Consider the following 72,089-nt stretch of genomic DNA (forward strand, 5'->3'; position numbering starts at 1 on the left):
TAGATTTTCATACCAAATTTGGTGAGCATGTTATTCCCTCCGTAAGCCATATGTGGAGAGAGTAGCTTCACTTTTCCTCTCTCCCCTTCTCCCTTTTCCACTCTATTGAACAAGATTTTTCTTTATCTCTTTTATGAGTTATAGCCTGCCCCATTCCATTTCTCCCTTTCTCCTCCCAGTATTTTCCTTTCTCACCCCTTAATTTTTATTTTATATCTTTTTTTGTGGATATCATCTCTTCTGATTCAAGACAACATGTACTCTTTGTCTATATGTGTGTGTGTGTGCATGTGTGTGTATGTACAATCCCTCCATCTACCCAAATACTGAGAAAAGTCTCGAGTTATAAATATTTTCTTTCCATATAGGAAGGTAAACAGTTCATCTTTAGAAAGTCTTTTATGATTTCTCTTTCCTGTTTACCTTTTCAAGTTTCTCTTGGTTCTTGTGTCTGAAAGTCAAGTTTTCTATACAGTTCTGGTCTTTTCTACATGAATGCTTGAAAGTTTTCTATGTCGTTGAATGACCATTTATTCCCTTGAAGTATTATACTCAGTTTTTCTGAGTAGGTGATTCTTGGTTTTAATCCCAGTTCCTTTGACTTCTTAAATATCCTATTCCAAGCCCTTTGATCCCTTAATGTTGAAGCTGACAGATCCCATGTCACCCTGATTGTATTTCCACAATACTCAAATTGTTTCTTTCTAGCTGCTTGCAGTATTTTCTCCTTGACATGGAAACTCTGAAATTTGACCACAGTATTCCTAGGAGTTTCTCTTTGTGGATCTCTTTCAAGAGGTGGTTGGTGGATTCTTTTGATATTTATTTTGCCCTCTGGTTCTAGAATATCAGGGCAGTTTTCCTTGATAATTTTATGGAAGATAATGTCTAGGCTCTTTTTTTTGATCATGGCTTTCAGGTAGTCCCATAATTTTTAAATTATTTCTCCTGGATCTATTTTCCGGGTCAGTTATTTTTCCAATGAGATGTTTCACATTATCTTCAAATTTTTCAAATTTTTTGTTTTGTTTTCTAACTGCTTGGTTTATCTCATAGTCATTCATTTCCCTGAACTCAATTCTCTCATTCAGAGAACTATTTTGTTCAGTGAGCTTTTGAACCTTCTTCTCCATTTGGCTAATTCTGCTTTTTAATGCCTCCTTCCCCTCATTGGCTTTTTGGACTTCTTTTTCCAATTGAGTTAGCCTCTTTTTAAAGGTATTATTTTCCTCAGCATTTTTTTTTGTTCTCCTTTAGCAAGCTGCTAACTCGCTTTTCAAGCTCTTCTATTGCCTGAGCTCAATTTAAGTTCACTTTGGAGGCCCTGGAGGCAGGGGTCTTAACTTCCTGTGACAATAAGCCTTGTTCTTCCTCATCTGAAAGGATGGGAGAAGACACCTGTTCACAAAGAAAGTAACCTTCTATGGTCTTATTTTTTTCCCCATTTTTGGACATTTTTCCAGCCAGTTACTTGATTTCTGAATCCTTTGTCAACAGATTAGACTCAGCTGCTCTGCTCTCCTGGGCTTTGGGTGGGGGCAGGGCCATCACTCAGGGCTGGGTTTAGATCAGCTGCTCCCTACTGCCAGAGGCTTTAAGGTAAGCTGCCTGAACAATGGATCCAGGTTGTTGCCTGGCCTCAGTGGTTGCCTACAGTCTGCTGCCTCAGCCTCTGTTGTCGTCTAGGGCTATTGTTGGAGAAACCCCATTCTCTCTCTCCCAGCTGGGAAAGTCCTCTCCCATTGACCTTTGGAGCTTTCTTTGTGGCTTGTGGGTTGAGGTATCTGGGACTTTTCCTGCTAGGAACTCTGCCTGAGAGGTCTGTTCAGGTCCTGTTCCTCCCAGGACTGTGTGGCCAGGGCTGTGCTCTGCTTTGCTCATCGTCCTGTGAGATAGACCTTTCCTGTCAGTCTTCTGGGTTACCTTTGGCTGAAAACCTCTTTTGCTCTGTTGTTCTGTGGCTTCTGCTGCTCTAGACTTTGTTGATAGTCATTTTCACAGGTATTTTGTGGGCTGTGGGGGAAGTGCTAGAGTATATATGTCTTTCTACTTTGCCATCTTGGCACTGCTCTCTCTGTTTAATTTTTAAGCCCTTCATTACTTAGTACAAGGAATTTAACTTTGGAAGAAACATGTAACCCGAAAAAAGGCAGCAGTGAGAGATGAGAACCATAGTTACCTGCTAAAAATGTGTGTGCTGGTGCTTCAATATAGCATGGAGGTGGTGATTTAACAAAAAAAACAGAAAGGAAAAACTAAAATTTCGGGAAGTTATTTCTACAAACCCTAAGTTAGAACTGCCAGAATGAGATTTTTGTCTGGGAGCTAGAATTCAAGAGAAAGAGCATGAGAGAGAGTGAGAGAGAGAGAGAGAGAGAGAGAGAGAGAGAGAGAGAGAGAGAGAGAGAGAGAGAGAGAGAGAGACAGAGAGAGAGAGAGACAGAGAGAGAGAGAGAGAGAGAGAGAGAGAGAGAGAGAGAGAGAGAGAGAGAGAGAGAGAGAGAGAATTTGCACTGGGTTTTCTCCTACAGGCATCAATATTAGGTCTGCTGGAAGCTAATTAACTGGCATTTTCAGGCATCTTCTATTACTCAAGGCCTAGTTTAAAAGAAAACTACCTTCTCAGAGGGGAGTGGACCAAGGAAGTACCTGGAGAGAAAGGAGGAAAAATGGTTGACATGTCTGACTGCTTCATCACCAGCCTAATTACATGTGGAAACTCTTCTGGGAATTATTTTTCCTTTTGAACTTTTCTCTTTTTCTCTGCTTTGGAATTTGGGAAAATATAGATAGTTATTCCTTGTATTATTTGTATTTATTTTTCAAACCAATTTTTGAGTTTGGATCAGTTTTGTCATACTCACTGCAGAATTGATAGAATCCTGGACAAAGGAAGAGGGAAACATCAATGGAAAATCTTAAGGGAAAAAAGCCTATGGGCTGGTGTAAAATCAGGAGGTCAACTTGAAATCACATGGCAAGAGAGTCTTTAAAGTATAGAGACTCAGTCTGGTAATGGTGAGACTCCATAGAAAGTATATGCTGCATTCAACTATTCTACTAATCCTAACAGGAGAAAAAACAAGTGAGTTTGTGGTTCTAATGGATATCAGGTTACCAAGACTTATACACAGAGGGGCACTGTCTATAAAGTGTTATTGGAAAAGCAAAGGTGTATACTCCCTCCAAAATATGTATGAAAATAATAAAAGACAAAGAAAAAAATTTAAAGTTAGAAAAACATTATGAGGAGATAAACTAAAGATTATTAGTAGAGATACAGTTAACAGCTCAGAGCTGCAAGAGTCACTAATTGTCCTTGAGATATGACCAGTACCATCACATTTCCACCAGTTGATGGGTATACAGGAAAAGGCACACAACTGTTGTACGATTACAAGGAGAGATTCACGCCAAGGAGATTCAAGCTTATCTTTTGAGTATCCTCTCACGTATAAGTCATGGAAGCAAAGGAAGAAAACCATGCTGAGCATTCAGATTTGCAGGCCAAACATGACCTAATCTAGTATGTAACTATGGTCAAACTCTTCTTCCTGGAAAGAGAATTAAAGCCAAGAAATTCTGATACACAAACAAAACTATAAACAAATGACTGGAAATGGAGAATTACCTTCTGTTACACCTGTGGAAAAGATGGCCAGGTGTAGGTTAGATTCACAAATGAATAGAATGCCACCTTGGTGGTATAGAAATGGAGACTTACAAAACTGGCTTTGGGAAATAGTATTGAAGGAGGTCACTTCAGACTCTGAAAACAGTAAGATTGACTCCATTACCTATTCCTTATGGATTCATTCCATCTGAGGACCAAAGGTCTAAATTATGTTGCTCACCTGGGTAGTGGAGTGCAGGTGACCATTATGTTTTAGTAAATCTATGGGTAACATTTAAGTACAGCCCCTTTAAAGCCTTTGAAAGGGGTTGAACTTGGAGAATGGGCTATAATATCTAGGACACATCACAGTGAGCTTGAAATTCTGGAAGGAAAATGTAGGTATTAATAAGACAGTAGATACCATAGTCCTGGGATGTTCAGATCCAGCATCTATCATTGAAGAGTCAAGCTCTGATTGGAAGCAATTTCAGCCAGTTTTAGGTACTATAAAGATACTATAAACAATAGCCACAAACCTAATACCTACATACTTTTACCATTCATGAAGCTTGGGCGTAGGCCAGCAAAAGACAAGAGGCAAGTACTGGAAGTGAACATCATAAGATCACTAATGCTTCAACCATAGAAATGGATTTTCTGTTGTGATTCTCCAATACCAGAAAGGGAAGATCAGATGAGTGAAAAGCTCAGCCAAGGCTGTGTTCTCCCTGCCCAAGTGGGATATGGATGTACCCAAAGAAACAACACACAGAAGTTACCTTACCAGCTATTGCACACTCCTGGATCTATCTAGGTAGAATCCTTTATCTGTGTTGAAGGCTTCAAAAATCTTCCCAAAGAACTTTTGACCAATGGCACTATTACATGGTCTAGTAGCTGGTATTCCTCACCTATAGTGGTGGTAAGGAAAAGGAATGAGAGGATAGGAAATGTGAATAGACTGTTGAACCCTCAAAAGAAGAGCTATAGTAGACCAGGACACTATTCCAAGGGTTCAAAATGCCTTGGATAGCCTAGTTAGCCAAAAGTTCTTAGTGCTAAAATTATACACTCACTACTATTAGATTCGTATATCAAAAGAAGAAAGTGAGAAGTCAGCATTAATCTGCCTAACTGAATTTTACCAGTATCAGCATTCACTTACTAGCTGTGGGATTTAGGACATGTTCCTAGCCTCAGCTGCCTCATCTGTACCTCCCTCTCTGGGTTGTTGTGAGGATCAAATGAAATGATAATCATAAAGGGCTTAGCACAGTGCCTAGTACATCACAAGTGCTATCAAATGTTAGCTATTAGTGTTGTTGTTAATTATATGCCCCAAAATATCTCAGGGACACCTACCACTTTCCAATGAAAAAATAAAGAAAGTAGGTGGAGTCATGGGTCCCTGAAGGTTTTGGTGTTCCTTGACAACCTCATTGTGTTTGGAAGGACCCTGGAAGAATAAAAGGAGAGACTGTTGAAGGTAGAAGCCGGTCAATTTCTGCCAAGTGCCAGTTTTTCTGAGATTCAGTCAAGTCCATTTATCACATAGCATTATCACAAAATTTGATCAATGATGCAAAGAAAACAGTGATGCTTCTGAATGGGCCACATCCAAACAACCTTCAAGTTTGAAAGACTTATTCAAGATTAGTGGTTATTATCACAAATTTGGATCCTTGGATCCTTGCTAACCCACTGAATGACTCATTTGTTTAGACATGATTGCAGAGAACCAGAAACACAAGAAAATCTAAACTATCTTATAAAATCATTTGGAGATTAATGGACAGACAAATATGAATCAGCTTTCAAAGACCTGGTTAACTGCACCAGCATTAGCCTATACAATTAAACCTTTTGTCTTATGAATAGAGGCCATCTTAAAAGGGTTGTTACCAGTTATGTACAATTGTCCCTTCCATATCGCAAGGGTTAGGAGTGTAACATCCCCATGATCTGGAAAATCCACATAAAATTCTTTGGCTTTCGCTTTGTACCAGAGAAGAATTCTGAATTTTTTCTTTTTCTCTTATGGGGTGTTTACAGTACCTTATCGTAAAACTTGAGTTTATGTATATATATATATACATATATATATGTATATGTATATATGTGTGTATATATACATGTATATGTATATACATGTATATATACATATATGTATATATACATGTATATATGCGCAAGCACACGCACAAACACACACAGTACTATACATATATTTTTCACATTTCTGAGTTTCTAAATTTTTTCTGTGTTGTCTGCTGCCCTTCCCATGTCATCTGAGGTTTCTGCAAAACTTTCAAAAATTCCCATTTAATTTCTTGTTGCAAGGAGGCTGGTGACCTTGTACAGTCGTCCCTCACTCAAAACAAAGTCCAATGTAAGTCATGTCATCAATTCTCTGATGCCATGGCCTTCTTTGAAAATGAAGGACAAACACAACCTGTGAGTACACCAAGCTGCTTGAACGGTGACCCGGCTCTCTTCTGTTCCGCGCCCCCCCTCCCCATTATACATCTAAACCGTGATTTGGAAAGTTGAAGTGTGGAAGGGATAACTGTACTATGAGAATGATATTCAATTGCATTTGCCAGAAGAATACTGAGTGACATTAAGACTGACCAGCACATACATTAGCTGGGATCTTGGCATTGAAGTAGGCTGACACTGAAAAATACAAAGTCCACATACTTTGAGTAAAATTGTAGGGGCTGACTAAGAGTGATCCACTGGCATATTTTGAAAAGTGCCCAGTTAGATTCTGCTGGTTAGAGTCAAGTTGAAGCACTTGCCGTCTATAAATTCTACATTCATCACCAGCCAGGGAAGATTAATATGGCTGCAGATGTCATTTCCCAAAGGCTTTGTGATAACAAAGTTATAGTGATCCTTAAAGAAAGAGTGAAGACTAAATGCAACACCCTGTGAACTGTACTACAAGGAAATTGAAGTAGAACTGAGATCTTGGGGACTTCCTACAGAGAGTATGCATATGTGAACCTGTGAACACATCTTGTTTTATTAAATCATGCTTCTCTGCCTCAGTTGCCTAGGAGAAAATGAATAAATGAGGAAAAAAAACCCTGCCTAGTTTAAGCATTTACTATGGGCCAAACACTGTCTTCAAATCTAGAGGTACAAATAGCACACTGAAATAGATCCTACTCTCAAGAAGATAAGTCTCTAATAGGAGAGATAGTATATTGAGGAGAATTCAGCTACAAGTCAGAAAGAAAGGCCCAGTTAGGATGTAGCAAAAAGGCAGATGGCAGTGTATTCTTTATTGTCACTTTTAATGATATATCGCTATCCCTGACACATCATGACTTTCCCCATTGAACTTTCCCCAATTAAATGGGAATTTGGGGGGAGACTTTTATAGAAGCCACAGATGACACATGAAGGCCATCAGAAGACAGAAAAAGTTTAGAAACTCAGAAATGCATAAAATATGTGTATAGTGTTGTATAATGCAATATATTTGATCTTTTAATACCATAACAATTTAGTCTGCTTCTCTGGTATGAAGAGAGGGCCAAAAAATTTTCAGATTTTCCAGATCATGGGGACACCACATCCCTAACTCTCATGATGTGGAAAGGATAACTGTGAAACTACATATGTTTCTAATGCTGAATCATTTGGTGGTACCAAGGGCTATGGTAGCAAGAATTTTATTTTCCAAGTCTTTAGTAACTAGGGCTGCTAGCACCTACAGTAACAATTGTCAAGTTATGCAGGGGCCAGCTAAAAGCAAAGATCTTAATTCAGTGTAGCTATTCCTAGGGGCTGGGTCCTGGAATGCCTCCACCCAGATGTGAAAGGAGATATTGGTTGAGGCAGTGGTGATGGTTTGGCCCATTTGGCACACTCCTCCTCCCACCTCTCTCTCAAAACTCATTGTTGCTTTGTCAGTGTTGACTTGCCTGTAGATTGTTGACAGTGGGTGATGGGGGTGGAGGTGGTGAGGATGATATGGACTCATCACCAGAGTGGTTGCTTTTCCTGTTTGATTGTTGCAGGGACCAGGATGGGAGTAGTACCAGCAGTCTAGAGAATATATTATTGAACCTCTTAGGTATATGGTCCTAGGCTGCCTCCAATAGTAAGGGAGCATGGCGGCTAAGCTGATAGTAGTAGTTTGGCTAACTGTGAATGACTAGATCCCATGACTAGTGTTAAGAACAGCTAGTTCATACAATTTAAACCAAGAAGGAAGGCAGTGATGCTAAGGGACTCAAGTTCTCTTCATTATAAGGCATGCTTCTGTTGAGATAACAGCAAAAGTTGCTGCTGTGCAGTGGAATGCTATACCTGACTCACTAATCCTATCCATGGTACCAGGAAGTAGTTGGTGCTTCCCAACACATGTGACTCTGTGGCCATAAAAGCACTCCATGCTGACATTCAACAGTGATTGCTAGTAAGGCATCCTTTTCCTTGGCTCAAGATGGCAGCAGACTTCACTAAAATATTATGAGATTTGCGTCCCACATATATAGAGGAAAATGGTATCAACTCATGTTTCATTATGACTACCATCTGTGTTAGCTGTCAAGACCTCTACTAAAGAGATAGAGTTCTGCTAAGAAATGTTGGTTTTCTAGGACTAGATAAATTACCAAACCATGTCACTTAGATCCGTAATCTTGCCTGCTTGCCAATTAGCTTCAGAGAGTCATGGGAGCCTTGACAAGGAAATAAAGTGCAAATATACATTGACCATAAGAGAGTTAGTTGAACTTCCTAAGGATCAGGTATAGAAAAGCAATGAACATTTAATTCAGTAAACTTTAAGTAAGAGAAGCAACTTAACAATTGTGTAAAGATTGTTTGAACTGTTCACTGGCTCAGAAAGGGGACATTTCTAGTAAAGAGGAAATTGTGGACTACAACCCAATAGATCTGCCTAGGTTCATTTCCAACAAGGAAAAATATCATACCCAGGGTCTGTACCTTTCCTGCCTAGAACTTTAGCTATTGAGACTCCTAAGGTAAATATACACTCCTTAGAAAATAATGACGCTGATAGGCATCCTTTCACATGTTCAGATTGAAGAAACATAGTTCTGACAACAACTACTATTGGTATATATCATCAACTAGTTCAGGTGTGGTAGTTGAAGCAGATAAATCAGCAGGTCACAAAAGCACTAGGTCTATGTGAGAAACAGACGAGCACAATGATACAGAGGAAACTAGAGAAGTGATTTCTATTATTTAGTTGTTTCAATCATGTCTGACTTTTTGGGACCACATCTGGGGTTTTTCTTGGCAGAAGTGCTGGACTGGTTTGCCATTTCCTTCTTTAATTCATATTATGTATGAGAAAACTGAGGCAAATGGGGTTAAATAACTTGCCCAGGGTCACAAGGCTAGTAAGTATCTGAGGCAGGATTTGAACTCAGGTCTTTCTGACTCCAGGTCTGGTGCTCTATATGCTGCACCACCTCACTATTCAGAGAAGTGATTACATTACATTTAACCAGATGATGATACTAATGTTACCATTTAGGAGGAAAGTAGAATATCATGAAGTAGGTTCACCTAGGGTGTATACACTAGGGACACACCCTAAAACCCCTAGGGTGGCTAGGAATCCAAGTTTTTAAAGGATACAGATGATCGATCTCCTGCTTGGTGCCCTCTAAGTTTCCCTACCTGGGCAAAGCCATAGTAATGATGTCTTACCTTTGAAAACATTGTTCTTTGCTGCACAGAAATAAAGAGGAGGAGGAGAATTGAGAGAGATTAGAGGAAGAGGAGGAGCAAGAAGAAATTTTCCAGGGTTTTGTTTCTACAGATTTAGTTATTTAACTTTAGAAAATCATTCTGTTCTCTTTCCCAACTCAGCTTCTTTTCCTCATCTTTATAATGGGGATTATGCCTGTTCTACTAACTTCATGGAGTTGTTGTGAAGAAGGTTCTTTTGTAACCTAAAAGACATAATACAAATGTGAATTCTCACCACCACCAATATTATAATTCATTATGCATTAAGAAAGGCATCATATACTGGACTAGTTAAATAACAGTCCCGTTGAACCACCTGCAAGAGTCAGACTACATCTTGAAGACTGTGTTCAGGTTTAGGGGGTGGGAGTGGGGCAACACCCTTTAAGAACATCACTAAACTGGAAAGTGGACACAGAAGGACAACTGTAATTCATACCAAATGGGGATCAATGTACAGAGATATATATCTATATATGGATCAATATATAGAGAAGAGAACGTGTCATGGAGAGAAAGGAAGGAGTATGATAACTGAATGATACAGTGCACTAAATTTGGAGATAGAAGACCTGGATTCATCTCTCAGTTCTTCCATTTAAGTTCCAAGGTCTCAATTTTCTTATCTCTAGAATGAGGTGGTGGGATTAGTTGACCTCAAAAGTCGTTTCCAGCACCAAATCAATAATCCTGAGCATTTGGAGTACTATCACATGGAAGAAAGCTCAGGCTTTTTTCTGTTTGGTCCCAAATTAAAAATAGAGACAAATTTAGCCTCAATGCAAACAAAAGTTTTCTAATGATTAGGACTACTTAACAGAAGGACTCATGAAGTGGAAGGTTCCTCTCTAAATCCAAGTCTTTCAGCAAAGGTTAGGTTACCACTTGTCAGATATGTTGTTGAGGGAAATCCCTTTTTTTTCCTTCCTGGCATAGGTGAGGCCCGATGGTCTCTGAGCTCTCTTCCAACTCTGAAATTCTGTAATTCTGAGTTGACTGTAGGTTCCCACATTTTATTGTAAGCACAAATTCTTTGAGAAGGCAACTAGGAATGTAGATGGCAACTGTATACTTCAGAGTAATGAAATAAATACAATGTTGTACTCAGTCAAGAAAACCAGAATTTGAATCCCCCATCAGACATTTACTATCCATGTGACTTTTGACAAATCTCTGATCTCTCTCATCCTCAGTTTCTGCCCCTGTGAAAGGGGATAAGAATACCTATGGGCACTTGCTGCTTAGTGTTGTGAGAATCAAATAAGATTATCATAAAGTGCTTTGCAAAGCTTATAGTATTATATGTGTAAACTTACATACATTCATACACATATATGTCATACATACATATATATGTATAAGTATGTGCCTGCTATTAAAAGGAGATCTGACTGGAGTATTGAGGGCAGGTGATACTCAAAACTGCTCTAATAAAAGGATGAATTGCCCTTTAAAAGGGTTTGTATTTTATCTCCCAGACTACAAAATGAACTAAAGCACAGTTCTACTGCCACAAATGACATTGTACTCAAATTCATTGTCATTTTTTTTTTTTTTTTTTTTTTTTTTTTGCTATCAGCCATCTGTAAATAGTTCTCAAGTGTAACACATTTTACCAATCCATGAATGGTCACCCACATTTATACCTTTCCCAATTGTTCCCTCAGATGTAGACTTTAGGAAGTTCAAATCTAAATAGTTTTCAAATCCAAGCTGCCACTTTGATTTCATCACATCAAACCCTTGTTGAGATCAAACCTTTGAAATGAGAAAAGATTTTTAATCCAGTTACACAGTTACACCAGATGGGGTCCAACTCTCCAGGTCCTGAGAGCTATAGGATTAGGATTTCTCAACCCTTTCTCCCCACCTCAGCCTGCTCTACTCACACCCAACAGATTCTCTAGTTACTTGAATCAAATCAAACAGAAACATTAGTATAAATAATATGTTCTTCATAAATTAGCCATCATATAAGCATACTGTTTTATCCCCAATCAATAACATAAAAAAGATTGGTTTTTCCCTCTTTATTTTTGGCTTTCCCTCTTAATACATATCATCAAGTTTAGGAATAAGCTTAGTATAGGAGACGATATTGAAGTTAAGCTGTCCAAAGAAGTATGTACATTTAATTTGTAAAAACGACATAATTAGTAGCCTTCTCTAAATGCTCAAACATACTTGAATCCTTCACCCAGAAGATAGATGAGTGGAAATGATTAGTTATTAAGATTATCCATACTGAAATTCTTTAATTTTGATGGCAAGATCTAAATATTCCATTTGTTGCTTCCATCAAACTTGGGTCTAGCTCTGATAATCAGATTCAAAAAAACCTGTTTCTGTCAGTTTGTGCTTAAATTCACTTTACTTTAAGTCTCCTTTCAACTAAAATTATTAAATTTTTCTAAACTGTCATTTCCTCTGTAAAAATCATTTCCCTTCTTTTGTTTGCACTTGTCAGAGAACAGAGATCATGTTTTACGTTCCCAGATTCAAATTACAATGTAAGGTAATTTGTGAGAGTGAAATTATGTGCTGCAGAAACAAAGCTGGATAATCTACTTTTAGTATCAGAAACCACAGGTCTGAACTGTACTCAGATTTTAGGAGTTTTGATGGCATCCCACTTAAAATCAATCCTCACAAGCACATGTGCCTTTTTCTGGATCATATTTTTTGACTTCAGAAATCTTTACAAGATACAGTCTTTAGAAAGGAGTCATGCAATTGATGAAATAGTTTGTGGTTGCTTTCCAAAGCATCTTCTAAAGCTTACCAAAAATGATACTGATCTTTCATTCAGTGTTGAAAAGAGATTGGCGGGTTCTAAGTGACTGATGCCACTGAAGTATGTTGTCCTTGAAACAGTGAATCATGAAGTCCCTTTACTAAGGGCAATAATGCATACACATCATTAAATCAGTAAACAAACAAACAAACAGGGGATAACTATGAATACAGTACTGCGTCTATGAAGCTGTGGGTGGTTTGGGGGAGAAAGATGTTTATGAGCAGGAACTGTTGAACTTTCAACACAATGAGCAGCGATCCAAAGGAAGACAGGCTTCCCTCTGTGTGTAAGGGGAAGATTTATAGGGCATCTTCCAGGTCCATGGCTGAGAGGTTGTGGTTTTCCCCTAGTCTCTAAGACAGAACTAAAAATGAGGAAGAAATAAAGACAATAAGTGAAGGTTGATGGGTATCTGGGGGTGTGTTGGGGTGTAGTGGCAAGGGGCCAATTTTAGTGCCATTGGTAGGTTGGTTTATGGAGGGGGGTGCTAGGGAGGAGGCTTAGGAAATGGAATTGTTCTGTAAAACTTGGGTGTTTTTTATTTGTTCTATTATCCTAGAATTCTAGGGACAAGTCCTCTCTATCCTAATTTATTCATTTTGGGGGGAAGAAGGGAGATCAGTGAGTGTTAAAAAAAAGTTAAGAGTGTGTGAGTGTTAGGAAGGCTTGGAAGGTTAGGCTTACAAAAATATATAGTACATATAATTCATTTAAGAAAGGCAATATGGGAGTCAAAAACATGAGTTGCAATCTTTCCTGAGATACTTATTAGCTGTGTGAAGTTGAATAATCACTTCACTGAGTCTCAGTTTCATCAACTGTAAAAGGGGGATAATAGTCACATCTTCCTTACAGGTTTGTTGTGATGATCACATGAAATTTTATGCATCAAGTGCTTTGCAAACCTTAAAGTGAGTCTAAATGTGAGCTGTTACTATTGTGTGTACAAAGGGTTATATTTCTGGACAATGTAAGATATCAGAAGGGGAAGGAAACTTACAGTTTCTCTAGTCCAACTCATTTTCCAGAAGAAACTGGGCTCACCACGGTCTTAAGGTCATAGATCTAGAAGCTGGAGGGACCTTAGACATCTTCCAGGCCACCTAGAGAGTGCAGTAAAGTGAAGACTGATCTTCCTGAGTTCAAATGCAGCCTCAGACACTTACTTGTTGCGTGACCCTGGGCACACCCTATTCACCTAAGTTTCCTCATCTGTAAAATGAGCTGGAGAAGGAAATGGTAAATTGCTCCAGTATCTTTGCTAAGAAAACTCCAAAGGAGCCAGACATAATCGAGAAAACACTGAACAGAGACCAACCCTTCATTAGAGGGGCTGGTGGAGAGAGACAGAAGGTAAGTCCCAGAGGGACAAAGTGACCTGTTCAAATCTACCCAGCTACTTACTAGTGAGATGAACTAAAAAAAAATATCCATACAAGAAAAAAGAGCCACCATCATCACTATCCCTCTGCTCAAGTATGGTGAATTGGTTTGCAAAGTTCTATGTATAATGTGAGTAAAAGGCCTGACTATAATATAGTGAGACTACCCAATTGACATTCTTTAACAAACCTCCCAGTAGTTACAATATATATATTTAAGTTGGTATTGTTTGGACACAGTTGTTACCTTGAGAGTCCAGACACTTATTCAATCATGCTACTATAGCTTCAAATATTGTTTTGGAATTCCTATTATGGAATTGCCAATTAGGAAAATCATAAGGAAACAGGAATAAGGGTGCCAGTTACACTTCATATTTGTGGAAGATATACATGAGAGAAGAAAAAGGTGTAGGTATCTACTTTTGATTATAACAAGTATAGTGTGTGTGTTTGGGGGGGCAAATACACTTGCTCTTTTGTGAGTTTGTGTATATGAAAGATAAAATGACAGATGTCAGAATACCTCTTTTTGTGAAAAATTTGAGGCAGAATAAGTAAGGTAGAGATAGTCCTTTCCCTCTCCCCCCTCCATTATAGAAGGTCTCCAAGGTCAACCAGCATCCCATAATGGTCAAGAAATGAAGATTTACCTTCAGTCAATGACCATTCATTGTGGAGCCAAATATAACTAAACATGTCAACAAATTGAGAAAGTAAAAAATGACACACTCCTTAATCTCAGATCTTTCCTCAAATATTTTTGTATAAAAATACAATTTAAAAATAAAATCAGGGATGGCAATATTGTTGTCACAATTCAATGAGTGAATATAAAGCTTGTAGGTATTACATTAGAATACTGATTGTTTCTTTTAGATTTCTATCTACAACTTTTCCTGTGCATTAATAAAACTTTATTAGCTGAGTTCAATTAGTATATGGACCTTTAACTGCAAAACGTTGCCAAATAGTTTAAACGTAAGACTGATTGGGGGGAGGGAGTCCTGACAGAACACTGCATTCTGTAAACCAGGGATCTGTTAAACATTGGAGAATATGACTGAGACTGTCACAAATCTTGCTGTTCTTTTATCTGGTCCACCCCACTGGAGAAATACAGAGGGTTTTAATTTCTCACACTTTAAACATTTCCTCCCGTGGGAGGGGAGGGAAATGAGGGAGGATTGGAGTGGAGAGAATCGGATAATATTCAAAGAAAAGATAATGTCAATGGAGTGTGTGTGTGTGTACACATACATTCACACATATATACAAATATATGTGTGTAATATATACTATGCATGTATATGTATAATTTTTTAGACAGTGAAACAGAGAATAGGAACAAATCCCCTAAATTTCCCCTAAAGTGAAAGACATAGTTCTGAGAGAAAAGAGAACACAAATGCTCTCATACATCTTCCTTAGTTCCCACCCATCCATCTCATTCACCCCTACAATGACAATAGTGTTTACCTTTGCGAGTGAAGTTTTGGCTTAGTTGCTACCCTCATCCTAAAGGATGGGGGGATAGAGGTGAAGAGGCAAATTCCATTACCAAAAGAAATGGTATAGTATGGGGTAGCTGTGGTAGTAGTAATGTTAACTAGTCAAAGACTGTAAGTCAGAGGGATGGAAGGCAAGGAAGAAGGCATTGAACATAATAAGGACAAAAGTAGCTGCTTAGTGTAAGGAACTTACTAAAATGTTCTGAGTAGTGGGTTCTGCATAGTAACTGTAGCGAAGGAAGAGGAGAAAAAGGAGGTAGAAGAAGAGGAGGAGGAGAGGGAGGAGGAGGAATAGGAGGAGGAGGAGGAACAATAGAAACCATTTTGATAGCTCTTCTTCACTTAAAGCCCCATCAGCTCCATTTACTGGGGCTGAATAGCTAAGGCTCACCAACACAGTCACAGTCTCCTCCAACGTCTGCCTACTCAGAGATGTGCACTTCCCAGCAGAGAACAGAATGAATGAGAATAAGGAGGGAGGGAAGGAGGGAGAGAGACAGAGACAGAGAGAGACAGAGAGACAGAGACAGAGACAGAGACAGAGAGAGAGAGAGAGAGAGAGAGAGAGAGAGAGAGAGAGAGAGAGAGAGAGAGGAGGGATTTGGGTTTGGAGGATGATGGAGTGGGAAGGAATAGATGGGGGAAAAAGAAGAAGGGGATGGGGGAGGGGAGAGAAGAGAAGAGAAAGGGGAAAAAAACCCTTGCTGACACGGGGCATAACTTAATTTTCACGGTGCTGGGACAGCTGTATCGTGTAATCTGCCATGGCATGCCATTAAAGCTTCAATGCCTTTACTGACCCAGAAGGGAAACTCAGACCGTGGAGAGGCTTTTGAAAAGAAGTGGTGATCTTTCACGATTTATGAGCTTGTCTTAAAGAAACAGACTCCACTCACTTTAAATTAATCACCCTTTTCAGGGTGCATAGAAATTGGGGGTCTTTCCATTGCACTATGTAAGGGACTGAGGGAGCACTTTGTGGAGTAGAGCTGTCGGTGACTTGTCCTAGTGGAGGTGGAGATGGTGGTAGTGTTGGTGGGGGTGATGGTGATACTTGTTGATTTATTTTTGTTCCCTTTGCCCAAGACAGTGTGAGCTAGGGTAGGGGAGATGAGAGAAGGGGCCAAGTAGGAGCACTGTAACATGCAAACTGAGCTGCAAAATCCTATTACAGCAGCCTAGAGAAGGTCAGAGTGGGGGTAGTGGGGTGGTGAGGGAAGAGGAGGGTAATATGTATGTGGGGGAAAGGACTTACTCACATTCTTGGACCAGCATTCATTGTGCACAAAGAAAAAAAAAGCAGAAGAAATATATGACCTCCTGTATATATAAGTCCTATGTTATCCTCTCCCATGTCATATAATTCAGGAAACAAAAGAAGTAAAAAGTGAAAAACTCACCTAATGTGCATTTCCTGCTTATATCTTGGCAAAGATATATTTCAAAAGAGAAGTTTGGGAATGTTCGTATTCTACCTGGTTGACTGTCCTGAAATAACTAACAAGAAAATGTTTCTCTCTATAATTTTTCATTGAGATTCCAAACTTCAAAATATTTCTTTATGAAGCATAGTATGTTCCTTTTATACAATACAATTAAATATAACTACTTTTATTTTAAAATATTAGCTATCAAACTACAATACTATATCTCAGAACTTTAACTTTGCAGAAATAAAATTAATATATTATATCATCCAACAGTCTATAATAACAGCTATCACTTACATCCTTATAAACTTGCTTATTTATATATTACATATATACTTTTATATACATTTACAAACATATCAAACTTGCTTAACAGTTTACAAAACATTTTATATTTATTATATTGTTTGACTCTCACACTAGCACTATTATGTAGGTGCTGTTGTCTCTATATATGAATGAAGAAACTGAGGTTAAGTGACTGGTTCAGGGTAACCCAGCAAGGAAAGAATTAAAGCAAGATTTGAGCTAAGGTTTTCCTCACTTCTAGATGTGTACCACAGCCACTAAAGCACTTTCTTGCTTCATGATATTCCCTCTGTATGGTCAGCTTTTTTTTAAAAAAAAAAAAAGGTCTCCATCAATTTCATTTTGTTTTCCATATTTATTGTCACACAAATACATCCTTTGTTGAATTGAATTTTACCTTTCTGTTCATTTAGACAAAAGCAAAGTTCAAATTTGGAAATAATAAAATCTGCCTTATATTGGTTTTTTTTTTCCTTACGAAGTCTTTCCAATTCCAGGTCATAGAGCGTCCTGGGTTTCTCTACTTCGATATTTCAAAGAGCCATCATTTTATGGATATGACTACTCCCTGTGTCTCAGTAGACAGTTTCCTTGAATTCCTCTACAGTTCCCTGTCCTGCCCCAATATTTTGTGGTGGCCAACAAGTAAACTGGGCTTTGCCTACCAGGTACATAGTTAATTGGCAGACTGTACTCAAAGGATTTTTAGCTCAATGGGATCTGTCAGAGTTCACTCCCTGTTAATATAACCTTTGAGAACTCAGTGTTACCTCCACAACTCCTTAAGGTATCAGAATATTACTTAATAAAGTCCTATTATCCCTTTGTGATGGGAAAGAACTGGACATTGCAGGGAGGTCCATCAGTGGGGGAATGGCTAAACAAAGTGTGGTATACGATTGTGGTGGGATACTACTATGCTATAAGAAATGACAGGCTCTATGATTATCTCAGAAAGATGCAGAAAAAGCTTTTGACAAAATGCAATACCCATTCCTATTGTAAACACTGGAGAGCATAGGAATAAATGGAATCTTCCTTAAAATAATAAGTAATACCTACCTAAAACCATCAACCAGCATTATATGTAATGGAGATAAGCTTGATGCATTTCCAATAAGACTGGGGGTGAAACAATATCACCACTGTTATTCAACATGGTACTAGAAATCTTAGCTTTAGCAGTAAGAGAAGAAAAAGAAATAAAAGGAATTAGAATAGGCAAAGAAGAAACTAAATTATCACTCTTTGCAGAGGATATGAAGATAGAGAATCAAGCAAAAAACTACTTGAAATAATACACAACTTTAGCAAAGTTTCAGGATACAAAACAAACCCACATAAATCATCAGCATTTCTATATATTACTAACAAAGCCCAACAGCAAGAGATAGAAAGAGAAACCCCACTTAAAGTTAGAGTGAAGACACTATAAAATATTTGGGAGTTTCCCCACCAAAACAAATTCAGGAACTATATGAACACAATTACAAAACATTTTTTGCACAAATAAAGTCAGATCTAAATGACTGGAAAAACATCAGTTGCTCATGGGTAGGCCAAGCTAATATACTAAAAATGATAATTCCACCTAAATTAATTTACTTATTCAGTGCTGTTTCAATCAAACTACCAAAAGACTATTTTATAGATCTAGAAAAAATATCAAAATTCATCTGTAAAAACCAAAGGTCCAGAATATCAAGGGAGTTAATGGAAAGAAATGCAAGGGAAGGTGGCCTAGCCATATCAGATCTTAAATTGTATTATAAAATAGCAATCATCAAAACCACTTGCTACTGGCTAAAAAACAGAGGGGTAGATCAATAGAGTAGGTTGGGTACACATGGCACAGTAGTCAATGAATATAGCAGTCTACTGTTTGATAAACCCAAAGACCAAAACTTCTGGGATAAAAACATACTGTTTGACAAAAACTGCTGGAAAAAATGGAAAACAGTGTGGCAGAAACTAGATATAGACCAATCCCTGACACTGCGTACCAGAACAAAGTCCAAATGATCTACATATAAAAGCTAATACTACCCAAATTAAGGGAGCAGGGAATAGTTTATTTGTCAGATTTATGAAGAATGGAGGAATTAATGACCAAACAAGAGATAGAGAACATTATGAAATGCAAAATGGATAATTTTGATTACATTACATTGAAAAGTTTTTGCACAAACAAAGTCAATGCAACCAAGATTAAGAGAGAAACAGAAAACTGGGAAAGAATTTTTGCTGCTAGTGTCTGTGATAAAAGCCTCATCTCTAAAATATGTAGTGAACTGAGTCATATTTATAAGAATACAAGTCATTCCCCAGTTGATAAATGGTCAAAAGATGTGAACAGACAGTTTTCAGAGGAAGAAATTAAAGCTATCTACTTTCTATCTATATGAAAAAATACTCTAAATCACTATTGATTAGAGATGCAAATCAAAACAATTACACCTATCAGATTGGCTAACATGACAAAACAGGAAAATGATAAATGTTGGAGAAGATGTGGGAAAGCTGGGACATTAATTCATTGCTGGTGGAGCTGTGAGCTGATCCAACCAATCTGGAGAGCAATTGGGAACTATGTCCAAAGTGCTATAAAAATGTGCTTACTTTTGACGCAGCAATACTGTTTCTGGGACTGTATCCTAAAGAGATCAAAAAAAGGGGAAAAGGACCAACATGTACCAAAAATATTTATAGCAGCTCTTTTTGTAGTGGCCAAGAGGCAATGCTGTCCATCAATTGGGGAATGGCTGAACAAGTTTTGGTATATGAATGTTATGAAATACTATTGTGTTATAAGAAATGACGAACAGGTAGACTTCAGAAATACTTGGGTAGACTTACATGAACTGATTTTTTTTCAAGTCAACAAACATTAAGTGCCAACTATCTGTAAGGCACTAGAAACACAAAGATGAAAAATGAGGTATCATTTTAATCAAAGCACTTCCATGGCAAAGTTTCATAAATGGGCCTTTAAACATTGGTTTCCCTAATAACTCCATGGACCAATTTGTTTTTTCGTCCTGTACTCCAGGTTGTCATCAATTTGTAGGCAATCTCATTTTACAGACATATTTGCCATAGGTTTTCAATCTCTCCCGACTCTCCTCCTGTCTGCATGGTTCTACGTGATTACAGTAAAAATCTTTCCATTCAGATCAAGTGGAAAGGCCAGTCTGTTTGTCAGAATTTCGAATTATGGTGTGTTTTTAAAGTAAGGTCACACAATTATTTTCCAGTACATACAGAAATTTGAGCTATGTAAACAATTTGCTTACTAAAAACCTTTAGAGAACCTATTTTAATGAATAGATAAGAATAAACTGTGTATAGTTTTCCTATAAGAAACATTTTAAAAGTTTGCTCTGAAATAGAATCATAGCATGTCAGGGCTGGAAAATAACAGCTTTTCTGAGATTAACATCACAAATAACTAATGCATCCATCTAACTGAAAAACTATTTTCTTTGCAGGTCTTGTTTGCATAAGTAAATCACAATATTTACAAAGTAAGGATTTGACAAGCAAAGGTAAATTCTGTTCCAGTCATCACATATGTTGAATGACTGGAGTCCAAATTATTGACGTTTCATGGTAGCTGAAAAAGTAGAAAAGGAGTTTCCACATTTTTGTCATGTCAACTCCTTGCTGTACAAATAGGAATCATTGTTTATTAAGAACAAAACTGGGGCAAAGGCTAAAAGAAGGGTCCAGTCTGTGCAAGAGATAGGTGAACTCATGTCATGGGAACATATAGAGCAGAAGACCCTTAAAGCCATTTGGCTCCTTTATTTTATAGATGAGAAATTGAGGTGCAGAGGAGGTAAGTGACTTGCCTAGGGTTCATAACTAGTAAGTGTGTGAAGTGTGTGAAGCAGGATTTAGACATGTCATCCTAATCCTCCTGCTGCTATATCATGTCCCTGGAATGTGGAATTCAGTAAGGGAGTGAGTACATCTTTCACCCTTTCAACTATTTATATGAACTGATTCTGAGTGAAGTGAGCAGAACCACAGGAACATTATGCACAGGGTGCGAGGTCTATTTTTGATAGACTTACCCCTTCACAGCAAGTCAAGGATCTAAAACATTTTCAAAGGACTCATGATGCAAAATACCATCCACATCTACATTTGATTTTCTTTAGTTTTTCTCATGTTTTTTCCCACTTGTTTTAATTCTTATATGCAATATGACTAATGTGAAAATGTGTTTAATAAGAATGTATGTGTAGAGCCCATATAAGATTGCATGCTGTCTTGGGGAGAGGGAGGAGGGAGGGGAAGAAAATTTAAAATATATGGAAGTGATTGCTGAAAATTGAAAACAAATAAATAACTAAAAGAAATGATGAACTCAATGATTTTAGAAAGACATGGATTGACTTGCACAAAATAAAGAAGAATGAAATCAGCAAAATCAAGAGAACATTGTTTACAGTAAGAGCAATATTATTTTAAGAATGACTGAGCAAATAAGTTATTTTGAATATTATAGATAAATTAGTTACAAAGGAAATATGAAGGAAGACACTATCTGCATCCAGAGAAAGAAATGAGAAGTAGAAGCATGAATGGAATAATTTTACATATATGTGTGAATATATGCGTGTACACATACACATGTACACACACATACACATGCATACTTATTTGTGTCTAATGGTAGCCATCGGTAGAGTGAGGAAGGGGTGTAGAAAGAAGAAAATTTATATGATAATTTTGTCTTATATTTGAAAGGAATGGCAAGTAGATTTGCAGTTTCATACACAGTCATCTATTCTATTGTACTATGCTATGGAAATACTTGTTTTATTCCATAAATTAAAAATAAAATTTAAAAAAAATAGTCTACTAATACTGGTTATTTTTTGACTAATCTTTCATCTTCTGGATTGCAAAGTGAGTTAGGTTTGAAAAAGAAATCCTACTCCTATGGCAAGACTGGCTTTGGGGTGGGGGATGGCACAGTCAAGAACTGTGATTTCATTGATGTAAGGAATGCTCATAAGGAAATACCCTCTACCAATGCAGTCAGCCACTCTAAGTTCTGAACTTATCAGAACCATAAATTCTGCAGCTTGGGGTTTTAGAGTTCAGAACACTGAGGAGCTAAGTGACTTGCCAGGATCATAGTCAATACATGGTAAAGATTGGAAATGGATCTAGGTTATCTTGATTTAGAGACTGGCTAGCAGGCTGCTTCTATGGGGTTACGAATACCTAGCTAAAATAGATATGAATGGCTCTTGATTACAAAAGTTGTAGGACTTTTTTTGATAATTATGCATTTTCCAATCTAATTATGGCAAAGATTAGAGACTATACATTCTAATTGTGAAGGGATGCAACAATCTCAAAAAGCTGTCATGAAATGTGAAATTGCTTATGATATTGTAGTAAATGTAACACATATATCATTCTTTCATGTGTCATTAGCATATATTCTAACACTATCTCCTACCCCCTTACTCACTGAACTGGCTCCCTCATCCCAATCAGTTCTTTCACGGGTGCTTTCGTTAGTCCTAAAGAAGGACTACTACCACATAGCTATGCTTAAGACCTTTCAGGGTCTTAAGGGTAAGCCTGATGTAAGGGGATGCACTCCCCCCTTTTTATATCCCATTCCTAGGAATACTTCTATTTACATAAAATAAAGCAATCACAATAATGCACCTTACATTTTAAACATAATTCTTTATTTAACAATAAGGTGAAAGCAATAATAGTTACTGGGGCAACTAGGGGGCACAGTAGACTAGATAGAGTGTTGAGTCTGAGGTCAGGAAAGCTCATTTCCCTGAGTTCAAATCCAGCCTCAGACACTTACTAGCTGTATGACCCTGGACAAGTCACTTAACCCTCATTATCTCTGTTTTTCATCTGCAAAATGAACTGGAGAAGGAAATGGCAAACCACTCCAGTTATCTTTGCCATGAAAACCCCAAATACAGTCATGGAGAGTCAAACATGACTGAGACAACTGAACAGCAACATGAATAATAAGAAGATTGTAGATTTAAGTTGCTCCTCAACTCAGCAACCATATTGTCCATAGTAGCTTCAGACTTAACTTATGGCTGAAGTGAGGTATGCTTTTACAGGAAAATGCAATGAAAGACCTTTTCCCCTAAAGCTGAAAAAAACCTTTTTGACTTTGCTTCTTTTAAGATTTTTTCTTCTCCTCCACACCTCTCTTTTCTTTCTGAATTCAGATACTCGATTCTCTCAGAAGAGACAACCACTTCCTTTGGTAAATGAATGACCTCATCTTAGCTTATGAATAGTAATCAAATTCTAATTTTCTGTCTACAATCAGGTAAATTACATTTGACTCATAATTATAGAACAGTTCTGGAGCCCATATTTCCCCAGGTATTTTACCTGTAAGTTCTCTAATTCTTCATATAAAACTACTGAGGCATATTGTGTACACTCTTCACTCTAATATTCCACAGGTTGTCAAATTCAAGAGCAATAGCTGTCTCAGAAGTCTGAGTCAGACTTAAATTTAATAATTGCTTCTCTTAGAATTCTGAGCAGACTTATACCCTATACAAGTGAACACAAGAGAATAAAAGACAGATATTCTACGGTGGTTGTTGGGTTATTTTTTCCAAAATAACAGACTTATTGGCCAAATAGGTAAATTGTCATGGGTCATTGCTTTACATAGAGATATATAAGCCCACACTTATGGTAATAGTAATTAATATTTACCTACATTTGCCAAAACCTAAGAGAAATTATTTGGGATTCAGAATACATCAACCTATAGCTAATATTTTAACTTTAATAGCTCACTAGAAACAGTATGATAACAATGTGTTCAATACCACACTTGAAGTCAGGAAGATGTGGGTTTAAATCTCAGCTTTGAAATCACCTTCATGATACTGAACAAGTTACTTAACCTCTATGTGACAGAAACAATACTCTAAGACTTATCTACTAAGTCATAGATAGGTTGTGATCCACATTGGCAGAGAAGTTTTAACACTGAGCACCCCATACTCATGAAATAATTGATCTTTTGAATTTTGGTGTGTGGAATGCTATATCCTGGTAGTATATTTCTCTGGGAGTTATTTCTCACTAATAATAAACAAATCTCTTCCATGGCATTATCAAAGAAGAGGAGGACTTGGTGTATAGGAATTTGTGAGTTTAATGTAACCTGTCTGTAAAAATCTGATCATGCCTTACAAAAATTAATAAATTGACCATGGCAATATTAAGATTGATTTACTATTTTCATGGAAGTTGCTCAACCAAGTATAGCAGAGGTCATCAGAAGAATCTCTGCTCAATTTGATGAATGCTTCTCAATCCACTTAATGACATTATGTAATGATATTACATGGCCTTTGTCACCTTCTGTGGGATTGGTCATGTACCATGGCTCCTTGTTGGGGGTCTGTGTACTATGTTGTAAGGACATGGCAAGTCATCTTCAGTCAATAAGTATTTATTGAGCACCAACTATGCGCCAGAAACTGTGTCAAGTACTAGAGATACAAAAAAGGGGAGCAGGGGGAACAATTCCTGCTTTCAAGGAGCTCATAACCTAATGTGGGAGAAAAATATATAAACAGCTATGTACCAACAAGCTATATATAGGGTAAATAGGAAATAATCAACAGAGAGAGGGCTTTAAAATTGAGAGATGTTGGAAAAAAAACTTCCTGTAGAAGGTAGGATTTTAGAAGAAACTTAAAGAAAGTCATGGAGATCAGTAGGTAGAGCAGAGAAGGACGAGAATTTCAGTCATGTAAGACAGTCAGAAAATACGTCCAGGGCCAGGACATGCTGTCTGGTTCATGGAACACTAATGAGGCCAGTGTCACTGGATAGAAGGGAAAAGGTTAGGTTGGTAGAATATAAGATGCAAGAAGACTGGAAAAGTTTTGAATGCCAAACTGAATTTTATATTTAACTCTAGAAGTTATAGGAAGCCACTGGAGTATATTGAGTAAAGGGATGATATGATTGAACTTGCTCTTTAGGAAAATTACTTTGGTGACAGAATGAAGGTTGGACTAGAATAGGGAGGGACTTTTAGCAGGTAGATCAACCATCAGGTTATAGTAATACTCCAGGTGTGAAGAGATGAGGGCAGTATCAGAGGAAAGAAGGAAACATATTCAAGAGATGTTGCAAAAGCTAAATCAACAGGTCTTAGGAACAGATTGAATGTGGGGGTGACTCCAGAGCCACAGATTATGTGAAAATGATTGGTAATGGAGGGTCAGGTAGACATATTCTTGTTAGGGAGAATGAATAGCCTACAAGAATAGGTTCACCCTTTACGTAGATACTTCTGTCTTGGTAATCTTTTCCAGATCTCTCTCTCCTTTGTACTTCCAGCAAGTGGAAAAGAGAATCCTCTCCCCTAGTGCACCCCCTAAACCCTAACTATGGCTACAAGCAATGGTGGCTTGCATTAGAAGCATTAGGCAGTAGAACTCATGTGCTTTCATAAAGTGATCTAAAATTGGACCTAGAATCCCTGCTTGACTTCTTCTGCCATCCATTTCCTCCTTTTGAGTACTGGCAAGTAACAAATAAGTAATCTTAAGAAACTTTTCAGTGCTTGACATTATTGCCTCTTGGGTAATCTTGACTTCAAAAGTTTTTGAGTCAGCACTGGTCTTCTAGTGGGAGATTTCTTTAACAGTCCACCTTAGAGAAGAGTACTGCCAGGATCATCCTGCATATGAAAAATTAAACAAAGTCATGCCATGCCTAGGTAGGAGACTGAAATCTTGCTAACCCTCCATGATAAATGTTATGAGTTTCTCAGTTTAGATCCAAGATAAATTCAAAACATAATTTCAGCAATTCCACAAAAGATCTATACTTTTAGGAGGGGGCAGCTAGGTGGTACAGTGGATAGAGCACCAGTGCAGGAGTTAGGAGGACCTGAGTTCAAATCTCACCTCAGACACTTGACACTCACCAGGTGTGTGACCTTGGGTAAGTCACTTAACCCCCAATTGCCTCATCCTGGGTCATCTCCAGTCAACCTGATGAATATCTGGTCACCGGATTCAGATGGCTCTGGAGGAGAAGTGAGTCTGGTGACCTGCACAGCCCTCCCTCACTCAAAACAAAGTCAAATGCAAGTCATGTCGTTATTTCTCTGATGGCATGGTCTTCTTCAGCAATGAAGGATAAACACACATACACACACACACACACATATACACTTTCAGGGGTGACTATAATGAACATAGTTATTTGAAGATTATATCTTCTGCATCTGCTATTACCAAGAAAACCCCAAAAGGGGTCATAAAGAATCAGACATGATTAAAACAACTGAACAGCATCTGTTATTGAGCACCTTTGCGTTTTACACATTTTCTGAGAGGTGAAGTTAAGGTTGTCTCATATATAATACCCATGATATGCATTGATTGCCTTTATGGGAAGATATTCTGTTGCTTGTTTTTGGGGGAGAAACCCTAAGTATGAGTCACACTTAAAATATTATTTTAGAAATATAAGTGAACTTTGTTGGGTAGGACCTTATTGGGTATGTGTGTGTGTGCACACATATCTATATATACATATATATACTTAACTGCATATATGTATGTATTTGAATGTATATACATATGTGTGTATGTGTATGTGTATATATGTGTGTACATATGTTGCTCAGTCATTTTAGTCATGTCCATCTCTCCCTATGACTGAAATGACTGAATGACACACACATATGTATATATGCGTATGTGTGTGTGTATATGTATATGTGTATATCTCTATATATCATTTAGCTATTTAGTCATTAATGTGAAAGATGTTATAGAGTACAAACCTGAGAAATGAGAAATTAATTTTGTACATAAGAAAATTGATTTCCCCCCCCCAAGATTAAGTAAAATGATAATCCTTATAGTGTTAGAATGCAGATTTCCTGGTGCTCCACCCCCCCATACCACAATACAGCTAAAATATATCATCATTTGATACACTCCCTTTTGAGACCCTCCCCAATGGTTCTTTTTTTAAACAATGTGTAAGATGATAGGATTTCAATTTTAAAAGATCTTAAAGAATATATAATCAATCTTTGAATTTTATAGATAAGGAAATAAAGGCCCACAAAACCTGAGATTGCCTAGCAATTACACAGGTATCAATTTAAAGAGTTCTTTTTACTGCGTCACATTGATTTTCCTATTTACACACACACACACACACACACACACACACACACACACACACACACGCCCTATTATATGTGTAACAAGAAAATAATGCTGGGCCCTAAGGTGCTGGAGGTACTGTACCTACTTCCTCTCCTCTAAGAAGAATCGCTGCTCTGGATGCAGTCATGTGGTCTGAGTTCATTTCTGGGGAAGCTTATCTACTAATAAGAAGAGTTGTCTGGTTCATTCAAACCCTACCTTTGTGTCTTAAATACAAATTATTTCAAGCTTAGGTTTAAGCTCAAGCCTAAAATTTCTTGGAGATTAAAAAAAAGACACTAAATGTATAATGTGATTCAAGAACGAAACAGGTATTTATTGATTATTTCTTACACACAAAATGAAAGTTAGACAGAAAGCTCTCATAAACATTTAACAGAAACAAACTTAAAACAAAACTTATGGATTCCTACTTAACTTTTTTTATAATTTGCTTTTTCAGTTGACACGTATTTATTTTTCTCTCCCTCTCACTTCTATCTCCAACTGGGAAAAAAAAAAAAACTTTGTAAGAAATATCATTACTCCCTAATTTGAGATGGCATACACTGATATATGAATATTCTCATCTTTATGTGAGCAATCTATATGTATATTAAAGACATCGCTGATAACAAATATGAGATAGGAAGGTAGGCCTTCAAATAATTTCTGCAGCAGACTATATCTTTACATTTATGTGAGCCACTGGAAGGCATAGAAAATATATTATGCTTACTATAGATCAATTACAAAAACAGAAATAGTAAGATATAGCCTTAAAGGATCTTTTCCAATAGGATCCAAAAGCCTCTCTTACATAGGCTAAGGCCATATAAGATTAAAATCATATATGAATATTTCATTGTATTCAGCCACTTTCTTATTCACATCAAGTATGCTCATCAAAGGAGTCTGCTACTGTTGTACAACATTTCCTAAGAAGTGTCTTCATAGAATAAGCATTCTCTGCTGCTGGTGAGGTCCCTCAGATGCTCCCATATGAGAATTATATTGTACTTATTCTACTAGCACAGTAATGCTAATGTAATATATAATGATTGTCTTATAACCCAAAAGGCATCAGACTAATAATGTGTACAGGAAAAACTATGAAAAATGCATATTGACCAGACTGACATACAATTGGAAAGGCTAATTCACTGAGTTATTTCATTATTTACTAGACTGAGGTCAAATATTATAGAAGGACTATGAGTTGGTCCTTGCAGTAAACAAGAGGAAGAAACAGGTATACGAGAAACCGCAGTGTTCTTTCAATGATCACAAGCAGTTACTTGGTTTTGAGAACTCATTTTCTTTCAACCCAAATATTTTTGTAGTGATGCTATAAGATGTGAATCTTGAAAAGTCACACTCTCCAAAGAATCAAAGCTAGGAGTATTCCAAAGAACAATGGAAAAAATACCAGATAGGAATGAAGAAACAATTTATTTCCAAAAATAACTGATGCATGGGGAAAAATTATCATCTAAGAGAGACAGCAGGTTGCTTCTCTCAGTGTATACTCCTTGAGAGCAGGGATTGGGTGTTTGTCTTTATTTATAATAATCATGACATTGAACATAGTGTTTGTCACATTATGAACTCTTAATAAATGTTTATTGACTAAAAAAATGCAACACAAGAAGGTGATGATAGGTAGCAATTTCCATTGATAGCAGGGGAAAATCCAATTTGATAAGATCAAAAATCCTTGAAGTAATTTTAACAATGATGAAATGGAAAATTATTCATTTTGGAAGCTATCCTGCTTCTTCTAGGGAAGAAATGTAGCTTCTTTCTAGCCCTTCCAACCTCTACTTATATGCTACATACTCTGAAGTGAAGAAGTTATGTTCATAGAGAGGAGAGAAAGCTGGCCTTGGAAACAGGAACTCACATCAAATCTTATCTTTGTCTGCGTCATCCTGGGAAAGTCACTTAAAGTCTCAAGCCCCAGGTGATGCTCTAAGATTATAAATTGTATTAAAGGAAGTTCTTCATGTAAAACTCTGTTGTCACTAATAAAGGAAGGAAGAGAAAAAATATTTATTAAGCTTCTAGTTTGTACTAGACACCGGGCCTAAGCACTTAAATATTATCTCATTTGATCCTTAAAACAACCCTGGGAGGTAGGTGCTACTATTAGCCCCGTTTTACAGTTGAGGAAACTGAGGGAGATAGAAGTTAAATGACTTTCCTAAGTGGTACACTTCTAGTAAATGTACTGATAATTGAACTCCAGTCTCCCTGACTCTAGGGCAGCTAGGTGGTGCCATGGATAGAGTACTTGGTCTGAAGTCAGGAAGACTCAACTTCATGAATTCTAATCTGGCCTCAGATACTTACTAGCTATGTGACCTTAGGCAAGTCACTGTTTACCTTAATTCCTCAACTGTAAAATAAGCTGGAGAAAGAAATGGCAAACCACTCCAGTGTATCTTTGCCAAGAAAACTCTAAACGGGTTCACAAAAAGTCGGTCACAACTGAAACGACTGAACAATTTCCTCCACAGTTAGCAATATATTCACTGGGTCATCTAGCTGCCTCAAAAGATAAGCCACAGGTGTGAAACAAAATCAACAATTCCCAAGTTTCAAAGTTGGAAATTTCCCATACCAGAGCTTATCGAAACAGACTAGTTGCATTTAGTAGTTAAGATGTCAATAACAAACTTTCTGTTTTGTGTATTGAGAAGACTGAGTTTCTAAGGCACTGGGGCAGGATTTTAGAAACACTGTGCTTGGTTCCTTTGATAAGAAATAAACAGCGATAACTTTCTGGCTACAAAATTGCCCCAGAGGCCAAATTGTTAAATTTAACATTAACACTTCCAAGTGTACTTTCTCTGCCTCTTTTTCCCCTTTCATCCTCAGCTTTCCCCATGGCTCTCACACTATCCCAGCTGTCTGCTCAGAGGCACTAAAAAACTCATTCACACTAAGGTGTTGGGGATTTAATGTATTTGCATTTTAAAAGATGCTGGAGAAAAGGGGCAACTGCTCGACACAAAGGCGTGAATTACTAATTACAGTATTTCAGGTGCCAGTTGGTTCCTTGAATTGAACATCATTTGCTTGAGCCAAGATAAGCAACTCAACACCACTCAAAGGAACTGCTGCACTACTCAAACACTTTTATTTCCGGACTTTCTTGTCTGATTTTCATGATGGCCAAACCTGAAACACTGAATTAGATCAACTACTTAATATGATTCAGTTTTTTAAGACCAGCTCTATAGTAGATATCTTTTATTGCTATGGAAATGATAACTTGCCTAATGAAGTGAATTTTTTTTAGTGATGTGAATGGGTCAGTCACATTTTGCTACACTTTTGGCTTCCTCAAACCTAATTTTGTCCAGCAATTGCCACTTTAAGTGTGTCGTTATTTTTTTTTTTTTTGGAGGTAGTCAGGGTTACGTGACTTGCCCAGGGTCACACAGTGTGTCAAATTTTCAAAAGAAAAAAATTAGCCACAGACCAAGCATCTTCAACTGCCTTTAACAAATAATACTTATATTGATACAGAATGCTTGTATACATTTATATTGTGGTGGGAGACTCTTTAGCTCTCAAGTTATTGTATTCTCTTTTGCACTATAGATTTCACATTGGTATAGACTTTGAAGGCAGTAGAGACAAACTCACATGGAAACCAATCCCTGTGGGTCACATATTGACTTAGAAAACCACAAATTAACGTTATTGGTGTTGTATTCTATTTATTTGTTAAATATTTTCCATTTATATTTTAATCTGGTTGAGGTACACGCTTAGGGAGTTTTGCCAGTCACTTGTGGCTACAGGTGTTGAGTTGGACACTTCTGCTATGAGGTTTACAAAGTGCTTTTCCTACTACAACTTTATGGGTAAGGTATTCATTTAGTTCCATTTCACAGGTGGGGCAATTAAAGCCACAGAAGAAGGAAGTGAATTGCTCAGGGTCAGACAGCTAGTTGGCGTCAGAGCATGAAGTCTAACTCAGAACTCTTGACTTGAAGCCCAGAATGCTTCCATTACACCACAGTATCATCTCATTTAAAATGAATACAATGTTGTGTATGACATATGTGTTGTATCTTCCACCAGCACCAGCACTGTTCTAGCAGGAACAGCATCTTGATTATCTTTGCATTTTCCCTAGCCCTTACTATACTGTTTTGCAATGATTTGAAAATGGTTGTTGAATAAATGCAACCAAAGTCTGCTTTTAAATCCCACTTCTGGTATTTCCTAGCTATAGAATCTGTCCCAAAATCTCAGTGCAGTTTTAAGCTATTAAAACTTAAAAGCTATATTGCTTCTTTAAAGCTACTAAAGCTTAAACTTGTGTATTCCATGTATGACCATGAACAAATCACTTGTCATTTGTCATCTGTAAAATGGGAATGATACTAGTAGCCTTTACCTAATAGAATTGCTAGGGGAAATCAAATGAGAAAGTACGTAGAGTTCTTTGCAAATTTCACTATGCAAATGTCAGCTATAATGATGATGATGAAGATGCCAGTGAATATATATTAATTGCACATGTGATATAAGTATGTATAATACTGCCTTGAAAGGTTATTTGTTAGAGAATAGGAATAATGTTAAAGACAATTCAACAAATAGTTATCAAGTATCTACTATGTTTAATGCACCATACTGGGGAGATACAAGGAAGAAATAAAAGAAGGCATCTAAGTAGTTTACTAGGTAAAACTCTTGACTTGGAATCAGGAAGGTCTAAGCTCAAATTCTGCCTCAGACATTTATTAGTTGTGTGACTGTAGGCAATTCACTAAAGTCCTTCAGACCTTAGTTTTTTCATCTGTAAAATGAGAGCATTGGTCTTTTTGTGTTAGATCTCTTCCAATTCTGAGTGGTCTTGAATCTGGAGGTCACATCGAAGTAATGGGGGAATATAATAGCTACAAACACATCAAACATAAAGAGATCAAGAAGAAAACAATAGCTGAATACATAAATGTAAATCTGGTTGCTGGCATTATGAAATCAAGGCTGAATGGGAAGAACAGAACGTATTTAGAGCAATGAACATCTATGTAATACCAGCGTTAACATGCACTGTCAGAGCCTCAAAAACAGACCATAAGAGATTTGGAAACTTCCTAATAAAAACTCATCTGTACATCTATTGTTAACAAAATGAAGGTGTATAACCTATATGAAATTGCTTACTTTCTCAATAAGGGCTGAGGGGAGGTTGGGAGAAAATTCAGAACTCAAAATTTAAAAAAAAATGTCAAAAATTGTTTTTACATGTGAGTAAAATTTTTAAATTAAAAATTTTTTTAAACATAGGGTCTATCACCTTAAGGTAATTAGAGAAGGATGAGCACTTACAAAAGAAGCAGAAAAGAATTGATAGACATTATTAAACTCAGGATAGACGTTACACCTGTAGAAATACTTTTAAAAACAAAGAGACACCATTTCACTGAGCTGGTAACAGGTACAGGTCATTTATTCATCAAAAATAATTGAAAGTGAGAATCTTCTTATTTAATTCTGTACTATATATCTTGTTACTATTTCTTTCACTCTTCTGAACCACTGATCCTTTTGGTAACCTGTTAGATGGTTGCTGGAGTATATTTGGGAGAACTGGCCCCCACTATAGCTTTTCATATCAGAATCTTAATTGGAAGTGTCCAAGAAGGAAGAACTAAAGAACTCAGAGTTATTTTAAAAATCTTCACAATTCAAATTACATAAATTGTATTTAATAATGAAGTAGATGACAAAAACCAGCACCCATATCTTGAATGATTTTGGAAGGGAGATAAACAAACTTAGGGCAGAATTTTGAAGTTTGATGACATAAACCCAATTAACAAGCTAGTTATATCAAAAGAATTTTTAAAATTTATCATTTGGGATAAGCATCATGAACACTTTTCCCAAAATATTTAACAAACAGTGTAAAAATATTTCAGGAAGGGTGTTCCTCAGTCAGAGAATGATGGAATAAATTATTGCATAAGAATGTTATGGAATATTATTGTACATCAAGAAATGATGAAAGGAATGATTTCAGAGAAACCTGGGAAGACCTGTATGAACTGATACAGAGTGAGGTGAGCAGAACCAGAAAAATAAAATTTATTAATAACAATAACATTGAAAAGAAAAACAATTTGGAAAAATTTAAGAATTCACTCTGATCAATACAATGACAGCTTCAGAGCATTAAAAAACATGCTATTCAATTTCAGATCCATAGAAAGGTAACAGAAGATTATATCAATATCTAGCTGTTATGTGACATAGAAAGCTTGGATGCTATTTCACTCAAATAAATACAACAAAAGAGAAACTGCAGAAGTTTCAGAAATTAATAAACCAGGGGCCCACATATTCCACAACTGACCATGAATTACTAGCAAGGACTTTTATCAGTTTAGCCCCAGAGTGTCCTACTTTTCTTAACAGAAAATATTGCATATCTATACCTGAGGATAAGAACACGTGATCCATTCAAATATAGGCAAATTAAATGCGTATGTATGTCATATGAAGTATTTATAGCTTATATGAAAAAGAAAAATAATCCATAAACACTTAATAAGTGAACAAGCTGCCTAAAAGCATCAGATAACACATATACAGGATTTGTTGATCATTAAGCCTTTTATTCAGTTCTGCACTCATGGCTTATTTATATACTGTAAATACATAAAATAGTCCTAAGTACATTAAGAATGCTAGTTTATTTAATTCCTACATAGCAAACTATACTCTATTTAAAGCATTGAACCAAAACAATGATGCCAAGGACAATTCATACAAATGTGATATTTTCCATGGAGATAACATGGCCCATTATGAGTATGCTAGCTTTACTTCCATTAAATATGTAGAAGAGCTTGTTACTATTTCTTTCACTCTTATGAATCATTGATCCTTTTAGTAACCTGTTAGATGGTTACTGGACTATATTTGGGAGAACTGGCCTCCACTATAGCTTTCAAATGGAACTAAATATAGCTTCCAAATGAACAGTGTTGAATCAAAATAATTCATTAGTCACTTGAAGTGCATGGATAGCATCAAGTTATATATCACCACTAAAAAAAACCCCAACCATTTTAAAAGCACCTTCATTTTGTGGAATCTTTCTTCAAAGATACAATAATACCTCATCTCACTGATATAAAATTCTTAACATAGGCTAAGGAAAGAAAGAGAGCGAAAGCTTTAAGCTTGAATCTGAAGACCACACTGACCCAACAGATGAATAACAATAGTAATATTCAATTACAGTAATAGTACCTATGTCTCTTTCAGGCAAAACACATCAAGCATAAAGGTATTATGGAGAAAGCTATGGGTGAATACATAAATGGTAAGTGCTGGCATTCTGAAATCAAAGCTTAATGGAAGGAATAGAACACGTTAATCAATGAACGTCTATATAACACTAGTGTTGATGTACATTCTCATAGATTTAAAAATAATATGTGAGAGATTTAGAAACTATCCACAGCGCAATATATGTATTTACTTTGAACAAAACATAGGATCTATCATCTTAAGGGAGCTAGAGAAAGATGAATACTTGAAAAGCAAAAAGGAAGAAGGGGAAGCAATAGATATTATACATATAAATGATAAATAGTTTTTAAAAAAACAACTATGGAAATACTTAACAAGGAGACATCAGTTCACTGAGTAATAGGAAAGGTTGATAACAGGTACAGGTCATTGATACTTCTAGATACAAGTGACACTTCTAGAAGGAACCAATGAAATGACTAAAATCCAAGAGTGAAATCAAAGTATTATCACGGGTGATATTCAATATGTGGAAAAAGAGGAATGAAATAAATGAGTCATTCAGATTTCTTGTGGAAATGGAGTGGCTTATTTTGGACCCATTGTCCAAACTGTCAGTAATTGTCAGTAAAAAAAGAAGACTGAGCTTGGTGGAGACCATGAAACACTTTACCAGAGACTGTAAAAATCTTGCAACTCTCAAATACCTAGCAAGATATGGCCTCGTAGCTAGAATTACGTATTAGTAAATCACTGTCTTTCATGGACTAGGATATGATGAATCCCTATGCTATAAATCTGGGCTTCAAGATATGTTGGAGAATCTTGCTGTTATTTAGTCATGTCCGACTCTCCATTTGGGGGTTTCTTGGCAAAGATCCTACAGTGGCTTGCCATTTCCTTCTCCAACTTATTTTACAGATGAGAAAACTGAGGCAAACAGAATTAAATGACCTGCCCCGGATTAAACAGCTAGTAAGTGTCTGGATTTGAATCCAGGTCTTCCTGATTCTAGATCCAGAACTCTATCCACTGGGCTACCTAGCTACCCACAAAGATCTCTGCCAATCTGCTACACAGTAAACGCTACTTTCTGCAATTGGCTGAAAATACCACTGATTCATTTTTAAAAATTCAAAACCATGTTTTTAATCAATGTCACCACCCCAAATATTCATAATCTCTAACCAAAAATGGAATGAAAAGTGTAGAGACCAGGCTAAGAAGATCAAAATTATTTTGTCAGATACCAGAGCTGTACCAAGGATGTTTCTAGTGAGCATAATAGAGATTGAGCTTGTATCCAAATACTTGTATTCAACTACATAAAAGAGTTATTTGATCCACCTGTGCACATAGAAGATTGAATAATGATAGAAGAACCATTTCTATCTGAATCTCATCCCCAAAAAATGAGAATGATATAAAAACAACAGAATTCAAATAGAATTCAAAATATTCTTCAAAACTGTCAAAAAAACTTTACTGGAACAAATGCATTATCACAGACTGAACTGCTGCCCATTATTGATCAGATATTGATTCGTAAAAACTGAAGGATGGCGTTTTAAACAGATGTCACTCAGTCACTTTTTTCAGTTGTGTTCTACTCTTGGCAACCCCATTTAGAGTTTTCGTGGTAATGATACTGGAGTTGTTTGACATTTCCTTCTCCAACTAACTTTTACAGATGAGGAAAAGGCAAACAGGGTTAAGTGACTCGCCCAGGGTCACCTAGCTTGTAAGTGGGTCTGAGGCCAGATCTGAACTCAGGAAGACAACTTCCTGACTCTAGGTCCAGCACTTTGTCCACTGTACCATCTAGAAGTCGCTATAAGAAATACTCATGATCTCCAGTCTTCATGAAATTAAAACTTTCAAAATATAGAGAGTACTGAGAAGAGACCAAAACACAAAATAACAGGATGGGAGCACATATACCTATCAACTTGTCTGCTCCTGGAGTTGTTCTGAGGATTCTTCACTGAGACTCAATGAGGGGACATTCTCATACTTTTATTCAACTACAAAAACCAGTTATTTTCTTTACTTGTACAGTAATAATCTATAAAGCATTAAATGAACGAGTAATTTTAGGCTATCAACTTGTCCCAAGACTGTTTCTGTCTAAATTCCCTTCAACGAGATCAGAATGAGATAACGATGCTTATTGCATTCCTAATAATCTTCTGAGTAACCATCTAGGTAGTCTTCGTGCAAAAAAAATGGGATTATTTATGTCTTAAATCATGTTAACATGAAATAAAGTGATGTTTTTTCTGTTTTTTCACATATCTTGTCATTTTTTTCAACATCAACACACAGGTACACATACATAGACACACAATTATTGTAGTTTTAATTCCTCATTTTTTATATTTCAATCAATCAGACAATCAATAGCCATCTACTAAGTCTCTACTAACTGTTAGGCATAGAGCAAGGTTCTGGTGGTATACAAAGTCCCTGTCCTCAAGGAGCTTTCACTCAGCTGGGGGAGGGGGGAAATCACAGTTTGTGTACAAACAATATAATTAAATACATGTTATATTCAAATGAACACAAAGCACTTTTGGGGAGGTGGAACCTAACAGCGGAGGGAATCAGGAAAGGCCTCATGTAAGAGGTGGTACTTCCCCCAAAGACGGTAAGTTATTTGTTCAGAAAGATTTTATGGTGCTCATAAAAATCCAATTACAGTTTTAAAATAACTTGTAGATTTTCTGTAACGTGATGCTGCCATCTTGGCTCCCAGAGGGTGTATAAAATCCTAGGAGCAATAACAAATCATTTAAGCAATAAATAAATAACCTAAGATGGGGAGTTGTTAAGAGTTAATAGTCTCCCATACACTCAATAGAGGCTGAGGCTCCACTCTATTAAAGTGACCCGGGGGCCATGGGCCAAACTGCACCCAGTTGTTTTGTTGGAGGTATTCACCCTGCACACATTCATTTCCTTCTTTATGTTGTGTCTTTTCATCAGGGAAGGCTCTCCGCAGTCCCTGAGTCCAGAGAACAATTACGGTACAGTCTCAGAGAACAGAAAGAAAACTAGGGCCATAAATATGTTAAATGGGTGCGTGGGTGTAAGTGGCTTTGTAAAAGAACCACGAGGAAGCCTCAGACTAATTAATGACTAGGGAGCAGTGTGAAAGCTGGAGTATTTGGGGGGACAGGGGTGGGGGAGGATGGGGAGGAGATGGGGGCAAGTGATTTTTCTCTTCCAGGAAAACTTTCATTTATTCGTATTTCAATTCTGCTTAAGCCCTCATTTTGAACTTCAAAAAAAACCATACTACAAGGTTCAGGGAGAATCATTTATAAGTAAAGTTCTCTTTGCATCAGAATGACTTTAAATCAGGTATAACCTTGATCTTGAAAGAAAGGTTATGTACAAGATTAAACAGCAACTAGGTTGGCATTTCCAAAGAGGAAAGTCAGGTTATTTAAAAATGAAGACGTCAATGCTTCCAGTATAACGTAGTCTTGAAAAAATATAATTATTTTTTACAGATTTGCAGATTGCATACATGCTCTGATATTAGTGTATTAGTAAATAGTCGAAGAAAAGTAATTTTAGTTGATGTTAAAATAAGGATTATGACCTTATGCTATGTTATAATCTAGTATATTTCAAACTTTCCACTGTTCGGAATTTTTTGTTTATATTTTTCTGTTTCCTTTTTTCTTCTCTTAAACTGTGTTTGCAAATTGTCGTAGTTATATGACTCTGTTTCCTTTTGGTGGTTGATTTTTAGACCCAGAACTCTTCTCGGTTTGTCTGTCCTACGTGTGAGGAGATGTTCCAGAAAAGCATAGCTATGCTGGAGGTATTTGGGGAGTTGTAAGGATAGTGAGACCTTTAGAGACAGAGAAATGTGTCCTGACTTGAGAACTCAGAGGGACAGAGATGTCAAAGTGAACTCTGAGGGAAAGTAGAAATGATGAACTGAGAGGTACAGGAAGAAGAGATGGATGTAAACAGACCCTAAAAAAGGACACTGAGACAATAAAAAACATAGAAAGAAAACTACTATTCTGTTTGGCCATCATTGTTCTAAACTTGTCCTTTAAATCCCAAGCTATAGATGAAGTAAAATCATTGATTTGATTCTGTCCTTAAAATGAGGGCACATTCGCAGGTGGTTTCATAGGAGACTAATTTAGGAGCTATTTTGGAAGCCATCTGCTCCAGGTGCTTATAACCTTTTTTGTGTCATGGATTCCTCTGTCAGTCTGGTAAAGCCCATGGACACCTTAGAAGAATATTTTGAAATATATAAAGTACATAGGATTACAAAGAAAACCAATTATATGGTAATAATATATTCATACAAAATTTTTTTAAGTTTGCAGACCCCCTGATTAAGAATCTATGATCCAGAACAAAACTTCCTCATTTTACAAATGAGAAAACTGAGGCCCAGAGATATTAAGTGATCTGGCCAAGGTCAGACAGATATTATTCAGAACAAGAGCATGAACCCAGGTCCTTCACCTCTAAATTCAGTATCATTCCTTCCATGACACCACATTGAGTTTAATGACCAAGTCTGATAGTTATTCGATGGAGCAAAGCATTGCTTAGGGTTTTGGTCCAGAGTTAGCTGAATCGGATTGTCCTATAAAATTAATGAATGATCGCTGATGTTTACACAGTACTTTAAGATTTTAAAAGGTACTTTAAATGTATTATCTCATCAGATCCTCACAAAATCCTTGGGAGGGAAATGCTATTATTCTATTTTACAAAGGAAAACACTGAAGCACAAAGAGCTTTAAGTGACTAGTCCAAGGTCACATAGCTGGTAATTATCTGAGGCCAAGTTTGAATACAGTACTTCCTGACTCCAAGTCCATCACCATCCACTGTATCACTGAAGATATTAATCCTTTCATTGCTTTAGGAGATCATTTTTAAGAGTTTGGGGACTGAAAAAATATACCTTTATGAACTCATCTAAGCTGTTCCGTAGACAACAAGCATACTATGTCCAGATCAGTACTCCACGTGTTTTGTTTAATTTTGTTTTGAACTTGTTAGTACCACTTACTTACACTCTACTAGCATAGTCTCTGAGAACCCAGGGTCATTGTAGTCTTAAGGAGAATAATGGTAAAGCATTTTTCCTTCCTTTTAGAGAGAGGTGGTGGATTGTAGGTTAGGATGAGGCATATATAATCAGATAAGCCCAATTTATTAACTTGTTTTGTTTACATGTATTTCTTAGACACAAAATAGTTGGAAATGATGAGTCATTGGATTGGGAAGTGGTCACAGTGTTAAAAACAACATCTACAGAATCTTGGGTTATCTCCATATCAAAATCAAACATTAGAAAGAAGAAAAGAGAAGAGAAAAATTGACTATATCCTTATTTCCTTCTTCTTTCAAAGCGGCACTTCTGTTAATTTATTTACCACATCAGTTCAGTCAATATTAATATATGTATATATTTATACATTAATATTATTATCAATATTCAATGAGATATGTATGCATGTACTGTATGTAGTGAACTGTGGGTTCTTTTCTTGAGGAGATGGTAGTGGAGTTAAGGAGCCAAGAGAAATACATCCCAAGTTCATTCAAGTATTAAATACCAAGACAAGACTATAACAGATGAGGTGGCATTTGGTGAACAGAATGCTGGAATTGGAATCAATAAGACCCAGGTTAAAATTCTGCCTCAGACACTTTAGCTGTGGAACCATAGGTAAGATACTTAATCTTTTTGAGCCTTGTTTACCTCACCTCTAAAATGGATGTAATATCTACCTAATGAAGTTGTTATGAGGATCAATGAAATTCTGTAGGTGTAGTGCTTTGGAGAACTTAAAGCACTACTTAAAAGAGAAGTAGTAGTAAGTTGTAATAGTAGTAGTAGTAGTAGTAGTAGTAGTAGTAGTAGTAGTAGTAGTAGTAGTAGTAGTAGTAATAGTAATAGAAATAGCAGCAGCAGCAGTAGTAATAGATGACGATAGATGGCTGAACTCACAGGAAATAGAGATTTGGGTTTAAAATCTCACCTCTGACACTCACTAGCTATATGACCCTGGGCAAGTCAATGAGTCTTTCTTCCTCTGCCTCAGAGAAGTGTAAGATTTATCTACTAAGTTACAGATGAGTTGAGAGATCTGATACACTACAACACAAGATTGCCATGAGGTAGCACACAATTAATGCTAGTGAGCTATAATACACTTGATAAATCTTGCGAATTTGAAGAAGAGGGAAATGACTGTGGCCTGCAGGAATGATCCAAAAAGAATTCATGGAGAAGGTGCAATTTGGCTTGGAGAAAGATTCGAATAGATGGGCAGAATGGATGGAGAAGGGACATTTTAGAGACACTTTCTTTAGACAAGAATTTTCATCGTTTTAACTCCAAAGAATAAGAAATGGCAATGCTATGTATGTGTTAACTTTGCAAAATGTTTAACCAAAGGACAGCTTTCTAGTATGTCTAAAAACAATCAATTAACATTATTGATATTATTTTGAAGAAAATTTGAAAATTCCCAGCAAAAAATGAGGCAGAGAGAGGCAGAGAAACTGGGAAAGACAGAAAGATAGACATAGAAACCGACAAAGACAGAAAGAGACAGAGGGAGAAAAAAGAGACAGAAGAGAAGTATAGAGACAGGGAGATACAGGGATAGAGATGGAAACAAAGAGACAGAGAGGCATAGAATCTGAAATGCCCATATCCTCTCATTTCCCCTCCACCTGTCAAAATTCTATTCATCTTTTAAGGCCAAGATTAAACCCTGCTTCATCCATGAAGTCTTACGTGTACCACAACACAATTATGTATTTTTCACTTGACCTTGAAACTTTTGACCCTTGACCATAAAACTAGGCTGAGTTTCTTGAGAACACAGGCAATGTTTTAACACTTCTTTAGAGTCTTCAACAGCACGTACTTCAGCATTTGAGAACCGGAGTTGAAGTTTAAGGCATGTTTGCTAATAGGAACATTTTGTTATTTAAACACTTCCTTTGTGGTATCTCAAAAAGGAGTACATTAGTTCAAGACTACCAAAGAGTGAAACCTGCATTTGGCAGCAATCCTTACCTCCATTTTATATATAAAGAAACCAAGTCAGAGTCATTAAGTGGCTCAAGGCCAAGGTTACATGTATGCCAGGTCTGTAAGATCTGGGAAAAGAAGCTTTATTATTCTTTATTCATTGGGTCACTCTCACTCTAAGCCATGGCTTTCCAACTGCATATCTATATTTAAAAAATACAGGGTCTAAAGAGATAAGTGCTTTTTTAATCTCTGTCATCTCCACAGAAATTCAGTGTATTTTAGTTCTATACTGCAATATAAAAAATCTCCTTACTCCCTATTAAAATTTTACTGGAGAAATTTTTTAAAAATTTAAAAGCCAAAGGCAGTATTCTATGAGTCATGTGAATTCATACAGATCTCAAACAATGCCTAAATGAAGAATGGCCTAAAGTATAATATATCTGTCTCATGCTACATACAAAGATTCAGATCTTACTTGGAGCTTTCAGTCTTGTAAATTGTCCCAGCCAGAGAGCCTGGACAAGGAAAACTCATCAATAAAAGTGAATATATCATGGCCAAGAAATATAGAAGCAGACCCATGCTCATAGACCATAAGTAGAAAGGACACTCCATTTTAATTGCCTCTCAATGAGATTCTCCTTACAAATCAGTATCAAATTCCCTTAGATGTATGTAAATGTATAGACAGGACAGTGGCTATAAACAAATGATTCTGATTTACTACAACTAGTTAAGCATTGCCACTGGGATTTCCCTAGCAAGGGGTGTGGCCATCTCTATGTGCCTTAGAAAAGAGAAAGGGTCATAACTTTTCTTTTCCATTTTTTTACTCTTTCTATGAGTCTTCCAGTATGCCTTCCATATTCCTACTATAGTTCACATAAATTAAAAGAAACAACCCAATGTAGTGAAAAAACTTTTATGGAAAGTAAGTATTTGAATTTAAAGAAGAAATTTAGCCCTTAGCATAGGGTCATTTTGGAACCTTCCTTTTCTTCCTTCATTCTTTCCCCCTCTCAAGTCTCTATTTATCCATAGGCAAATACTCTGTTGGACACCAGCCAGGATCCAAAGTTATGAATATTAATTTGATGGTGGATACACATGTGTTCACCACCCCCCACTCTCCCCACACATCTTGTTCTTATAGATCCATGACAGCAAGTAATACAAAATAAAAAATAGGTCATAGACCATTTCAATTTGGATTCCTTTCACCGATCAGTTCAATAGTTCATACGCAGTTGAACTGATAGGTTTAACATTTTAAGGTCTGGAGCTTGATATTCATCTAATCCTTACCCCTACCTCCTTTGGGTGAGGAGGAAGCTGATAGTTCACAGGGGTTAAATGTTTTGTCCAAGGTCACACTGACAGTTAGTGGCAGAACACTAACCCTCCCCACTCCCACCTCATCCTTCCTTCTCATTTCACAGCCCTTTTTGCCCTTGGAGTCAAGCCAATTCTCACACTAAGAAAATAACAACACTTAATTAAGAGGGAACTTATAGTTTCACATGAAAGGAAAAAAAAGGTGAATTGGGAAAATTAATCTACTGCTTTGGAATAGGTGTGAAATAGCTCAAATGTGGGTGGTTTGTCCATTCAGTTAAGAGTTAGGCTTTTTTTCTTATGACCAGGCAATGTGGTTATCTTGACAAGTTTTATATTCTGGTAGCCTTCAAAGGCAGCATGGAAGCTAGAAAGCATTAGCAATAAACCTTCGTATCTTGCCCTATTAAAAATGCCAGAATAATAAATCACAACTTTAATGGCTGGGCAGAAAGAAAAAAAAAAGATCAATAAGTCAGGACTGAGTCTGTTTTCTGAACACCAATCTAGCTAATCACATGAAGACACATCTTGGCTAGCCAACTGGTGATGAATTGTTTTAACCATGGCAACTAATGAAACAAAGAAAAATAAGAAACAGCCCCAAGCCCAAGTGCATCCCCTTTCTGTTTCTGTAGTGATACTGGCAAATTATATGGAAAGGGAGCAGTAGGTCTTAAGAATCATACAGGTCAAGACAGTCAGTAAAATTTCATTTGACTATTGGTATTCTTGATGTGAAATACTTGACCAATAAGAAGGCATTTTAAGAGGAACTGAATCGTATCAGTCTTGACATTCTTAATATAAATGAAATCAAATGAATGGCTAAATGGAAGGATAGCTCACAAGAAGTTCTTGGAGAGGAAAAACCAAGGGATTTGACAGAATGAGTTTTATCGTACTCTTAAAGTCAACACAAAACAGGATTTCATAGGATATTCTGTCATTGTGTATTTCATCACTAATATTAAGTGTTTTAAAAAGCCTTCATAAAAGCATAGTAACTGAAGTTTCAACACTAACACATTTGCTGAGGATGAAGTGGTAGGGAAATTCTGTGAAGAATTTGGTAAAATGCCTCCAAATTCAAGAAATTTGCATTGTGGTAGTTGGTAACTTCAACACAAAAGTAAGGAAAGGTGAAAGTGGTAAGAAACATGGGAAAGCATGACTCAGGAAGCATGGACAAAAGAAGTTAAAGACATATATTAGGGAAGTTCTCTCTTTGAGAATATTTTCTTCAAGAAAGGTGAGCAACAAATGAAATCATAAAGAATTGAATAGACTACATTTTAATGGACAGGAACACACTTGCTATTGATTTGGAAATTATCTCTGAGTCAGATGTCTGTGTATAGTTAGACCAAGGACTTATCAGAACTGAGGTCAGAATGAGTTTAAAAATAAGAAAGAAAGAAATAAAAAAGGAGAAAAGGATAGCTATTGTGTGAAATTAAAACATGATCTACTTAAATATTCATTGAAAACAGAAAATGGAAAACATGTAACAGAAACAACATTGACATCTACAGTAACAATTTCATCCAAAAGTTTAACCAGTATAAGTTAACTGCTACAACAAGGAGACCAGCATAGCCCAGAAAGTCATCAGTCAACAAACATCTGACTTAACTTGCCAAATGGGGAAAGGTGACCAACAAAGGCAGTGATAGATTAGAATATAATCATTTGTAAAATCTTATGAATAAGAATGACAGAACCATGAATGATGTTGTCTCATAAATTAAGCAGTAGAAAGTTAAAAAAAAAAAAAAGATTAGAGGAAGCTTAGCAATCTATCCAACTGAGCAAAGTCATCCCAAGGGCATTTGAAGATGAAAATAGAAGGACTGTAAGAAAAAGAAACATAGAAAAGACTTGAAAAAAAAATTAATTCTTTTTCTCCATCAAAGACAATGGAACCACCACAATTAGAGCCTAACATTATGGTATTATTATTAACAATACTTTATTAACATTATGCTGAGAGAGGAGGTAGGAGTGGTACTAAAAATATGAAGTTTTTTGAGACATCAATAGACAAGCTATATCGCATCAATGTGCAATGAATGAAGATAATAAGACCAAGAAAAAAATTTCAGACTTTAATATCCAAAAAATAAAAGGTTCTTGAAAGAACCTCAGCAACTACCAACCCATATGTCTATTCTGCCATTCAAAATCATTATGAAAGTCATCTGTATACAAATTTAGGGCATCTTCAATGAAGACACTAGTTGTAAATAACCAGATTTTTGCAAGTGATAATCAATAATGGAACATATTTTTGCCATTTCACAATTAACCGAAAGATACAGAGAATGTAAGATTCCCTTGGGAGTATAGTTAGATCCCAATTAATGCCAATAATGAATCCTTTGAAATTACAATTATGTAAAATGTAGTAAATGGTCCCTGCCCACTGGAAATATGCAGTGTAAATTAAAATAAATGGGACCATTTTGGAGAATTTATTGTTGTCACTGGACAGTACCTGACAATATTTTTTGTTGCTTACAAAAAAGCTTTTGATTCAATAAAACAAAATGTGGCCTTACAGGATCATCTATAACAAGGTACCTCCCACACAAATAGCAAGATAGTTCAAGATTCCTAGGAAGAAGGAACCACAGAAATAATTCTGACAGTAAACATCAACTGAGTCATAAAATATGTGCACTTTTCTAAGGTGTTGCTCAATGTGAAAGAGGAATAACTCAAAGAAGAGGGATCATTGATGACCGACAAGATTTCACAGATGATGCCGCCCTTATAGCATCAAGCCTGAAAACCTTACAGAGTCTTCTGGAAGAGATCTGTAATCACTTAAGATTAAGTGGATGAAGAACGTCTATTTTTCAGTTTACAATATATATTTAGATCAAGGGTTCTTAACCAAGGGTCCATGGATTTCTTTGCTTTTAAAAATATTTGGAGAACTGGATTTCAATAGAATTAATTTCCCTTATAATCCTGTTAATTTTATTTTATGCAATTAAAAAATTAACCTGGGAAGGAATCCATAGGTTTCATCAGACTGCCAAGGGGTGTATGACACAGAACAAGTTTAAGAACCCCTAATTTTTATAGACAACCTACACAATCTGGTGATCAATAGGTATATAAGGGGAAAACAGATGGACAACGTGTTGGCCCAGAGCGAAACTATTCCACTGACCCCAAATTTCCTATGACAACGAAGAATCATCTTTTGAATGCTAACATTCTACCAATGTTGTTAGATGGCAGTGATACAACTGTCTCTAAAGAAATAATATGAATTAATATCACAGAGAGGAAAATGGAGAGGCTGATGATAGATATAAGAAGACTGCAACATATAACCAAAGAGAAAGTCTGAAATAAAATTAGAGTAAAAGATGTTATCAAGGACGTGTACGGCAGGAAAAGAGGACTGGCGGTCTCAAGGTGACAGTGAAGGATGGCAGAAAGACTGGGTCTTTCTCTGTTACTCTCAAGCTAGCAGAAGAAAACTAGAAAGGCCTCTGGCATGCAGAATAAGCCCCTAGGTGAAACATATAGTATGATTCAGGCTGTGATGGAACCAGCTCCTACTGGTTGATTGTTGCTGTCACTTTTGAAGAGGACCAGTGACCTCAGGGTGATGTCTTGATTTTCGAGGGATTGTTAAATTTTCAATAAGAGCAAGTACACCTTAGAAATTAGCAATGCTAGAAATCAGGACTTGATTTAGTGTTTTGTTAATTATTTAGACTTAAGCAAGTGATGGAGAAAATGTTAACAATGCAGATTAAATTTAAAAGTGCGTCCAGCATATTTTTCCCAGAGAGTTGGTTGTTAAAAATTTACCAGCACACCCCTGGAGAGGACATTGACAAAAGGATGAATTGCACACAGCATCGTTGGGGTGGAGGGTGGATTTTTGCAAAGCAAATGTAAATAATAATGGCTCCAATTATGGGTTAACAAAACAATTATCATCATCTCCATTTTACAGCTGAGGAAACTTAAGGCTCCAGGAGATTAATTGACTTGTCCACTGCCATATATTTAGTTAAATGCCAGAAATAGGATTTGAACACAGGTTTCCTGAGCCAGCATTCCTTCCATAACACCACACTTCTTCTGGTATCATTTAACTTTAGGTTATCATCTGGTATTATTTAACATGAGGCTATATTTAGGTGACAAGTTTCTTAAGAAAATGTAGAGTTCATTTTAACATCAAAGTGAAAACATTCATATTGACTTTTGAAAAGGAATCTAGGAATAAAATACCCCAATTTTCCAGAGTAATTTCGTCTTTGTTTTAAATTTTTACAAAAAAATAAATAGGAGCGTGCTGAGGCTCTCCTCTTACAACTTCAAATTGTGTTCAGTCTTCAAAACCTGATTGATACATATATACATTATATTATTCATATGTGTTAACTAGAATTTTTTAAGTCCCGAGAGCTGACCACAATATAAAGTGTTTAAATAATATGAAATGGAAATAAAATTAAACAGATCTAAAAAAAACCCCAGAAAATACCAAACTGTCAAACTCAAAGAAAAATTTACTTTCATTTAAAGAAATATTCTAGGTCTTGAAGTATCCCATGGGGTTCTCCTCTCCTCTCCTCCTCTTCACCCCCCCCCCCCCATTGAACTATATCCTTTCATAGGTTATCTTAGTTTGAAAGACAGGCAAATGATAAATCTTGAATTTGTTATGTGTTTCATTTTCTGTGGAAGTTCCTAAGGTAACTTCTTGGATGAACTATTTTCCTTCAGTGCAATGGATGAACAGAGATGGAAATACTTTACATTTCTTGAGGAAACTGCTTAGCACTTATTGGACAACATTTGCGATGATCATCTTAAAAGAAATATTTGAGACAAACCGTAAAAGTGGGCTTGACCCTTCCATGGGCCCATCATAAATCAATTGTTAAAGCAAGGGTGAAAACTGGCAAGGAGGTCAGAGGTGGGATAGAGGCCACAGAAAAAGGAAAGTGTGAGAAACTTGGAAAGGGGGGGAGACCTAGAAAAGAAAGAAAAAGAAATAAAGGAAGACAGAAAGAGTGAGAAACTCCCAAAATACAACCTACAGATGAAGTACCATTGTTAATGCAAAACAGTGGTTTTATTCTTTTTAACTGTTTCCTAATAAAACAGACTTTGCCATGTACAAACTCCATATCTAAAGTTATCTTTGTTGTGGAATCAGTTTGTCCAGTAAAAGAGACTTATTTCCACTTAAATAGCCTGTCACTGAGATTTTTAAAGATCTAGTAAACCCCCAAATACTTGAATTCCTTCATGATGAGTTTTGTCCCGTGGAAATCGGTCCTCTTACCTCTGTGTTCCGAGGGCAATTCGTGTATAAGTAGATATTTTAATCCATGGCTGTGATGATTTTGTCAAACTATTTCATGTTACACCTAAAAGAGCATCATTTTGTCATGCTCAGAAGAAGATGCCTTTTCCATTTCTGCTGAATGACTTGATAGCCAGAAACCTTGATAGCAACACCCCCTTCATTAAGTAACACGGGTAGAGAATGATGAACTTGGCTTGTGACCTGATTTTTGTTAATCCCCTTGATTTTTAAAAGTCTAAACCAGATGTAGCCTCCCAATGATCTATATCTAATCATTTGTTTTGTGGATTCAGGTTTAAAATCCAGACAATTAAAGTGATTCACATTTAAATGGGAAGGTCTCATGATTGATTTGTAACCACACAATTTATTTGGTAATAATGACATTCCTAGAGCTTGGCCAGGAAAAACAAAGGTTGATTTATTTCCTAATAACAAAGACAAATGATCATTCTCCCCAACCATTTTCTTATTTTCAATGGGTCAGTGCCAGGTTGTTAGGTATGCCCTGTTTGCTCTTGTTTTTCTCCCTACAGGAGGAGGTAGTCTAGACAAAATCTCTCAAAAGCGTTGTGTACTATAATGGATGTGCGATGATAGTCAATACACCTGAAATATCTCAGGAATGACAGCTGCTATTTCTTCTTCTTATAATTTCATACATTAGTCTTTATTGGGCTTGATAGTGTATCACCATACACCTCAAGCAAAAACATTAAACATTTCAGAAGATGGGGGAAGGAGTTCAATTCCCTTCACAAATCTGAAAAGTCATAAGTATATAAAGTCTTAAGTGTAAAATAATAATTATTACAGTATCACAAAACATCAAAGACTTATTTCATTTCTTAGAACTGAGAAGAGCCATAAGCATAAAATAGTAATTTTTACACCATCATTATCATTAAGACTGCTTTGAATTTTAAAAAGCACTCTTCTCACAAAGCACGCAGAGTTTTATATAGACGGGTTCTTAATTAGGGAGCTCAGGTAAATCAGTATTTGTTTGATCTAGTGTGGATTTAAATAGGGCTATTTTATATGGCCCTGTGGAAGCAAAGATCACTTTAACTGATTGAGGTGCCACTTTGGGTAGACTGGCTTTTAAGTCAGGTCTGAAAGGAGAGGCTCACAGAGAAGGAAAGAAGGAAACAAGCACTTCTTTAGTGCTTCCTATGTGCCAGGCACTTTATAAGTATTATCTCATTTGATCCTCCCAACAGCTCTGGGAGGTAAGGGCTATTGTTATCCTCATTCTACAGCTGAGGAAGCTGAGACAGAGATAAAGCGATTTGCCTAAGGGTCATACAACTAGAAAGTGTCTGACGCTGGATTTAGAGTGAGATCTTCTCTATTCCAGGTCTGGCACTCTTTCCACTGAATATAGATACCTAGAGATAGGTAAGAGAAAGGTCTCAAAGAGAACATCAAGGTCCTGATTTTAAATAAACAGAAGACAAGGGATTCATTCCCTTACAGAAGTTGCTAAAGACCTCTGAAAATGCATTGGCATGGAAAAGACCACTTCCAAATGCACCTATCCATCAAATTATTAAGATCTATTTGCTTATCCAGCTTAGCCGCCCACAGTTTTGTCTTAATCACTTATTTAAATCCATACTGTGAAATGTTAGGAACCAAAATTACAACTTAATATGCAACAGCCAAAAGAAACTGGCCCTGCAGAACTGAATGGAGAACAAATTAGAAAGCAATTTAATTATCCTGTTTTGAGAAAGCGTGGGACAGGTGGCCTTGAGAGAATTGCAGAGAGAGTAGGGAGTATCTTTGCATGAACACAGACCAGAAAGGAGAGGAAAATTCATTCTTCATATGTTTCGTGTGGAGAAATCATTAAGCTATTAACAGATAAAAACTGAAGTAAGATTTTGGGATACCTCACACATGCACACACACACACACACACACACACACACACACAAGTACACACATAATGGCTAGCAGGGTAAAAAGGTAGAGACACAGCTGACACCTACCTCCAAAAAAAGGCAACAGAGAGTTCGAGCAGCTTATATAAATCCAGGGACCCTGCTTGGCAAAGAAACCTCTCTCAATGCAAATGAAGCATTGATAATGAAGGAAGGGGGGTAAAGAAGAGTGAATGAGTTGGAGTGACATACAAGCACGGTCACCAGAGTAACCTTTTCCTGATTAGAAAAAAGGCAGTCACGGGGGAAATTTAAAAGTGCATGACATCATGTTTTTTGGTCTCTTTTCAGCCAGAACATGGAGGGGCTTTTCCATTCTGACCATGCAAAAAGAGGCAGAGAACTGCCAGGGGAAGCTCTACTCCAGAGCTAATTAGGAGAGCTAAGGAGGCAAATGGATTCCTTCTCTCTGATCAGGGCAAGCAGCCAGCGAGGGACCTTTTAATACCCAGGCTCACTGAGACACGAAGTAGCATCAGGGCAAGTATACAGCCCAGAAGCAGAGGTACTGAGAGGCTCAGATGAGATAATGGATGTAAAGGACTTTCCCAGTGTTAACATATAAACTGCAGTTGTTTATCATCATCGCCAGTCTCCAGTCATCAGGCCTCCTATCTGGTGATGACCCCATTTCCTCATCCTTCTACTGCCCTCCTGCTGAGCTCTAGTAAAACATGGCAGCCAGGTGGCACAGTGGATGCAGCACTGGGCTTGGAATCAGGAAGACATCTTCATGATTTCAAATCTGGTCGCAGATACTTACTAGCTATGTGACCCTGGGCAAGTCACCTAACTTTATTTGCCTCAGTTCCTCATCTGTAAAATGAGCTGGAGAAGGAAAAGGCAAACCACTCCAATATCTTTGCCAAGAAAACCCCAAATGGGGTCATGAAGAATCAGAAACTGAACCACTCAAGCAAAACTAGAGTATGCTGGTTAAATGTTTAACAACCAGGCTTTCCTAGACACAAAGTGTGTATTGCACATATTTTTAGGTTTCTCAGCAATTTAAACCTTGATAATCAACAACAGCCAAAACTAAGCTCTGATTTGTCCTGATTGCCAAAATAAGTGTTCACGCTGAAAATTTAACAGTAGGATCTCTCTGGGTAGAGCTGGCTCTAGTATATTGCCTTCTTATGGCTTTGCTCTCTAGGAAAGGCAATCACAATCACTTCTAACCTAGCCTCAGAAGTGAATCCAGTATAAGCTCCGATCGATAGTAGCTAAATGAGCTTTGGTTTCACACATTTCTTTGTTGTGATCTCTCTTTTGGGCTGATAGCCTTCTACCTTGTGTCATACATAATGATTATATCCTTTCCCTGCCAATTCCCACTGAAGTATAAATACATTAAGGCCAAGGACTGTGACACTTTTTTAAGTCCCATAGTACCTTGTACATAGTAGAAGCTTAATAAATATTTTTTAAATGATTAATTTGAAATGTGTTGAGGGGAAAGTACTGATTTCTAAATAAATGTCTAAATTTATTTTACAATTGTTCTACATTTTATATCAGAAGTAGCTAGCATTTATGTAGCTCTTTAATATTTGCAAAGCATATTGACAAATATTATCTCAACTGATCCTTACTACAACTCTGGGAGGTAAGTGATATTATTATCCCCATTACACAGATAAAGAAACTGAGGCAGACAGAGATTAAATGATCTGCTAAGACCACATAGCTAGCATTTGAAATAGAATTTGAACTTAGGCCTTTCTGACTTTAGTTTCAGTGCCCTATCCACTATATCACTCGATTTCTTTCTCTTTCTTCCTTCCTTCCTTCCTTCCTTCCTTCCTTCCTTCCTTCCTTCCTTCCTTCCTTCCTTCCTTCCTTCCTTTCTTTCTTTCTTTCTTTCTTTCTTTCTTTCTTTCTTTCTTTCTTTCTTTCTTTCTTCCTTTATCTTTCTTTCTATTTATCAAATAATTAAAATGGATGCATAATCTTTTTTTTTTATAGAAAAAGCATAGATCTATATCTTTATATCCTCAATAGCTTCATCTATATGACAACTAGATGAATAGAGTGCTGGCCTTGGAGTCACAAAGACCTGAGTTCAATCTTGCCTCAGAAACATGTAAGAAATAAATGTTAATTACTCCAAGCCCCAACTAAGCAAGATGGCATAGTGGATAGAGTGCTGGCCCTGGAGTCATGAAGACTCAAGTTGCCCATGAAGATCTTGCTAGTTAAGGTCTTTCACTAGCCATGTTTCTCTGGTGTGGGTCCTCATCCCTTCACACCTGGACTATGGCAATAGTCTACTGGCTGTTCTGCCCACCACTGCACTCCATTTTCTATACGGTTGTCAAAGAGATCTTCCTAAAGCATAGATCTAAACCATATAACCCACTGTGATAGGACCCCAGTGGTTTCCTTTCACAGCATCCCTGACTTCTCTGACCCTGACACAGCTTTCTCCTCTCAGGAAACCTGATTGGTCCCCATCTTCTCTGGTACTGCTTTCTGCTCTGGTCCCAGCATTCTGTAGTGGGCACCTTTCAGACTTAGTGGGAACCTGGGACCACTCCAGTCACCATAATACTGATAACTTACAAAATAGATGCAATTTCTAGATGGAAATAACTAAATGCAATTGTATCTTTGTAAGATATTCTTGCTGCATTCAGGCAAAGTAAACTTCCTCTTTTATTAACTATTTAGGGACTTGAAAATGCCTCATTTTTTTCTCAGCTTCTAAACTCAACTAAGAGAGTACTGGTTTTAGATCTACAACATCCTGACACTCTGTAGACTCCAGCGACTCCTTATCACTTCTAGGATCAGATATAAAATACTCTGGCATTCAAAATCTTTCACACTATCGCCCCTGTTCACACTTTCACAAGTCTCCTTACCCCTTGTGTTTTCCCATATACCATGTGATACAGATACAAGGTCCTCTTGGCTCTTCCTTGAATAAGATGCACCATTTCCTGAATCCAAGTGTTTTTGGTGACTGTCCTCCATGCTTGGAATGTTCTCTTTCCTCATCTCCACCTCTCAGTCTCCCTCAAGTCTCAGCTAAAATCCCACCTTCTGTAAGAAGCCTTTCTTATCCCTCTTAATTCTAGTGCTTTCCTGCGGCTGAGTATTTCAAATTTATCCTGTATATTGTTTGTTTGTAGTTCTTTACATGTGGTCTTCCCCATCAGATTGTGAGCTCTAGATTGTGAGAAGTAGAACTATCTTACCTTTCTTTATATTCCTAGAACTTAGCACAGAGCCTGGGCACATAGTAGGTGCTTAATAAGTGTTTTTATTGGCTGACTGATTGCAAATCTTAAAGCAACGTATATGTGTTAGAGCAGTAGCCCATGGGGACACCAAAGGATTCCAGGTGGCCTGTGCTGAGTTAGAGAACATAGATAGATAGATAGATAGATAGATAGATAGATAGATAGATAGATAGATAGATAGATAGATAGATGATAGATAGGATATGATAGACTTTCCTCACTTTTAACATTTATATATATATATATACATATACATACACACACATATATAAATACACCTTATCTATATATATATTCATCCCATGTATAGCACTTATATATATCATATGTACAATATATACCTTATAAATGTTAAAAGTTTGAAAGCCCTAGTTAATTGGGCTACATTATCAAGGCACTGTTCATCTGGCACTACTTACCTCATTTCTAGGCATAAGGCCTAAGAGGAATTAACTAGTCCTTGTAGGGCTTTGCAAGTGTTTTACAAACCCTAACTTTTAAGAAGGAGAACTATAGACCAATATATTAATGAATACTGACTCAAACATTTAAATAACGTCTCGTCAGAAAGAATATAGTGATTTATCCAAGAAAATCATTCATTACCATCAAGTTGGATTTATACCAGAGATATAAGAATGCTTCAACATTAGCAAAACAAAGAACATAATGAATAATACTGAAATAAACCCCAAACATCCCAAACCACAAAACCTCTCAATATATTCAAGAAAAGCCTTTGATGAAGAATAATATTCTACTATGCTTTAAAAAAAACCCTCGAAAGTAAGGACACAGAGGGGTCTTTAGAAAAATGATTGGCTGTTGTTCATTCTTGAAGAAGACCAAAATGACATCACTATATTAGGGTCAAGTTACAGTGTGTTTGACTGTTGTTGATCAGACCAATACAAGCTCAGAATGCTCTACCACAGATTGGGCACAAATAGTCCACATGAATGTTGTGAGAACATTCTCTAAGTCTTTTCACCTCACATTTCCTTTGAGCTTCTTCTATTCTGCTTTGCTCATACAACATAGCACCTTCTCTGATGAGAGCACACCATCCTGGGCGGTCCTGTGCCAGTTTCTTCCATATCACATAATTAACTCCAAAGTTCTTAAGAGAGGCCTTGAGAGTGTCCTTGTAATTGCTTTTTCTGACCACCATGCGAGCACTTGTCCTGTGTAAGTTCACCATAAAATAGTCTTTTTAGCAAGTGTACATTTGGCATTTGAGCAACATGGCCAGCCCAGAGGAGTTGCACTCACTACAGTAGTATCAATGCTTGACAGGCTAGCTCATGGCTGCAAACATCATGCTAAAAAGCATGGGAGCAAGCACACAGCCTTATTTTATTCCACTGGTGATTGGGAAAGTGCAAGAGCATTGTCCATTATCCAGAACACTGGCAAGCATGTTATCGTGAAATTGATGCACGATACTGATGAACTTCTCAGGGCAACCAAATTTTGATATAATTTTTCATAAGCTCTCATTACTGAATGTATCAAAGATCTTGGTCAGATCTATAAATGTTGTGTACAGACCTCTTTTGCTCCTGGAGTTGTTGGGCTGCAAATACCAGACCAACTGTTCCTTGGCCCTTTCTGAAGCCCCACTGGCTCTCAGGCAGATAGACATCTTCCAAGTAAAGGATTAGCCTATTAAGGAAGACTGGCAAGAATTTTGCCAGTAGTGACTAAGAGAAAGATCCCCTCATGATTGTCATGGAGCAATCTATTTCCTTTACTTTTTTAGAGATAGAATGTGGAGGCATCCTTGAACTCCCCTTGACATATAACCCAGAAAGTTTCTGTCAGATTTTGTATGAACAATGGATCCCCTGCCCTTGTAAATCTCAGCTGAAATAGAATCAACACAGTATGCTTTGGCATACAAAAGGAGTCTAATAGAGTTCAAAACCTCTTCTTCAAAACCTTCCTCTTCTTGGAATTTCAACTAGGGAGGGATTAACTTCAACCTGAGGCAAATGGTCAATGGCTTCACCATTGATTGATGACAGTATGTTGATAGCACTGTGGAAGTGTTCAGCCCATCTCTCTAGGATTGTACCCTTATCACTAATCAATGTTGCTCCATCAGCACTGAGGAGTTGACATGCATCATAGGTCTCTAGCCCATAAATAGCCTTTAGAGCATCATAAAAGTGCTTTGGATTGTTACTATGAGCATAAAACTGAATTTCATCTGCCTTTTTCTTGAGATAAATAGAAATAAAAAATAGTAAGTTGTGAAGAAGTGTATCATTGTTTCAGCTGGGATAACTCCAGAAGGAAACAAAACAAACAGTAACCCTCTCAAATCAAGAGATCTTTTTTTTTTCTTGCTTAGTCAAGAATCCTGCATTTCTCTAAACTTTACTTGTACTTTCCTTTTGAGGGAATTAAATGCTGCCTTCTTAGAGATGGATAAACTATGCTGCTGGTAAACCTTGTGGAGTTCTTGTTTTTCATTTAGCAGCTTCTGAATTTCCCCATCATTTTTGTCAAACCAATCTTGATGTCTATGAGTGTTCTGACTCAGATGAACAAATGCACTGATATATGCTGAATCTCTGAAAGCTGCCCACTCTTATTCTGCTCCACTGTTGTCAACTATGTGTCAACTGAACTTTCTCTCCAAGTTAAAAACAAACTTCCCTCTCAGAGAAGAGCTCTAATCTGTTGAATTAATTCTTCTGAAAGTCATTTTGTCTTGGGGCTCTGCTTTTGTTGAATGTGAATATTTAGCTTGGAGAGGCTAAGTCTATGATCAGCCCAGCACTGCATCACACGTTGCCTTAGTCATTTTCACATCCTGTCTCTTCTCCTTACAATCACAGTCTGTTAAATGCCAATGTTTGCTACAAGGTTGCATCCGCAAAGCTTTATTGCATTTAGGTAAATAGAAGACAATGCTGGTGATGAGAAGGTCATGAGATGCATAAGTGTTCATTAGTAAATGACCACTACTGTTGTTGCTTCCAACTCAGTTCTTCTCAAGGACTCACTATCTTGTCTTGTAGTCTGAGCCTACTTTAACATTAAAGTCACCCAGAATTATAAGCATGTCATCTTTTGCCAGATTTATGATACGGGTCTCCAGGCTTTCACAAAAAAATTTTTTTTACCTCATCAGGGGTCATCATGGTGGGAGCATAGGCAGTGATGATGGTGGTACGGCATTTTCCTGCAAGTGGCAATTACATTGTCAAGAGCCTGCCATTCACTCCTTTTGGGAGGCATACAAGCTTGTTGACTAGATTAGTTTTGATTTGTAAAACCTACACCAGCTTCAAGGTGTTTCCATTCACGATACTCACTCCAGAAAAATGTGCATCCAGCTCTGACTTCAGTAAGCTGGCCTTCATTTGCCAACTTGTTCCATTCAGGGCTGCTATTTGAATTGAACCTAATGAGTTCTCTTGCAACAAGAGCTATTCATCTTTCAGGTCTATTGGTTTTTGTGTTGTCTGTAAGTGTGAGCACATTCCATGTACTGATGGTGAGTGGAATCCTCTTTGCAGAAGTTTTTGTATATTTTTTTTAAGTTTCAACTTCAGGGGGCATCCCCCCATGTTGTGGTAATCAGGTCATGGTTGGGTAAGCAGACAATTTTCAGGGCACCTTTTCTAGCTCCTTCCTCACACCAGGAGGTGAATAGAACTGTCTTTAAAAGGCTGCTCAGAGTCCCAGGGAGCTGCTGAATCCCACTCGTGCTTCCAGTGAGAAGATGACCCTATGACCTAGGCAGCCTGTGTGCGGACTTGTGACTACAGCTACCAATGTAACTGCATCTGCTGCTTCATCACTTGACTGTTGCCACAGAACTTTAAAAGTGGTATGGATGATTTTTTTTATTCATGTATAAATTGGAATTAAGTGAGTCAGAGTTGCAGGAATTTCTCTGCCTCATTCTCTCTTCCAGATTCCAGTGGCAGGACAGAGTCAAGATGACTACTGATAGCTTGAGATGCAGTGGATGACCTTGGTATCTTTGATGTCTAACCAAACTCTAAGCACTCCACAGGGCCTGCTGCAGCTGCCTACATGGCCTTTGGAACAAATTATTCTCATCCACCCATTCCACCACAGGAAATCTCCACATTTTTAGGGGAGATACCTCCTTAATTCACCAATGGGTCTAAGATCACTCAGTTACCCTCATCCTGGTTTAGCCCATCTGGCAAGATAGGAGGGAGGTCACTTTGCATGCTACATTTTCTTGGAGCCATAGGTGAGAGTTAAGTGGATTAGGTGGACAGCAGAGGTGGAAAGCAACACTCACACCATAAGTACTAGTCTTCCCTGAACACACTCTATACTCCTACACATGCTTTTTTAAAAAAATATGATTAGTATCTACATATTTATCTATCAACAAACTCAAAATAAAAATGTTACCTGAATAATAATAGTATCTATCTATCAAAAACATCACATGCAATGAAGATTCACCAGAAGATTTCTCAATAAATACAGGAATAAAGCAAATTGAATGCCCAATCTACCACTCCATAGAAATTCTAAGAACAGCAACAGAAAGAAATTAAAGTGTAAGATAGTCAAACAGAAGACTAAATAACCCTATTTGCTGATGAAATGATGACTGCCTTCGAAAATCCTAGGAGATTAGCAAAGAAACTAATTGAGACAATTACATAGATTTAGCAAAGTTGCAAGCTATAAAAGAAACTGAAAAAAATCAACACATTTATATTAGTAATAGCAAAATCCATGAGGCAATAACAGAAATGATTATTCCATTCAAAATCACAACAAAATGCATAAAATATTTGGGATTAATCTGACAAAGCATAGTCAATGTTTTCATGTAGTAAATTACAAAATACTCCTTCAGGAAATAAAGAAAAATTTAAAGAGCTAAAAGACAATGCATAATGCCAATATAATAAAATTTATAATGCTGCCAAAGTTAAAGTCTTAATGTTATTCTAATAAAACTACCAAAGTGATATTTTATAGAATTGAATAAAATAAAAGCAAAATTCATTTAGAAAAGCAAAAGATCTATAAAATAAAGAGAAATAATGAAAAAATATAGAGATAAAGGGTAATTGCACTGATAGACTTTAAACTATATTATAAAGTAGCAATCAACAAAACCATTTCTATTGGTAGTGATTAAAAATAGAGAAGTAGAAAAATAGAAAAGTGGAATAGACTACACAAGGGAGAATCAGAAATAACAAAACTTAAAAACCCAATATTAATAAACCTGAAAATATAAATCATTTAGAAAAGAGCTCTGTATTTATTACCTTCTGAGAAAATGGAAGAATTCTGACAGATTTTAAGCATAGAACATCTTATATTCCACAACAAATTAAAAATAAATACGTAACCAGAATATTAAAAATTATACATAAAAAGGAAAGAAATAAAACATATAACTTTATGGCAATGAATTTATGAGATGAATTTTCACCCAAACAAAGGATAGAGGGAATTCAAAAGATAAAATAGATAATTTTGGTTATATGTGATTGAAATGTGTTTAGAGAAATGGAATTAGTGCTTCTAAGATGAAAAGGAAGTAATTCACTGGATTTGATACATGGAAGTAATCCATGTATCAAATTTTTCAGATAATAGTTTGATTTTATATATGTGTGTGTATACATTCACACACACATGCCCACACACAAGTAATAGAAATATACAAGACCGAAAGCAATTCCCTGATAGATAGACAAATGATCAAAGAACACAAATAAACAGTTCTCAAAAGAAGATTTACAGATTATTGCTGTTTGTCTTTCATTTTCATCACCAATGATGGTGATGTCTTGATAAGTGCATGAATTGGATTTAAATGAAGCAGAGATGCACAAATCCATCAACCTCCCTATCTCTTCCAGAGTCATCAAAATCAAGACAAAAGTCAGGATGACTAGTGATAATTACTAACAAATTAACAATTGTGCAAATTGTTAACAATCCTATGAAAGCATGCTCTAAATCACAGATGTCAAATATGTAGCCTACTGGATCACATGTGGCCTGCAACATTCCCAAGTGTTGTTTAACCAGATTAAAATGTAATTGGGAAATATTTAGCAACACAAATAAAAATACAATAAAACATAGATAACAATGTTTTTTTAAACTGTTGACATGCAGCCTACGTGATCCTTATACATGGATTAGAGACTCCCATTTCTGAGTTTGATACCACTGCTCTGAATTGTTATTAAGAGAGATGAAAATCAAAAGAACCTTGAGATTTTATCTCATACCCTACACACTAGCAAAGATAACAAAAGATGAGAATAATCAGTATTGGAAGGGTTGTGGAAAAGCAGACATACCAGTGCACTTTGGTGGAGCTGTGAATTAATGGAAACATTCTGTAAAACAATTTAGAATTATGTAAACAAAATGGCTCTAATGTCCACACTCTTTGACCCAGATATTCTATGGCTAGGCATATCTTCAAAGGAAGTCATTGATAAAAAGATCCCCAGTACACCAGAACATTTATAGTAGAGCCTCTTGTACTAACAAAGAATTGAAAACAAAGTAGATTTCTATTGATTGAGGAACAACTAAACAAATTGTAGAATATAAATATCATGTGATATTACTTTGCTGTAAGAAACAATGAATATTGTGAATACTGAAAAGTATGGAAAGACTGCATTAACTGATGCAGAGTAAAGTAAGAGAAATAAGAAAATATACTCTGATCATAGCAATGTAAATGGAAAGAATAACAACCATAAAATAATCAAAATGTTGCAAAATCACAAAAAACAAGCATGAGGATTGGACTATTGTCTAGGGTTTGGCTGACAGCAGTGACTCTATGTTTGACCACTGGATGATCTGCCTATATACAGGGAAGTTCCCATGCATCCAATGACTGTTTTTAGTCAGTTACTTTAGGATTATGAGTGCAACACTGGCAGACGATCAATTTAGCAAACTTCATCTAATCCATGTATATAAGGCTAGCAAACTTTACTAATCACAATGTTCTTGTGGTTGATAAATGGGGGGGAGGGGCAAGGAGTTCCCCAGTCCAGATCACCCATTGATTGTCCCTAAGGTTCTCCTCCTACTGAGTCCCACAAATTTGCCCAGAAACAACAATTAAGTATAAAGGCAGAGACTTAGGAGATCTAGACTTTTACTCAGGTCATATATTCCTCTATATCCTACCTTAGTCACCACTGTGTGCACATGGGACGATAGGTCAAGGGAGCCACATGCTTGAATGCTTGCAAGTAATAAACTGCCTGACTAATCATCCTCTGAATGTTTATATTCCTTCTTAGTATCAAAATATCCACTATTTCCTTACAAAAAGCTTGGCCCAGAAGAGAAGGCACCCCCTACCTCTTTGCAAATGTGGAAGGTCCATGAGTACATAATGTCATATATATTGCAGATGTTTAAAAATGTATTAATTGATTTTGCTGAATTTTTGTCTCTTCTTCCTTTTTTTCTGTTTTCTTTTTAAAATTCTTTGTTATAAGTAATGGCTTTCTGGGAAAGAGAGTGAAGGGATACAGGGGGAAGTTTAGATTACATAAAAATAGAAGATCAACAAACTATATTTTTTTTAAAATGAATGTTGAAAAATTATAAAGAGCAAACTTGTCCCAAAAGAAAACATATGAGAAGACACTTCTACCACCCCTTTTCAGAAAAGAGTCCCACAAGTGCAGAACTCTGCATACAAGGCCAGATTTTTTTTCAGTGCATTAATAGGCTTTGCTGAATTTTTGTTTCTTCTTTTTCTTAAATAAAATTATTTTTACAAAGGGTAGCTCTGGAAGCTGGGAAATTTGGGTGAAGTTTAAAAATATCAATAAAATTTATTTTTTAAAGAAAGAAATAACCCTGGGAAAGTAAACTAGAATCAGATTGTGAAGCATTTTTAATTCCAACAAATGTAGTCTATATTTTATTCTAGAGGCAACAGGAAACCAGGTAGCTGGTTGGTCATCAGTATGCTTTAATTAATGCATATTAATATTACCAGGCACTGTGCTAATCAGTGAAAGTACAAATATAACCAAAAAGGATGTCAGGCCCTGCCACCAAGGAGCTTAATGAATACAAAGGAAGCTGAAAAGTGGTTGAGGTGATTGGGAGGTAAGAGAGGAGAAGAAATTATCTGCTTGAAGGATGGAAAAAGAAGTCCAGAGAACCAGGAGCAGACTTATAGAGAGGAAAAAAGGGAGAAAATATGCCTGGCTAAACACTTTTCTTAAACTAAAAGTTCCTAGAGAAATTGACCAACTAGAAAATGTGGCTACAGGGGTGAAAAACTTTTGGGGATATGATGGAAAAATAAATCCATAGAGTTAGAAGTGAAGCCCAGAGAGGAAAGGAAGACTGACCATGACTGGCCTGGGCATTTTTATTAAAATGCAGGTTCTGAGAGGAACTGACCAATCAGAGGAAGGGGCAACAGAAGCAACATGTAGGTTGCTGCAGATCCTTTAGTAGAGATGGCAACTACTTCTAACAGAACCTGGACAATCTCTGTTGAAACAAAGGAAGAAACTTTTCCCTGAGCTTCAAGGTATCCTAGCCCACAATGTTCCTTGAGTAGGGAAGTAACATAGGAATATCAACGTGACATCTATGTGAAGGATGGATTGGAGAAGGTTAGGATTTGAATAGGAAAATCAATTTGAAAGTCATCATAACAGTTCAGGCAATAGGTGATGAGTATCTGAACTAAGGAAGTGGTCCAGTGAGTAGACAGAAAGGGATAAATGTGAGATGTGTCAATATATTAATTTATCAAGAAGACTTGTCAACTAATCGAATACAGCCAGGGTGAAACAGGGGACAGCTGGGTAGCACAGTCAGAGAGTGCTGTATCTGAAGTCAGACAGATTCATCTTCCTGAGTTCAAATCTGGCCTCAGACACTTACTAGATGGGCAAGTCACTTAACCCTGTTTGCCTCAGTTTCCTCATCTGTAAAGTGAGCTGGAGAAAGAAATGGAAAACCACACCAGTATCTTTGCTAAGAAAACCCCAGATGAGCTCATCAAGAGTTGGATGTTGCTGAAATGATTGAACAACAACAAAACGGAGAAATAGAGTTGAGAATGATGTTGAGATTGTAAACACAAATAATGGCAGGATATTGTTGCTCTTGACAAAAACAAGGATTTTAGGAAGAGGTATGAATTTGGGGAAAAAAGATCATGAATTCTATTTGGATGATTTGAATTTAAAATTCTCCGTAATATCAACATTCTTCAGGTGGTTGATAATGTAGGATTAACTCTCAAAAGGAAAGGAATGGAACAAGAATTATTAAGCACTTTCTACATTCCAGGCACTGTGCTAAGTGCTTTACAAATACAATTTCAAAAATTTGAAATTTCAAAATATTCAAAAATGTTTCAAAAATTTTGAAATATTCAAAAACTTGTTTTCATTTCATAAAATTGTGAGTCATTTGCAAAGAGGTAATAACTATACTTGGGGCAGTTTATAAGATAACATAGAATACAGAGAAAGAAAAGAAGGCTCAGGTCAACAAAAAAATAATTTGGCTAGATTAAAGACTTTTCAAAGGAAAATAATGTATAATAAGGCTCAGAAAATAGGTTAGAGGGACTCGGTAAAGGATCTAAAATTCCAAGCAGAGTAATTTGTATTAGATTCTAGAGGCATTAGGAGCCACTGGAGTTCAGAGTAGTGGGTGGGTAATGTGATCAGACTCATACTTTAAAAATTTCAGCAGTGTGGAGGATGGATTTGTTAGCACCGGGAAACCTATTGTGAGGTTATTAGAAATAGTTCAGGTGAGAGGTGAACTAGGCTGGTGACTGTGAGTAAGAATGAAGGAGATGGATCTAAGCAATATCAAGAAAGTAAACATAAAAAGATGTGGCAACTGATTGGATATATAGAGTGAGGGAGAGTGAAAAGTTGAGTATGACTACTACATGGTTATTCATTTGGGTGACTGGAACGACAGTGATGCCTTCAACAGAAATAAGAAAGTTTGGATGAAGAATGGATTTGGGGGGAAGATAATGAATTCTGAATTGAGTATGCTGAATTTGACAGAAAATAGAGCATCCAGTTAATCCAATAGGTAGTTGGTGATGGGGAACCAGATTTCAAAACAAAGACTTTGGGGAGGTACAAGCAGAGTGATGAGAAGTGAGGATTTGGAACAGCTACTGTGGGGAGTGCATGGGAGAGTCAGTAAGGGAAAAGTCCAAGGATTACTGAGCTGGAAGGGCCCAGCTGATCATTGGTGGTGGGTTGAATCAGCACAATTACATGCCTCCGTCCAGTGGTGTTCAGTTGCACACAAGTAGGAATAGAAAAGTTGAATATCAGGATCCCAAGGTTGAGGTTTGGCAAGGTATTAAGGTCACAGGATGGGATGAAGGAGGGAAGAGGGAAGGTGTTTCAGAGCAGATTACAGTGTAAAGCTGAAGTGGTTAACTCTAAGGTTGATATTTTGAAAGGAGGAAAATTAGACCAGAACAAGGATGAGAAACTATGAAGACAGGGAAATTTAAAGTGACTAGAGGTCACAATGGACATTGTTGGTTATTATTGCTGACTCTTTGTTTTCTAAGAAGTTCGATAACAACAGGAAAGTGATGTCTTGCATTGCAAGTGGATTAGATTTAAGGAAGACAGGGCTGTCCAAAGTCATCAGCCTCACTTTTTCCTCCAGAGCCAGCTGAGTCCACTGACAAGACATAGGTCTGGACAACTGGATATGGCCCTGGATGTAGTGGAAGACCTGGGCCTTTTAAAACTAAGGTCTTTCCCAGGTCTCAGTGAGTCTGAGGCAACACCCATTCAGTGATTTAAGTAAAGGAAGAAATGAAAGGATAAGATGTTACTTTGAATATTTGTGAGGAATTTCAAAATTGTGGATCATGGAGAGAGAAAATTTATGTAATGGTGAATTCAAGGGTGCAACCATCCCTGTGTGTGGCTGAGTTGGACTAGAGGTATAGATAAGGGGAACTGAGGAAATGGATTAGCTGGAAGATCAGGGTGTTAGGAGGTTCATCTGCATACAATAATAATAACCAGCATATATATAGCACTTTGAGGTTTACAAAACACTTTAAAAATGTCATTTATCCTCACAACAACCCTTAAGGTAAGTGTATATTATTATGCCATTTTCCAGTTGAAGAAACTGAGGCACAGAGAAGTTAAATGAATTGTCCAAGGTCACACAACTAATAGATGGCTGAGGCTGTATTTGAACTCAGGACTTCCCAAAAGCGTTTCATGTTTTAGTTGCACCACCATAAAGCCCATTTGTATGAGACTCTCTACTTATTGGTGGAGATGAAAGAAGGCCCTATTCTGTTTGAGGGGTAGGGCAGAGCTGGCAAGAGACAGCTTCAGTTTTCAGAGTCCTCCCCTTTGGGATTGGTCAAACTTCAAGTTGGCTTCCAGCTACAAGAGAAAATCCCCACTTGAACTGCTGAAAGAAAAGACTGGAAAAACGTGAAAGGAGGGGAAAGCCTCTTTATGTCCTATTCCCAACTTGCTCCTTTAGAGACTTCTGGGAGTTTTGCCTTGGGTGAGATCTAGGAAAACTCTGTCTTGGTTGAGCTGAGTTATCTCATTCTCAATGGGGAAGTTCCTTCACTCTGTATTGCCTGGTACATGTTCTCCTATGTAAACCTTCTCTGATTTCTGTTTTGCTATGGTTAGGGTAAATGGGTCTCTTTGCTATTTGCTTAATGTATTCATTGTAAACTGGTATTAGGTGGAAAATAAGTAGAGTCTTGGAGATAGATTTTGGGGTCTACCTTTCCCCTCAAAATGACAAAGCAATCAGAAGATGGAACTCAGTCAAATGCCCTAGACAAACAATATGTGAGGTGGCAGAGAGTTATACTTCTAGCCCAGTATCTCCTCTCTCTGTACCTCACCTTCTCAGGAAGATTCATCTTCCTGACTTCAGGCCTGGCATTTTACCAGCTGTGTTATCTAACTGCCCCAGGAAGAATAAAAGATTTTAATTTTCTTTACTGAGATTCCAAAAAAATTTGGGAGCAAGGTCTTCTGAAATTCTCCCCTTGAGTTTTGTATACTGTGCTGATCCAGAGAAAGAGTCAAACTTTGATTAACCTGGAGTGCTCTGTCCTTGAATAAGGATAAGAAATAGGGACCGAATCCAAGATTTCAATGCTACAGAGAACTCTTGGGTGAAGGAACTCAGGCTACCAATGTAGATCAGTTCTTTATCTGCAATTTATAGCCTTGGAGGGTAGCATACAGCCCTGAGAAGTCAAATTAATTGGTCACACAGCCAAGTATTACGTCAGAGGCAGCACTTGAACCAGGATCCTTCTGGCTTCAAGGTGATCTCATTATCCACTACAGCACACTGCCCTCTCTCTCCTAAAATTCAAGGTAGTTCTATAAATCTGGAAATCCTTATAGGTACCTGATGGAATTAAGACTTGTTGGGAGGCTGGGAAGAATGCAGATCTGCTTTACTCTCTAAAAGCTCAACATCCTTTTCTTTTGCCAAGGGGTCCCATCCATAGGGCTAGAAGACTAGGAATCTACCATTCAGGGGGCTGCTGCAGAGCAAAGGAGGATTGTCTTGGCTGTTTATGAGCTCAGGCATGAACCTTTGATGCTTTTTAGTGGGATAAATGAAGCTAGTCCTATAGTTACTGTTTTTGTTAGCTTGAATGCTTGCGCAAGAACTGATTGTGCTCTTGTTAGGAATCAGAAAATATTAAGATTGAAAGGGAACTCATAGGTTATCTATTCCAATCCATACTTTATATTCCTTTTCAGCTCTGTATCAGATTCTCTTTCTTTCCTATCTTCACAGAAAAGTCAGAATCTCCCTCTGCCTTTTTGATTCTTTTTTCTCAGTTTTTATATGTAAGCCCTTTTAAGATTTTTTCTATTGAATACTTTGTTCTCCGTGGATTATTATCCATTAAAGAAAAATGTTGTCTTTGGAACTGAAGAACATATGATTTTGCTTTTTTCTTCTAGGAAAGAAACCAAAATGATCTCTAAGCATCCATAACAGTCACTTGCTCATGACAAAAAAAGAAACCAAAAACATTGTACACTCTAATTAGCTTCTAGAAAGTTCTTTTTGCTCTCCATGTTTGTCAGAAGTGAGATCCTTAAACCTACGCCATCATTTCTAGTATCTCCTTTGAGGAAATTATGTGATAAACTGCAGGAGAGTCTTCACCTCTGTCTTTGCTGTTCTCCTCATTTCATTAGGACCTGGACAGTCAACATTTTTCTTTATTTTTTCTTTTTGACTATTTGTCAAGAGTAAGAAATAACTTATTAATAATGTACTCTGAATTTTAGAAACCAGTCTTCCTAAAGTAATTTTATTTGACACTAATCTAGTACCCAAGATGTTCAAATTAGTGTAGTTCCCTCATGCCTTCTGGTATATCTCTCTTTCCCAGGACATTTTGAGGTAACATTTCTAGGAATCTTGAACAAGGAAAAGATCGTAATAAGATACAGTTTGGTCTCAACATTCAAAAAGTCACTACTCACTTCCTTCCTATACCTCACCCCTCAAGAACTGAATTTTCTGGACCTGATCTTCAGGGTCTTCCCTGAGATCAGTACCTTAAAATTGAATACAAAAGAAGCCACCACCTTTAGGTGAGATGTGGTGTCAGTCACTTCCAGTGATATAGACAAGAGTTGAGTTTGGTTATTACCCTTAGTCTATTTCCCCAAGAAAGACTTCCACTCTTATTCTATCCCATTTTCCTAAAGAAAAAATTTGTAAAGGACTTGAGGTTGAAGAAAAATTTTTTTAACATTTTTTCAGTTAAACTCAAAAGAAAAGTTTTAATATGCTTCCATAATACCTTGCCCTACCAACTTATTTATCTTGCTTGTTTGACCAACTTGCTTCCCCTTCTTGAGTTCTGCTCCTTCATCTTAGGGCTCCTTCCTATTCTATTCTATTCTATTCTATTCTATTCTATTCTATTCTATTCTATTCTATTCTATTCTATTCTATTCTATTCTATTCTATTTTTCCGTAGGCTCTTCTCCAATTGCTTCCTGTTCTCAGGACGCTTGGCTCTAGTCCCTTTCCTCCTTCAACTTCAGTTTTTCTCCTTCTTTTCCTTCTACTTCTCTTCCTGTTCTCCTGGTCTCTATAATGCTCAGTCACCATTCTCCTTTTCCTATTCTTTCATCTTGAGTCCTTCTGCCTCTTCTCAAACACGACTTTCTTCCATCAAAGTCTATAATAAGATGACATAGACAGAAGTTAAATTCTGATGTTACCAAGGGAAGTCTTGACTGGGCTGCAACATGGGCTAAAACTGGGATGAGGAACCTGTACCATCGAGGCCATATGTGGCCTTCTAGTTCCTTGAGTGTGGCCTTTGAAGTGAATCCAATTTTTACAGAATAAATCTTTTTATTAAGGGAATTTGTTCTGTGAAGTTTATCTTCAGTCAAAGAGCTGCACTAGAGAATCTAGAAGGCCACATGTGGCCTCAAAGTTGCAGGTTCCCCCTCCATGTGTTAAAAAGTATGCTGTATGAAAAGTCTTAAAGGTTGGATGTATTCCAACAGAGTTGTTATCTTGGGCTATGTGTTGCACCTATAGCGTAAACCAAGACCTTTTATCCTGTGGCTAGAGATTGGGATGAACCGTTAGGGATTTGCTCAGACTCCAGCAGCAAAACTCATTTCTAGGTTCTTATTTTTCTTAGAAAACACGTTAGAAAGTATAGGAGGAGAAAAGGGAGGGGGCTGGGTAAAAAAATGAGAGAAGAATGTTGAAGTCAAACCTTTTTTTCAGTTCCAAAGACTTTATCTTTAAACATCAGCAGCAGAGGGAAAAGAAACCTGATGCCTGAAGGGTCCTCTCAGTTTTACTCCTGACTGCAGAAAATCTCCCCTAGGAGAAATAAGCAAGGCAAATTAAAACACATCTACCCTGCCAATGTCTAGCATGCACTAGGGCTCTGTTGCTAGGGCTGCAATTTTCTGGGTCTTTTCAAGCAGACACAAAGTAAATATTTTCAGGGCTCCAAACACTGGAGTGAGCAGGGTTGATATCAAGTAACCATGTTGTTAAAGGAAAAGCAAAGTCAATCCCACAGTTACCTGCATGCCACAGCAACTCTCTCAATTAGCTTCAAGAAGGAAAAGTTTATTCAACTCTTGGGAAAATCAACAACAACAGGTAATCTCAGACTTAGACATTTCCAGGACCCCTTTATTAGCCCATGTAAATAGTAAGATTATTATTATTTTAAATTTTTTTATTTATTTTATTCTGAATTTGAGGAGTAAAGCAAGCATTTCCGTAACATAGTAGAAGAGGAAAAAAAGATGATTGTACATGAAACTGCAAATTTATTATGTACAACTTGCTATTTCTTTTAACAGATCATAAAGCTATCATGTAGCTTTTTTTAACAACAGCAAAATTGGCTAAGTGCCTTAATTCTAATACCTTGACTCTTTTATCTCCAGTTTTTCCTGTATCTTTTTTGTACATAGTTGTTTTCATGCTTTCCCCCATTTTAGGCTGTGAGTTCCTTGAGAACAGACCATCGTTTGCTTTTCTTTGTATCTTTATGGCTTAGCACAGTGACTAGGACAGAGTTGGTGCTTAATATATGCTTATTGACTCACTAAGTGAAAAAATAGCAGATGGGCAGAAACAGATAGAAAGTTGTGAAGAGGTGTATCATTGTTTTAATTGGGATAATTCCAGAAGGAAACAAGGCAAATAGCAACTCTCTCAAATTAAGATATTTGGGGGGAGGGGGGCGTAGTTTGTTCCATTACTTGATTCATAGATTAGATTCATTCAACAAACATTTATTAAGTTCCTATTGTATGATAAGCTCTACACTACCCAAATGGAAAGATTTAGATGTACATATCTATATATGTATATATAGATATCTATATATAGATATAGAAAGATAAAAATTTAAATAAGAAATTGCTACTATCTTCATGAAACTTACAGCCTAATATAAAGATAAGATACACAGACGGTTACCACTGAATAATTTTACTTAATCAGTAAGTGAAGAATATTTGATTCTTTAGCCTACTCCTTCAGTAATAAGTTTTTTTAAAAAATCTTAAGTTGGACCGAATATTTGAAAGAAAACTGAAATGTGGCAGCAACAAACTGGTCTAGTCAAGCTTCCGCTCTTGTGATCTTTAAGTTAGCAGTTAATCCCACTGAGATACTCTTTTTTCCCTTCATTGCTCTCAATGGGCTGAAGTGAATATTAGGGCTTGTCCATGCTCGCTAGTAAGGGGGAGGCACTTTGGTTTAGTTTCTGATGGGATTCAGCCAATTTGCTTGGAGCTTGAGGAAAATGGTTGCATTGCCAGAGAGCTTCCTAGAAACTCATGAAAACTGACATCCTGAAATATCCTCAAGCAAATTAGAAAAAGTCAACTTTGCAAGGCAAATTTTGAATCAGTTGCTGTCAAATGCTTTATGGGTAAATCTGATCTAGGAAAGACTCATAGTTTAAGTGAGAAAAAGGGCAGGAAACTTGACTACAATCTTCTCCCTTCTGCCCTCTCCAACTCCCAAATGTCTTTTTCTCAGGCATTTTTTTAAAGGCACAAAATCAAAGATATTTCAAAATTCCACATTTGTTTATTTCCTGACTATATTTCATAGAATATTCCTCCTGGTGTGTTGAAATGGTGGCATTTATAAAAACTATACACAGAAACACAACAGATTCTCAGGAGACTGTGAGATTGCATACCTGTCTAGAACTGGGGGCTCCCTTCCTAAGTATCTAGAATATAGAATCATAAGATTTTAAAAATAATTACATCTAACTTTATTTTACAAATGAAATCGAGGCCCAGGAAGCTGAATTCACTTGTTCAAAGTGACAAGGATATTTAGGGGTTAAGTCAATTCAATAAAAACATTAAGTGCCTACTATGTGTCAAGCATTGTGCTAAGTGCTGAGGGTACAAAAAGTCAAAAAGACAGTCTCTGCCCTCATGGAGCTTACAATCTAAGGAAGGAGACAATATGAAAATGAATATACACAAAACTGCCACATGCAGGACAAAGAGGAAATAATTAACAGACTTATGAAGGCAATGGAATCAAGAGGAGTTGAAGAAGGCTTCCTGTAGAAGACAGGTTTTAGATGGGACTTAAAGGAAACCAGTGAGGACTGTAGTTTGTGTAGAGAAAGAAGAGAATTCCAGATATAGGGAATATCCAGAGTAAGAGACAGAATGTCTTGGTCACAGAACAGCCAGGAAGTTAATGTCACTGAATGGAAGAGTACATATCGGGAGTAAGATATAAGAAGACTGAAAAACTATCAGTGGGTTAGTTTATGAAGGACTTTGAATGCTATAGAGAGCAAGTCGCATTTGCTCCTGGAGACAATAAGAAGTCATTGGAATATATTGGGGGCAGAGAGTCTGGACTTGATCAAACCTACACTTCAGGAAATCACTTTAGTGGCTGAATGGAGGATGGATAGAAATGGGGAGAGACTTGAGACAGGCAGACCCACCAGCAAGACTTCTTCTTCTTCTTCTTCTTCTTCTTCTTCTTCTTCTTCTTCTTCTTCTTCTTCTTCCTCCTCCTCCTCCTCCTCCTCCTCCTCCTCCTCCTCCTCCTCCTCCTCCTCCTCCTCCTCCTCCTCCTCCTCATCCTCCACCTCCTTCCTTCATTTTTGGAAAAGACCGTAACATCATGGAGGTGATGCCATGACATTCAAGTGAATTGGATTCAAGTGATGGAGGGCTGGGAAGGTAGGAAGTAGGGAGGGTTTAGGAATTTAAGATGTTTACTGGGCATTCAATTTAAGATGTCAGAAGGGCAGTTGGACATTCAAGGTTGGAGGTTGCAGAGAGATTAAGTCAACAAAGGAAGACTTTGAGAATCTTTAATGTGAAAATAATAATTAAATCCATGGGAGAGGAAGAGATCATCAAAATTAAATACTCTAGAGGGAGAGAAGAAGAGGGCCCAGGACGGAACCATGAATGACACCTGTGGGTAAAGCGAATGATCTGGAAGAGGATCTAGCGAAAGAGACAGAGAAGGAGAGGTTAGATAGGTAGAAGACCCAGGAGAGAATGGTGTCCCAGAAACCTAGAGAGAAGAGAGTATCAAGGAAAAGAGAGTTTTCAACAGTGTCAGAGGCCACAGAGAATGAGGACAGAGAAAAGATCCCAGGTTTATTGTCTCATAATTCGGAATCCTTCCCACTACATCAAACCTTAGACCTATTCAGAGTAGCCAGAGTTCCCCTAATGATGTAGCTCTATGGGCAACAGGAGGAATTCAAGTCCAAGACTGGAGTAACATCACATGGTCAATTGAATTCAAAAGCATTCATTAAGTGCCTGATAAATGGAAAGCCTTATGTTACAGAAATAAAAATAACACAGACACCTTTCTCAAGAATCTAATCCTGTAATATAGAGGGAATGATATGTACACAAACAACGAGATACAAGGATAAGGGAGGGAATTACCCCCACCCATCTCAGTTGATAGGGCAACAAAAGGCCCAGAATAAATTCCCAAGGTATTAAGGAATTTTCGTATGACAATACAACACATGAGGTTCTAGGACAGAATTCATACAACAATGTATGAATAGATACTTAATCACCATGAAAGATTTATAGGACTTTGGCTATTGGATGAAGGCAGCTGATCAAACCAGAAAGCATCTTATGATTGGTTGGGAAAATCAGTCATCCATCTTGGACTTATATATAAAAATATGCAAGCCATTCAGTAGCTAGACATCCCAGGTTTTGAAGTACTTTAAAAAGAAACCAACCCCCTTGCATGTAGCAGAGGGCAGCAAAGGGTTAGGGAAGGGATCTTGTTC

Source organism: Notamacropus eugenii, chromosome 3, assembly GCF_028372415.1.
Source record: "Notamacropus eugenii isolate mMacEug1 chromosome 3, mMacEug1.pri_v2, whole genome shotgun sequence".
NCBI classification, from domain to species: domain Eukaryota; kingdom Metazoa; phylum Chordata; class Mammalia; order Diprotodontia; family Macropodidae; genus Notamacropus; species Notamacropus eugenii.